This window comes from Pinus tabuliformis, chromosome J (assembly GCF_031772625.1).
Source record: "Pinus tabuliformis cultivar Carrire ecotype Pingquan chromosome J, CPIR1, whole genome shotgun sequence".
Taxonomy (NCBI): Eukaryota; Viridiplantae; Streptophyta; class Pinopsida; order Pinales; family Pinaceae; genus Pinus; species Pinus tabuliformis.
This window is the reverse complement of record NC_142295.1, coordinates 1,429,912,351-1,429,984,439: the sequence shown is the minus strand read 5'-3', so window position 1 is coordinate 1,429,984,439 and position 72,089 is coordinate 1,429,912,351.

Sequence of the window (72,089 nt, the reverse complement as noted above, 5' to 3'; positions counted from 1 at the left end):
AGACCTACAACTTATGAAAGCATCAGCTGTGGCCAGCCAAGGTCTTCCTAAAATAAGAGGATGTCCTCCTAGATTATTCTTGGGAGTTAAAATCATAAAATCAACTGGATATTCCCAAGAGTCTAGGGAGACTGGAATGTCTTCCAATACACCATCGGGTTTAATGATCGATCTATCTGCAAGCTGCAGTAAAGTAGGTGTAAAGAGAAGGTTAGGAAGTTTTAACTGGTCCATGGTCTGTCTACTCATAATGTTGATAGCAGCCCCTAAGTCAATCAAAGTATTTGGTATTTCTACCCCATTAATATGTGTTTTGACGATTGGACTACCGGGATCTACATATTTCTGCATGGTAATCTTTCCCATCATAATGTCTGCAATTTTTCCTACCAGGTGGATCTTTCTGGTATCTCTTGGTTTCCTTCCTGGTCTTTTAAGGCTCAACTCCTTTATTGTTTTTGCTAGAATGGGAATCTCTTTAATGGCTTGTAACAAGGGAATCTTGATACAGACATTCTTCAATTCATCTATAAAATTATAGTCGGGCAACCAAATTTGTTTTTCCACTCCTTTATCGATTTGTAATCTTTCAGGAAAAGGAGGTGTGGCTAAAGATGTAGGTTGCTCAACTATGGGAGTTGTGGGGGTTGATTCTTTTTCTTTTTCTTTTTGTGTGTTTGGGTGTTGAAGGGATGCTTCAGAACCCTTATTAGCTCTAAGAGATTCTTCCTCAGAAATGCTTGGTTGTTGAACATTTATAGAAGGTTGATCTAAGATTTTACCTGATCTGAGTTGTACTTCATTGAGAGGAACAATCATATAGGTAGGGAATGGTTGACCTTCCATCATGTAAGCATTTTGAGGGTTCCTATTATTGGGGTTTGGTAATGGCTGAGAAGGAAGTTGATTTGACTTCTGCTGGGATTGGAGCAAGAGTTGAGAATTTTGGTTTTGTGGAGGAGGTTGTTGTTGTTGAGGGAATGGCAATGATAGTTGTTGACTTTGATTTGGAAGTTGTGGAGCTTGCTGGTTCTGAAAAGATGGAGGATATTGATAGAATTGAGCAAATCTCCCATAAGGATTTTGCATGCTTTGCATCCATGCTTGAAAAGGATTTTGAGGTTGAGGCCAAGATTGTCGCCAAGGATTCCAATTTGGTTGGGGTTGAAAATTCATAGAGTTGTTAAACCCTTGATTTTGTTGCCCCTGCCAAGGTCTCCTTGCAACAAAACAGAGAGATTCAAGTGTATTTGGATCTTCTTGAAAGACTGCTTTGAGCCTTGGGATTGAAGGACAATCCTTGGTCTCATGAGTTTCTGAGCAAATTACACATGTTTCTGCAACGTGTGCATCCAAGAGACATTCCCTTAAAGCATGTTTCTTTCTACATTTCGGGCAAAAGATGGCCAAAGCCTCGGCTTCTGTTTTCTGTTTATTGTGGATCTTAAGGGTGTCTAATTGTTCACTAAGACTCCCCAAGATATCAGTTTTGAATTCATCAAGCATATTGCCGATTTCAGCCCTACTTACTGATCCAGTTGCAAATTTATTTGCTCTGAGGAGGGAAGGATCTCTAGGCCCTTTTTGAGTTTTTGATTTGCCCCTTGAGAGATGGATACATAGCTCTGCTATATCATTGAGTGAAAGTTGAGATATATCTCCTTTCCCCATCATGTTCAAGATGTCTATCCATTCATCTCTAATGGCTTTTAGTAGGAGGGCTTTCAAGGTCTCCTCATCCAAGTTACTCATTTTTGCTCTTTTCAGGTTATATTGAAATCTTTCAAGTAAATCTTCTACACTCTCATCTTCTTTTTGTACCATTTTAAATACCTCATCCTTGTGATTAGTAGGCATACAATAGTCCAGGTACCTATCCAAAAATGCTTGTTTCATTTCATCCCAAGACCTAATGGATTGAGTGAGTAACCCCATGAACCATTTCAAAGCTTGATCTTTCAATGTTGAAGGGAACAATTTGAGTTTTTGAGAGTCATCTAGATAGTCATACATTCGACACACGACTTCAAACTCAAATAGAAATGTTTCAGGGTCCTCAGTTCTTAACCCATGGAAGTTTGGGAGGACAGATGGTGATATGTTTTTCATAGTGGCTCGGGAATCCTCATCAACGATAGGAAACCCAAATGAGTTATTCCCATCTCTATTTCCTCCAATGTGACCTCTACCTCCTCCATTGTTTCCTCCTCCTCCTCCTCTACCTCTACCTCTACCACCTCCTTCCTCTGTCATAATGGTTTCCCTAGAGACTTCAGAATCTTCTGGTTCTTCTACAAAGGGTGAATGAGGAAGAATTTCTCCCTCTTCTTCAGATGATTTTACTTCTTCAATTACAATTGGTCTTTGTGTATAAGAAAGGAAAGGATCTCTTTCTGATTCAAATTCAATAGAAGGTGTGGGAGAGTCAATTCTTGCCTCTTGAATTCCAGGAATTCTAGGGCTAGGAGTATCAGTGGGAGATGAGGGAGGTATCTCTTGTCTATTCCTTGAAGCAGATGGAATTGTGAAAATTGAACTTCTGGCTGTAGCTAAAAACCTTCCCCTAGAATCTCTAGCTCTATGCATGTCATTTTTTTTATTTTTTCCTTCAAGTCAGGCTAATAATTCTTTTTCTGATCTTCCAGGTCACTCTAGGTGCAAGAAGAGAGCATACTTAAGAAACTATTAAACCAATAACTTTCTCTTTTCTGATCCTCCAAATCACTCTAGGTGCAAGAGGAGAGCATACTTTGCGAGGTTATCAATTTCCCTTTCTTGAAATTTTCTTAAATTTTTTTTTTAGAATTGGCTACCTAATTTCACTTCCCCGGCAACGGCACCAAAATGTTTGGTCAATTTAGTGTTGTCTAAATTGCTATCATTAATTGTCAACCCGGGGCTCGTAAGCTGATGAAGTGATATGTACAGTATGTACTTAAGTAACCTTTCCTAGTTCTTTTTGTCGTTTTTAGATGATGTTTGTGGTTGATTTAACTTCCTAAGATGGAGTGATGGATTTATAAACAGATGAGTGTGTGTGTGTGTATGGTGATTACTAAATGCTTCTAGAACTTTTTAAAGAGAAAGCTTGAAAAGTGACTTGCAATGGAATTGAAACTTCAAATGAAAGCAAAGCGTAAACAAAATGACTAATGGCACTAGTCCACTATCTATGCTGCTGATAAGAACAAAAATAGCATCTATGTTAACTCAATGGAAAGTGGAAAACACTACTTTAACTGCAAAACTTAAATGACAAATCATAACACTTCATTCTTTCTTAACACTCTGCCTCTAGCTGTAATTGTTCATGTGAAAAACAGTTAAGAAGAAATCAGTAATATGAGTCAAAAAGCTAATCAAACCAAGCTGCCACTCAATGATATTCTGGTCTAATAAAAGTTAGATAATTATGATAAGAAGACCATCAAAAAGTTAGTAAGCAACTTGTCAAAAACTTTAGAAAGTAAACTAGCAATGAAACTGCGTAAGCAAAGTAAAAATCAGCAGCTAAGACAAGACAACTTCAAATACCATCAGTGAAATAAAAACACACTATCCCGGGCTCTAACACACCTGCATAAACAAACTAATCAGTTCTGAAAAGTGCTGGAAATATAAAGGCATGAAATCAAACTGTACATTATTATACATGATCAAAGAAATGAAAAATTGCAGAAATCAAACTATACATTATTTTACATGTGAAAATGAAAACAAAGAAAGGCAGGAAAATAAAATTAAATGCTATTGTACATAGGTTGTGATAGATGGGGGCCCTCCATCCACTCAACCAGCTAAAGATCAGCTACGCAAAGATGAGCAGAAACAGTCTTCTTCTATTAAACCAGCATGTCAAAATAGAGTGAAAAAGTGTTGTAACAGCAGTCTTTAAAACAAAGTTTTACAACCAAAATGATTACGGAAATTACAATAATAAGAGCTAATCTTTAAGCGTTGGAGAACGCTTTATTTATAGGCACAGGGGTAAACTGCCCTCTGCGTAAACTAAGCAACTACAGGCCTAACTAATTAACTACGCAGCAACACGCAGGCAGCTCCGTGCACATTTAGAGGAAATGGTCATCATGGGGAGTAAATCTATGGATAGATCTTGTCCCTTGCTGTCTTCGTGGCGTGGAGGAAGTTCCAGCTGTGATTCCGTGTCCCAGTTGCTCACGCAGAGCCGTGCCACCGTCTGAAACTTGACTGTTTCACCGTGGGTACTCCTGCGTTGACCGGGGGCATACGTGACTGATTTGGCCCAACCAATAGCATACGATCCATGTAGACATCCATACCAACATGCCCATGTGGCTCGTTCCTGGAGAAGACACGTGGAGTATAGAAAACAACAAAAAGGCTACGAAATCTCTGAACAGCTGCGGAATTGCTGAGTAGCTGCGGAATTGCAGAACAGCTGCGGAATTGTTGAACATGTACCAAAATTCTAAACAAACAATCAATCATTAGCACAGTCAATTAAATCATGTTAAAAGACATATAATGCAATGAATTGAACAGGTTGATGGAGGAAATGATGTCAGAAGAGAGAAGTGAATGGGGAAAAGCTGTTGGGAGGACAGGTAAATGAGTGCAAGGTTGAGGCTCAACAATACCCCTACTGGGTCCTTTTAGTAGAGAAGTCCGTTGGATATAATGTATTTATGTGCCTGGAATCCTAGACTCCGGAATTTTGATCTATCCAGTTCCAACGATCATCTTAGAAACAAGAGGTAATGAAGAATGTTCTTATACCTGGGAAATCCCTCATACTTGGCATATATCTTATGTTCAGTTGTTTTAATTCTTCTCTATTCATCCTCTAGACTTCCCTCCTCTGTGATCAAGCTTATCCCTAGAGCTTGGCAGTTGGATTCAGACAAAATCTTGGCTAACCCCTGGCCTTTGATGAGATTGGTAGGCTTGATTTCCATCTCATATTCTTGTATTTTAGACATCCATCTGCCCCTCTTCCCTTCGCTGTCTCCCTGTACCAAAATGTTTTTGACTGCAGTCATTGGGACAAACGCTATGATTTCGGATTGCAGTACATACATACTAAATGACTTTAGCACCTTCACGAGTGCATAAGCATGTTTCTCAAATATATCATACTTTAGCTCAGCATCCCTTAGGACTTGGCTGAAAAAGGAAATGGGTTGCTTGTAACCTTCTTTATTTTTCTGTAACAACACAACAACAATGGTATGTGGAGAGGTGAAAGAAAAGATGTAGAAGGGTACTGAATAATCAAGGTTGACTAGCATTGGGGCCTCAGCCAAAGCTTCTTTGATCCTTGTGAAAGAATCACGGGAGATGGAGCTCCACTTAACTTCGTTCTACTTCTTGAGCATATCTGTGATACCTTAAGAAATTTATTCTCCCCAAAAAGGCTTGGACTTATTTCTTGTTTCTAGGCAGGGGAATAAGGTAGATGGCTTTGACTCGTTAAGGATCAATCTTTACTCCTTCCTATGCTACTATGTGCCCAAGCAGCTTCCCCTCACTTAGGGCGAGCTGAGATTTCTTTGGATTCAGAGGGAGTCCATACCTTCTGCACTTCTCGAAAGTGAATTTTAAATGGAGGATATGCTCTTCATTAGTTTTAGAAAAGATTGCGATGTCATCTAAGTATAGTACCACAAATTTCTCTTGCTTGCCCATGAAACCTACTACCTTCTGCAATATATTATCCATCTTGGGAAGAGGATAGTTATATTTTAGAGACGCCCTATTTAAATTCCAGAATTCCACACATAGCCTTATCTCTACACTCTTTTTACAGACAGGGACCAAATTATCTACCCACTCAGAGTATCTTAGAGGGACTATGATCTTGGCCTACAACATCTTTTGTTGGCTTATAAGGGCTTGACCCAGTTTTGGAGATGATTTAGCCAAACAAATCCCGGTATTATTGGCGCTTTTGGTAACAATCCACGGAGTGCGGACTGAGGTCTCACCCGAAGTAGTATGGGAGGGTGATAGAACCAAGCTTCCACACCCTAGAGATGTCAAATGGTTTTTGGGTGGTCCACGGTTTGACCCTGCATGCACGTCGCTACGCGCACCTATCAATACCTTCCAGCCTGCAATGCTGCCTTTGTGCAGCTCTGTTCGAGGCACGATTTGTGTTATTACCCAAGTTCCTTACTATTAACCTGATATTATCCAATTACTAACTTATCTGTATGAGCCCAATTATATTTAACAGTGTTTTGTATTCATATAAGTGTACGTGATAATAAAAACAATATAAATGCATAGAAAATCATACAGAAACAGATACACAATATTTAGAATCAAACTTCTTTTTATTATTCTTGGGTTACAGACTCAACTTCGCCCTGTTCACTCAGCTGCAAGGGTCTTTGCACTCAACTATGGACTCTACCAGGCCTCTGTGCACTCAGCTACAGAGCCTCTTCCTACTACTACGACCCAATAAACTTAGACTTATTCTCTATCTACTACTAGATCATTACATGAATCCATCTCTTCTTTTCTTTACAACTTAGAGCCTCGCTCTTATTTATACAATCCCATAGTCCACAGACCATGGGTAGGCCGACATGACATTACATTACATTACAAAACTTAAGGTGAACAACCCTATGACTCAATGTACATTTCTCACTCCGCGCCCACAATTAGCGAAGTCTTACAACATATTTGACCAAAAATTAGGCCTTGAGCCCCAAAACATGTCGTGGGGGGATTCCATGCCCAATAGACCCCCAACACAAACATCGTGACTCGCCCTCAAGTCACTCTGTTGGCACGACGATCTTGGCACGAAGTCCCTCCAACTGGTCCTAAACGGCCTGAATGTCTGCATCACACTGCGTTGCTACTTGCTAAACCTGTTTCATTCTTGCTTCTGAACCCTCTGTGTTTGAATTGTGTCCTTATCTTTGTACCCGTATTTGCTGCATATGTTTATAGTACCGTGCTCTTGTCCAGCTCCTCGGGTTGCGAAGACTGTGCTTTGGCCGGTTAGTCAGATAGTCGGCCCACCCATGTAGGGCTTCAAGCGACTACCATTTACTTTGCCTGGGAAGGGTTCTCCATTTAGTTTGACTAGTTGGACCGCACATTTGTCTGTGACCTCTTTGACCACGTATGGTCCTAGCCAGTGCATTCTGAATTTTCCCGAAAATTTTTCAAACTTACTGTCATACAATAGCACTAAGTCGTTTACCTTGAAGGTGCGCAACTTAATATGGCAGTCGTGCCAGGCCTTTTCATGCTGCTTTTGTACCTGTTGATGAAATCCAACCAGAAACCCCTCTTCCTCAAGTTCTTCTAATTGCGCGAGCCTTTCTTCCAGAGCTTTGTAGTCCGTCATGCTTGTGAGCACTTCTATTCGTAGACTAGGTACGATGTATTCCATCGACATGACAACTTCCATGCCATAGACTAACCGGAAAGGTGTTTGTCCCATTAATTTCTTGCACGTTGTCCTGTAAACCCATAGTACGACAAGTACGCGCAGGTCCCAGTCGTTTCGCTACGCGTTGCATACTTTGGTCAGTGCAGTCTCTAGTGTTTTGTTGAATGCCTCTACTGTCCCATTAGCTTGTGGGTGGTACAGTGTACTTTTCTGATGATACACCTAGAACTCTTCTATGAGCACACTGATGGTTTCATTTAGGAAATGTGTTCTGTGATCACTCATTAAGATTTTTGGACAGCCAAATCGTGTCAACACGTTTTCGAGCATAAACTTCGCAGCCGTAGCGGCCGTATAGTCTTTAACCTGTTGCGCTTCCGCCCATCGCATTAGGTACTCCATCGCGGTGATGATGTAACACATGCCCATTTTTCCCTAAAGTTTGATCGGTCCCACAAAGTCGATTTCCCATTTTTCAAAAGGCTGCAGTGTTATTTTTGGATTTAATGGCATCTCATCCCTCCGCGATGGTTTTCCAGTCCTTTGACAAATATCGTAGGTCTTACAATGCTCTTTTGAATCATGGTGCAGGGTTGGCCACCATAGTCCTACGCGAAGAATCTTCTGTGTAGTCGCGTGTCCTGCATAGTGTCCCCCTGTAGCACCCCCATGTGCTTCCGCGAGGATATGACCTTGTTCAAATTCAGGTACGTATCTTCGCAATATCTCATTTGTGCCCATTTTGTATAGGTACCCTGCGATGACAGAAAAGTTCACCACACGCACTACCAATTCCTTTTTCTGTTGGACTGAGTATTCCTTCGGCGCAGTCCTTGTTGTTAGAAAATGGATTATATCTTTGAAGTGTCCATCCGCAACATGCACTACAAAGAGTTGTATATCAGGTAGTCCCTCCTCCAAATTCGTTGGTTCCTCTCCCGTCTCAATTCGTGACAAGTGATCTGGTCCTGTGTTCAGGCATCCTGGCTTGACTATGACCTCAAAACCATATTGTTGGAACGGTAAGAGCCATTTGCATATTCACCCGCCCAACAAAGGCTTATTCACCAGGTATTTCAACGCGGAATGGTCGGTATACGTATTGAAATGTCCACCGAGTAAATAGTGTCAGTATTTTTGGAGCACGTACACCATTGCTAACCCCTCGCGCTCGGTGGTGGAATAGTTCTTTTCTACTTTGGACAATCTCCGACTTGCAAACGTGATCGGGTGATCCATGCCCTCTGTGCCCTCTTGTGTGAGTACTGTTTCCAGCGCAATACACAACACATCAACATGTACATGAAATTCCACATCCCATTTTGGGAAGACCAGGATTGGAGTGGAGGTTAGTTTCCCCTTTAGGACATCCAAAATCTTCATGCAATCATCATTCCAACAATATGTAACATCCTTTTTCAATATATTTCCCATCAGCGCTGTTATTTGGGCATAGCTTTTGATGAACTTCTTATAGTATCTGGTATGTCCCAAAGTAGCGCGCAGTTGTTTAATACTTCGCTGCTTCTAGATTTAGAATAATGACAATCTTCACGGGGTCCACCATCAGTCCTTGTTTACAAACCACATGTCCCAGCAGGCTCCTAAAGGGAACGAGGAATGTGCACTTCTTAAGGTTCATGCAATCTGATGTCGGCGGCAAGTATCCAACATCAAGTGTAAGTGTGCTAAATGGTTCTTAACTAATCCAAAGACATTCCAATCATCCAGATAGACCTCCAAGAACTTGTGGATGTATTCTTTGAACGCAGCCACAATGATGCGTGAAAAGATGGATGGCACGTTCTCCAGTCCAAATGGAATAATGGTGTATTGAAAGCAGCCCCATTCTGTTGTGAAGGTCATTTTGCTCCTGTCTTTCGGCGCGATCTTGATCTGATGGTACCCTGAGAACCCATCCGTGAATGAGTATGCTTCCTGACCACCAAAATTCTCCAATAATTCATCTCTGAATGGTGTCGGGAATGGATTGTGTACACAGGCATCGTTCAGATTCCTAATGTCCACGCATATTCTTATTTTGTCCTTTTTCCTTTTCTCTTGTACTACCATAGGACTCACCCAGTCGGATTCTTCTACTGGCTCAATAATTCCGGCTGCAAGCATTTTGTCTAATTTTTCACGAACCTTTTCTTTATATTTCAGATTCAAGCAGTAAGACCGCTGCTTAACTGGCTTCGTGTCATGTTTCAGGATGATCTTCATCATCCCTAAGTCACCAACGATCCCTTTTAAGTCTGTAATTTTGGTCGGGAACAAGTCCTGGTATTCACAGAGTAACTCAACAACCTTGTCCACCGTGGCATCATCCCAATAATCCCCAAGCATTGCGTACTTTGGCTCCACCTCTGTTCCAATGTTTACCTTCTTTGTTTTTAGTGGTGCAGTGATGTCTGGGTCCTCAATCGATGGTCCTCGAACCTTGCGACAACCTTCCGCTTCTGGGATATTAATATTTCGTTGGTCCTCATCATCCTCCTGAACATTTACGTTGTAACACTCTAGTGCACAGCTCAGCTGTGTCGCCCACTCTAGCTGAAGTTCCTCCATTGGCTCCTGGGGTATTTTGAAGATAGCTGATTTGACTACCTGTAGCGCATCGTCAATAGTATCCCACCAACAATCTTCAAACATGAAATTTAATACAAATCCCTCGTGCAAGACATCCCATTCGCTCGTACCATGGCGGAGCTCTGTTTCCGTATACCAATTCATGGGTATGACATCCAGGGTATGATAGAATAAATGTACCCATTTATGCTGTGTCTCTTCCCTGTAGACCTTGGTCCATTTCGCGAGGTGTGTACGTGGATCATCTTGTCCATCATACTTGTCTACTAGCCGCATCTACAGTTTCCCAAATCGTAGGCACATCATCCTTCTACATCCGTGCTAGTCCTCAAAACTTCCCTGATTCATACCCCACCACCTTGCGGGCGTTGCCCGTAGTGCCGATTTCAGAGCATCGAGCCACTGTGGTTTTCGTATTGCGCTTTCAAATTTGTTCAAGAATTCATCCACCGCTATCAACCCATCATATGTAGGTATATCCCTTGCCTCTGTTGTCATGCAGTGTAGTAATCTAACCATCATGTTGCAATTAAGCATTATTACTTTGTGCATCCAATTCTGCCATCACTCTACTTCTTCGTCTGAATTTGAGGTGGAGGAGCTTTCGCGCTCCCACGAAATCCTTCCATCTGCAGTCAAATTCACCCAATCCTGTTCTCTCACAGTTATCTTGTAGATGCAATCGAGATCATTATCACTATCATCGTCGTGCATTGGTTTAGTGTATCGCAATCCTTCGGCTAGATCTAGCAGTACTACTACGCGTAGTGACTTTTTCTCAAAAATCATTTTGCACTTCTTCAGATTGATGACTCCGTTCATATCAGTGGCCCAGTCTATTCCTAGCAGCATGGGATAGGGATTGCTGTCATCAAAAATCTCTATCACTTCAAAATCTGCCTGTGCGCTCCCACCTTCAATATCCACCATTACCCCTTGCAATCTTCCCATGGACAAGATCTTCTATTGGTTCGCCATTCACAACTGAATAGGAGACCATTGTAGCATTGGTCTACCCATGTGTTCCCATGTTTGTTTTGGTAGTAAATTTGCGTCCAATCCGAGATCCAGGATTACCTGATCCATTTCATACTTGTTGATTTGCGCAATCAACCTCATTTCCCTTCCTGTGCGCAATTCATGCTTTCCAAGTTTCTAGACCACGCGGGGTTCTCCTGACCCCGCACACCTAGTGATAAGTTCTTATAGTCCTTTTACTACCTTGCTATCGCATAGCAGTTTCATGCATGTCTTCAGAAAGGTAGTGAGCATTGAAGGATCCATCCCTGGTTCTAATTGATCCTTACTACCTGAAGTGGAGACCTGCGTGAAGCTCTTCTTAGCTTCCATGAATGTCTCCTTCGCACGTTCTAAATCAAATTCGAGTTCCTTTATAGGAGCCTTGCGAACCCATGCACTTTCTTCTGACTACTTACCTTTATCATTGCCAGTGGTCATACCACTCCTGAGCATCATGTTTACATTTGGGTCTTCTTTGCACAGCGTAGACCTCATTATCTGCAAATTCTGAGTCAGAGGGGGCTGAAGTACCCCTTTTTTCGCGCAGTCTCGTTATCAATGTAGGGCAGTCTTCTACCTCATGATAAAACTGAGTATATTACAAACATGATGTCCTTTTTGGGCTTGTACAATCGCAGGCATAGTTCCTGGCCCTCTACAATTGTAACAAATTAGTTGTCCGCGACCCCTTCCTGGTCCCATTCCACCTCGACCTCATCCGTGCCCCTAAAATCCAATGCATGCCATTCCTGCAATTGGGTCAAGGGCCCACATTTCGGTCTACACCTTGTAGGCAGGAGTCCGATCCATCATTAGTTCATAGCTTTTGTAGGTGTGTTCATCATGGCCTACCGACCTATAGAAATTACAAAACAATTGTTGGGTCATCTGTGTATACTTCTACAATAGATGACAATTATCCATTGTGTGTTTTCCCCCTATCTGACAGATCGCACACCATAGTGTAGGTGCCATGCTTGGTCCTTCTTGTGCCTCAAGTCTTAACAGCATCGTCCCACCTCCCATCAAGTAATTCACAAACACTAGACATTGGTCCTTGTCATGCCCCTGACCTTTGCATTTTATGCACCATTCCTCCTCGCACGCCTCTGGCTGAGGTGTCCTGTCCTGTTTCAAACTCTGCATCTCCAGACACAAATTCTGTAGTTGCGCATGGATTTGTTGGACTCCCAGACCAGGGTCTTGTATAGGGGTCTCATGCAATCTCATCACCATCTCCAAAGCTTTGGCCTGGGTGGAAAGTTTTTGTTGTGACAGTGCCATCCTTAAATGCAGTGTTAGTGACGCTACAAACCATGCGCGGTGCTATCCATCCGTCAAAGTCATGTTGGATTCGCGAATCATACTCTTCAATCTTTGGTCCAGATCCTAGGGGTCTCACCCAGGAGCATCGTGATCTCCTTGAACTCAATAATTGATTATGTCTCCAACTTTGGCCTGTTAAATTCCCTGTTCAGTGTGGTCTGGATTTCTGTGATTCCTGCATTCGGATGGTCATTAGAATGCTTGATGTATCATGTTAATGCACGATCTTGCAACACACTCACCAGTGTAGCCTTCCTGATATTGTCATCCACGACTCCTTGTGCTTCCCATACTGCCCTTACCACGAACCAGAATTGGTCCGGATCTTCATTCTCTACTCCTCTAAATATCAATAGTTTGATCGCACTCACCATACTGAACTGTGGTGGTGGCAGAGGTGAGGTTTGTGGAGATAGAGGTGAGGAGGGTGAGACGAGTGGCAGTGTAGGTAGAGGTGGCAAGCACGTAATTCGCTGCCTTATCAAACTGACTACGCTTCTCGGAGAAACTTTCGCGAGCTCTTCCTCGCTTTCCTGTGAGGGTGAAATTAAGGGTCTGGTTTCTAATTCTTCACTACCTCCACTTCTGTAGATATTTCCACTTCGCGTAGTCCCAAACATTAATTTATTCGCATAACCCGCTTTTCACACAATAGCATCTTAATCCAAGTGTTCAAATATTTAATATACTTACCTCGCAGTCCTTTAAGGAAGCGTCGCTCACCTCACTATAGCTGACAGTCGTATCTATCACGAACTCAGTGATAAATCCCCCTATAATTCGATCAAGCCAATGGTCCACAGCTCGCGCGATCTTATCTCATGATGCTTCTAGTCTGCGCACTAATTTAGGAGTCCACATGATCGGTTTGTCAAGCCTACACCTTCCCTGACTATCTGCTAGCTTCGCGATCCACTCATACAGCTCAGAAGGAAAGGATGCAAAGAAAATTTCACGGATTTCCGTATATAAGTAGTGCTCCAAACACTGTTCCTTAGATACTCGTAGATTCTTGTTTTCCTGCGTCGCAAACTCATGAATCTTCTTGTCCAACCACTGTTCAATTTCTTTCTTTGTTGGATTCCAGTGACATGACATCGAACATCCCTTATGCAGATCCCGGTCCTAACAACATAACCATTTTTTGGCTTATAGGGGCCTGACCCAGGTTCAGAGATGATTTAGCCAAACAAATCCCAGTACTACTGGCCCTTTCGGCAACAGTCCGCGGAGTGCGGATTGAGGTCTCACCCGAAGTAGTATGGGAGGGTGCTAGAACCAGGTTTCCACACCCTAGAGATGTCTGATGGTTTTTGGGTGGTCTACAGTTTGACCCTACGCACATGTCGCTACGCGCACCTATCAATACCTTGCAGCCTGCAATGCTACCTTCACGAAACTCTGTTCGAGGCGCGATCTGTGTTATTACCCAAGTTCCTTACTATTAACCTGATATTATCTGATTACTAACTTATCTGTATGAGCCCAATTATCCTTAACAGTGTTCTGTATTCATATAAGTGCGTGCGATAATCAAAACAGTATAAATGCATAGAAAATCATACAGAAATAGATACACAGTATTTAGAATCAAACTTCTCTTTATTATTCTTCTTCTTGGGTTACAGACTCAACTTCTCCCTGCACACTCAGTTGCAGGGGTCCATGCACTCAGCTGCGGACTCTACTAGGCCTCTGTGCACTTAGCTACAGAGCCTCTTCCTACTACTACAACCCAATACACTTAGACTTCTTCTCTATCTGCTACTAGATCATTACATGAATCCATCTCTTCTTTTCTTTACAACTTAGAGCCTTTCTCTTATTTATACAATCCCATTGTCCATGGACCATGGGTAGGCTGACATGACATTACATTACATTACAAAAGTTAGGGCGAACAACCCTATGACTTAATGTACATTTCGCACTCCACACCCGCAATTTGCGGAGTCTTACAACATATTTGACCCAAACTTGGGCTTTGAGCCCCAAAACATGTTGTAGGGGGATTCCATGCCCAACATCTTCCTTAACTCCTTTTCAATGGACGGGAGTAAGAGTGGGTTTATTTGTTTGAGTTGCTGTTTGCATGGATTTATCCCACCCTTCAAAGGAATTTTATGTTGAATAATATTTGTATCAAACGATTTCAAATCATTATAAGACCAAGAAAATACATATTTTTAAGTTTTGAATAGATGTAAATACCTCTGTCTGTATTTGAAGGGGATTTCTTTGGACAGTCTGATCATTTGGGGTTCCTCCTTTGATCCGATGTTACAATCCTCTACTTTCTCATCCTTCTCTGGGGCCATTTGTTTGGACTCTATGTCATCTTTATTGAAAAGTATTTCAAGTGGAACAAGTCCATGAGGGATGGTGTTCCCTTTTAGTTGCAAAATTTTTTGCCCAACCACTATGTCTTTCCACGGAGTGGCTTCTTGTTATGATTCTTCTTCTTCTTGATCAATGGTGGAGTGGGAAAACTTCCCAATGACTTCTATGAATCTTTTGACCTGCTCGTCATCTTCAAATACCTGCTAGTGTTTGACATTATTAGGTACTAAAGGCTTTTGTTTGACTTCTATCTCATATCTAAGGAGTGGATTCTGTGGGGGCCTGAAAGCACTTGCAGCTACTACAAGAGAGTCAACCATCTTGTTTTCTTCCCTAGGAAGAAACTGGATGTTAAAGGCCAGGAAGAAATTGTCGATTAAGTCCCACACTTCATTTTGGTACGTCCTCAGCCCAGGGTGTTTGGCCTGGCATTGATTTCTAATCTGCCTTACAACCAGTTTAGAATCTTCATATACTACTAGGCATTCGATATTCATCTTTTTTGTTGTTTGTAACTCAAGGAGAAATGCCTCATACTCCGCTAAATTTTTCGTCGCCTAAAATTCAAGCTTGAATGAGAGGGGTATCATGTTTCCTTTCGGGATACCAACAATATTCCAGCTCCATTTCCCTCTTTTGAGTTTGCTCCATTGAAGTACAATTTCTGTACTTCATTTTCATTTAAATTCTAGTATTCCAATTGCCTTGTCAAGTGCACTGATGCTTCTTATAAGATGTTCTCATCTTCTTCTAAGAATAGGCAAGAGATGTCACTTTCTTTCCCATGTACTAGGGAGTTTTCTGAGACTTTAGATGGGGTCACAGTTTCACAAACTGAGATTCCCTGTACAACATTCTTTGTTCACATCCAAAAGTGGGAATGGTGGCATAAGTCAAATCTAGCTTGATAGAGACACCCACCTTGGAACCCCAAGATCTAGATAAAGGCATTCCAAAATGAGGAGGTATATCAGCCGCCACTATATCCATTACCACACTTTTCACTGGGATCTGAGCCAAGTTTACCACCAGATCCTTTATCATGCCTAAGCACTTGACTCTCTTAGAGTCAAAGCAGTACAAGTCTTTGTATGGTCTGGTGACCTCCAAATCGAGTTGTTCCATTACTAATATTAGCATGAGGTTGCGGGAAGCTCCTGAATACAACATGAAATTATGCAGCAAAAGGTCATGGATCACAAAAGACATAGAAAAGGCGTGGTAGAAGGATCCAACTCTTCCACATGTGGCCCAAAAACGACCATTGGCATCTCCTCCTGGAGATTTAAACTATCATGGACTGGTGTTGAGATAGAGGGATACATAAATTGAGAGACTTGAGATTTATAAATAGGCTGCTTTAGAAGCTCAGTCAGGGGAAAATGATTTTTTACCTTCTCAAGCTCCCTCTGGATATTGAATGCAAGTTGGACCTTTTTTGTACCTGCTGGCTCTATTCCTTCTTCCTTTCCACTGGAATCTTTCGACAAAATAGGTGTCTCTTTTTCTATGTGTCCCTCTGAACTAGTTCTCTCCTCATCAGAGGAGACTTTTATCTTAGAAGGGTCAGGATTCAGCTTACCCTTCCCTTTATTCAGTACTGGGGAAACAACTTTGGGAGAAACTTCCCCTTGTTGTTCTGGTTCTCTCGTCCTCTTCTTTGAAGATCTTAAATCATACTTATGTTGTGGTTGTGCTTGCATGAACTCTGCAAATTGTTTGCAATAATAATCCATATCTTCCTCTTCTGTTATTCCTTCTCTATCATGGCTGGCCTCCTGGTGAGCCATATTCTCATATTATTCTTCGGTAAAATTAGAGTACATATTTCCCTGCCTCTTTTGTGTATCTGATGATTGTTCATCAGGACCATATTCCAAGTACAAAGGATGAGGGATCTGATCAAGATTTTCCTTTCTCTCCCTCATAAGTAGTTGTAGTGGAGGCCTTCTATATTGGGGGTTATAGCCCCGATTGTTGACTTGAGCATTCTGTCTGGAAAGATTCTTGTTCTCAATTTCAAGCTTTCCAACCTTTTGTGTTAAACTACTAATGAGTTTTTACAACTCGTCCAACTTTAGGTCTGATGATTCTTTATCTTGACCAGAGGAGGATGCCTCCTCTTTCCATCTTTTGGGTTTAGTAGTTTCTTGCTTTACCCTTGACTTGCCTGCCAAGACCATATTGGCTTCAACTTCAAGAGCATCGGTCTGAAGTTGGTCTATAGTGACAAAATTTCCCTCTCAGGGAAAAACAGACGTCGGACTCAAAAGATCCCAGGAAAACCACACGAGCAGTAGTTGGAGGAGCTTTTATGTCAACATGCAGGTTATTGTACTCCTTATTGACTCTTTTGATAAATTCTGAAGTATCCTCCTTCGGCTCTTTTTTTAGGGCATTAAACTCAGTGAGGAGGTACTCATGATCCCTCTTTTCTCCCCATTTCTGGGTGAAAGCATTTTCCAGCTCTTCCCAGGTAGTGATGGAGGCATTGGGTAGATCTTTGAACCATTTTTTGGCTTCTCCCTCGAGACTTTGTACAAAAAGTCTCATGACCACATCCAGCTGATCCACATCTAGGATGTGAGAAAAAGAACTGAAGGCTTCAATGTGACTCTTTGTCGTGTTATCATCTTCCCCATTGAACCTAGGTAGCTGCTTTAGGTGGTTCTGGGGCATTGCACTCAGAGGCTGAGGTAAATTAAGAGGTGCATACTTATTTAGCAAAAAGCTCGGAGAGCCATCTGGATTGGTGGAGGGGGATTAAAATTTGCTTGAGGAACTGGGGTCAAGACCACAGTGGTTGGAGGAGAAGCAGGGTATGTCAAGGCCTTAGGAGTAAGTCCTGAGTAGTGAGCAACAGTGGGATGAGAATTGGAGGCGGAGGTGGCAAAGGTTGATGAGATGGTAGTACAAGCAGGGGGAGTTTTCTCTTTCCCGACTTTCTTGGAAATTAACTTTTTTGGATCAGATACAAATGGGGCTTTCTTTTGGGATGTATCTGAGTGAGTATGAGGCCTTTTAAAATCTAGGGTTATGAATGATAATGAGGGGGGTGTGGAGTCACCAAGGTGATATGAATGCAATCAGAACAGACTTCACTCACCTACATGAAGGGTGTTCAATTTGTCGTATCCTGGGGAAAAATCCTTCAATAAGCTCCCCGACAACAACGCCAAAATATGTCATCTCTCCCATAGACAACCTTGGATTGCTTACAAGACCAGTGCCTGGGCACATCTAAATTCTATGTATCTCATATGATCCTCAAGAAACTGAAGGAATCATATGCATCTTCTACACATAGTAATTACAATTATACAAATATACACATAACAACATGGTTTGGCTCCTTCATCCAAGGATATAATCCATGTATTTTTGGTATCCTTTCACATATACAACTCACAAGAATAAGGCAAAAGCAAGTGGAGGCCGAGTAATCAAGGACTTACAGTTTAATCATATTTTGCAGAATTATGATAGAAGAGAAGGAGAATACTATCTCATCACATAAAGCTTGAAACATCAAGAGATCTATACTTATCTGAGCTGAATATAGAAAGGTGGATGTAAGAAGAGTGAATGTTATGATTTTAGGAAGCACACATTTAAACATATAATCTCAGACTTGCATACATGCATATGTATTAACTAGTTAACACCAATGAATTTGTAAGCATATAAAAGATATTTTTGGCAGCTACAATTGCTTGAAATTAGAGAGGAAGTGCAAACATAATGGAAGTTTAACAATGAAACAACATACTGTAATATTCAAACATGGGAATCACCACTGTTTCATTCATATTTAGAAAGATGTAGATCTGGAATCCATACAACTTCAGAAGCACATGGAGTTTTTCCTAGAATTCAGAACCTTTCCTCAATGTTTCTTCCTCCCTTTTATAATGAGAGGGAGGGTGAGAAAAATAGTTATAGAAATATCTTTCAGGCTGAAGTTATAATTGTCTGTATGGATTAGTGTCTCAACATGAATCCTCTAACTATTACAGTAGGGAGATTCCTTTCTTGAATAACAATACAATAATAAAAAAAACAAAATAAAAGTAATCCATCGAAACTGAAATTATGGTTTCTAGAAATATCTTCATGCCTCTTCTTTGTTGGCCTTTGTTCCTAGCGTGTTCCAAATAAGTCATGTTTAATCCTCTCTTGGTCAGTTCCTGGTCATTGTCTGCCTTAACTTCCAACCCATCACACCCTTTTTTCCTTTTTCGTGCACTAGCTGTTCCTCGCTGAAGTGTGACAGTAAAAATTCTCAACTGTGGTCCTTTAAACACTAAAAATGGACGAAATTGGCAGGCACTTTTAATTTTCCCCTTAGCCCCTATGCTTTCAACCCCTTTTATAACTTTCTGCATATGACCGGGGGTTGGAACCAAGGGCTTAGTCCTCTGAGTGCTAAGGCTCTCAATAGCTACACAAGGGATTTATTCTTTTTTTATCAAAATCACAACCATGGAGAGGGAGACCCCTTTACCTTTTGCCTTAGCAAGAACCGACAGTCTGAACGTGAGATCTTTATGGAATATAGCCTATGGAACATCGCATCCGAGGGGGCATTTTTCTTATTGCAATCACAATCGGAAAGGAGATTCAGTGGAAGAGAAAGCTTTACATTATGTGATCATCGATCATCGGTTGCAATGGGTAATGTCAATGTTGACATCATCATTGCCACGTGCCACCCTATGAGTGGTGTGACGTGGCACCTGGAAACAACCCCATTGGACCCCTGAAAATGCCAAAAACAAGTGACACATGTCCACCTCCACGTCATCACTGACGTCAACTACCATGTCATCTCGATGGACTAATTAGAGTATGCCACGTGGCGCCCTTGAGGAGAGAGAAATAGACCCGCCGAGCATTTTTTTTCATGCTTTCTTTTGTATTCGATTTTCTCGGCCCCCCGATGATGCACCCCTTTATCGCAATATCAATGGTTTGTAAGTCTTTTTAAGTTGAAACCCCTTTGATTTGCCGATTACTAATACCACATGGAGGAAAGAGAAAGGGGAGGCCTGCCTCTTGCTTGGTCATCCATTTCCTTTGTATTTGGTTTTCTCAGCCCCCCGACGACACACCATTTTATCACATAATCGGAGGTTCCCGTGATATTGGCATTCGGCGATAGTTCTGGGCCTGCTCTGGTGTGCACCCATGGCACCTGCGATCACCGATTTGCAATATGGACAATCGGCCTTGAAACCCGCCGATAACATAAGTATGTGCCCTGGGACCCACCGAATGATGATCATCGATACGTTTTTGTGCCCTAACCAGCCGACCATCAATATGCGATTAGCCTCAAACCTCCGATTGCGATTTTTCTTCTACACTTAGTCATTTTTTCTCCATCAGCGAGGGTCATTTTTTGTCCATCAGCTAGGCTTTTCCAAGGTAATCTTCAAAATGTTTTATCTTCTTCTCCAAGAGTCCATTTTTGGAATTCCATATACCATTGGAAATATTTTTCTAAGAACTTAGCAATGGAGAGGGTCTAGTTAAGCTCTGATAGATTTTGTGGCCTAAAAAATGGCTTTAACGCAAACTACTCTTGGGCAACCTTGACCAATTGAAACCCACAATGTAGTGAGTGACAACAGGTGGTTTGAAATAAAAATGAGGCATTGGGTGATGAGAGCATCATGCACAACTAGGTCATGTGCCCCCCATTGAGAAGCTCATTACATGCATGAACATGTTCCACTTATGGCAAGGTTCAGTTTCAGTATGTTGGTTCCTTCGTTGCTATGGAAACCTGACCATCTAGTGATTAAAATGACTCCTATGGAAAGTATGTAGAGAATTGAGTGAGGCATGAAACCAGTCTTACAATCTTAGTTGCAAGGAAGGAAATTGGTTATATCTTTAGCCCATTTTCTCATCCATATGGCATTCCCAACTTTTTATAGCGCCGACACCCTTCCTCTAATGTGTGTGTTGTTTGATAGCTACTAGGATCTATTGGTCATCATGACACATTTCCTTACCCATACCATAGAGGTGTCCTATCTAATGCACTTGAGCAGAGCATGTAGCTTCAGAATAAACATACGATTTCCACCGTGTAACGTCTCATGCAACATGAAATTCCCTATATATTTTGGAGGCAAAGGTAAGAGCAAGAATCTTATGGTTAAAAATGAGTAATCTAGGGTTGAAGCAATGGGCACTAGTTGCACTCGATACATGAAACATTTTCATACCTTAGAGTTGCATTGGCATACTTAAACATTGATATTGCATGCCTATAAACACACCCCCTAAACATCGAGAATGTGCTCAATATACTTACTCTACTTCCCTGGTATAGTTAGAGAAATGGAGTAATAATTTTGTTTTTTACTTCCTTCTATTTTTATAGAACACACTTTGAATGTTTTGATCAGGATTCGTCTCAGCAAGATGATTCCAATGATCCAATTTTTGTCCAAATCAGACTCCAGAATCTCATGTTATAGTCCTTGAAAGTTTCATTCATTTTTAAATTGTCATTTTTCTTTTTATTGCCATGTTGCACCCATGTGGACTCCATGTGGTGCCCACGTGGCATATTGCCCTATTACTATGTGGTAGAGACTCTCACAAATCCCATGACACATACCTAAGTGGAATGTCCTATGGGGAATTTTGTGACCATAATAGTGTGATTATGGTTTTGTGCATAAACATATTTATGTATATAAATTATGCGCATCTAACACTATTGAGGTGAAAACAACTCAATAGAATAACATACAACATATTCCTCGGTCAAATGTATATATATAAATATATCAGTGGTTAATTTTCTTGCGATGAGCTACCCATATCATATGACCCACGATCCCAGCATGGACCAATCCTTATGTGTTGGATTGTAATGTATGTATATATACGTTACCTGTGTGTGTGTGTGTGTGTGTGTGTGTGTGTGTCTATATATCAAGCGTCACACACTAACACCAACACACACATATTAAACAATGGATCCACATTCCTATTCACCACTCATGCCTATGACATATATGTATATATAAGTAATATATTTAATTATGTGAGCCAAGCAATACTTTGGGCCACAAAACAAGCAAATGTTAAACAATGGACCCATTTTCCTATCCGTCACCCATATTATGGCCAATGTTAATCAAGTTCAATCGATGATGGTAAGTGAAAGTGCTACCCCCCTCTATCCCCCCTCCCTTGGGTGGGGGGGGTGTAGCCTTTCACTATCAACGTTCCATTCCACACATCCCGAAGGTCCTCCAACATTGAGTCCATCCGACAATCTATATGCAAAAGTGCTACCTCCACCCCCTCGCTGACATCACAGGGAGCATTGCGCTATTGTTTTTGGGTCGTCGATCTTCCCCATCAAATCTTAGTTGTTCAGGTTTTTAAGCAAATCCCACCCTTGGTCGAGATGTGAGGGGACATGAGTTTTATGTATTTTGGGGCTAACGTTTTCCCCTTCGCCTGAATCGTCAATATTATGCGATAAAAACATAACATGGTCTATGACTGTATTGTCTTGTTATATTGAGTGTTATGGATATAAGGCTAACGCATAGTGCGAAACATGTGTATGTCACTATGGCGTACGACCAACATAACGAATGTATTGTTGAACAAAGCAAAGGGAAACACAACCAACGCTACTGGCCTCCATTAAACTAGTTTCATAATAAATATATAATTTAATTTTCGTTGTGTCTATAAATAACGATGAACTAATCCATTTATGGCACTATAAAGAGCGTTCCATGCCACTATAGGAAATACATTACACAACCCTCTAAGAGATCTTCAAAACACATGAGGTGTTAGCATGATAGGGTAGCACTGGATGATTAATTACAACAATTTTCTTGAGAGTGTTATTAGACAATGATTGAGTGAAAACAACTTCCTAATATTCTTCTACGACAAGTGTCAATTAGTTGCACATATATTTGCATCCTGCATCTTAAGACTCCAGATGACCGAGACATGACTAATCTCCACAATATTGACCAGAAAGGGAAGGAACAACAATGAATATTAAGAAATGAGTTTTAGAATTAGGTTTCCTTTCAAAGATAAGATTACCATGACATGAAGCAAGTGCGCAGACAACAACACAATTCTTCCATTAATCATAAAGCATACAGTTACATGCTCGATGTTGCAATTTGGATCTAGTGTAGAGATGGATTTTCCTTTCAGTTCTTTGCTCATTTAATGTGATATATATATATATATATATATATATATATATATATATATATATATATATATATATATATATATATATATATGTTGACAAAACCCAGGTTTCGTAACAACCCTGATTTAAGATATACAAATAATTACATCAAATTATATGATTAATAATCAACACACAACTATTCCATTAATTAACATAGAATTTCTGAAAACATGAGAAAAGACGAATTATCTGTGGCGATGATATTCCTTACTTTTGATTTCATAGTTGAATGCTATAGGAATCTAGCTAACCGCAATAACCTTTTTGGGATGACTCTCCACCCAACCGTAGGCTTAACTGCACATAATCTTTCTACAGCTCGCCACCCCCGAGCCCTCAATCAATGTACTACTTCCAGGGAATCTTTTGTCTCACAACACTTTTCTCCCAAGAGAATGGATGAAGGAATGATGAATCTAATCTTCTTCATCATCCATTAAATAGACCAAACAATGGAAAGGGGTCCACATGCACGCATTCCATATGTCAACATGCAACTTTTATTTCTTTATTTTAAATTTTACTTAATTTAATATTTCTCTTAATTTAATTCTTTCTTATTTTATTCATTTTTACTTTTTGTTAACTTTACTTATTCTTACTATTTTTATAGTTCTCGTAATTTAGCTCTTTCTTATTTTATTTTACTTTTTGTTAACCTTACTTATTTTTTAATATTTTTTTAATTTACTTTTATATATATTTATTTAGAACTCCAATATTATTATTTACTATTTTATTTATTTATTATTATTATATTCTCTTCATTATTTATTATTTATTTACTATTATTATATTTTCTTTAATTTTTTTATTATTTATTTACCATGATTATCTTTTCTTTATTGTTTATAATTTATTTACTCATTTTTTGATATTATATTATTTATTTATTATTTATTATTTTTATTATTATTAGGGGACATTACATACTCCCCTTCTTTAAGGAACTTCATCCCAAAGTTAAGTTGAATCATTTAACATTTTATTTATTTAATTATTTATTACTTCACGTTTTCCCTACTCCCTCTGCTAAACTAGTATAAGTAGCATGCATAAAAAGTATCCACATCACTCAGGAATCCCAAGGAATATTTTTCCTTTCCCACTTTCAAAACCGGGAATAAGCCTCATCAATCTATACCATAGCCCAAGTCTTGTGCCCGGCTCCAACCTCATCTGCCCCAAGGTAGGCATTCGGTCCCGATACTCAATGACTCTGAGCATCTCACAAGGTTGGCCCACTCCCTCCACACTCACTAAGGTACACAACCCCAGGCATCGAAGTCCTTACACCCCCACCAAACTTCGACATCCCAATCCAATATCAGGCACTTGGCCTCCTCAAGATGGTCCCATAGCCCCTCAAGATATATCCATCAAGAGTTATACGAGACAAATGATTCATTGGCATATGTAGTGTTGATTAAGTATGTCCCTAACCTATATCCTGTTACATATTCTTCCTCATAGGTATGGGCTCCCACAAGATCATCAAATAAACCAACCCTCTCAGCCCATTTGTGGATTTCCTGTCAATCACCAAATCTCAATATACATCCAATGCGTTAGTTATAATCATAGTATCATAGAAATAGTCCATCATGCCAACACTAGTATGTCATCATGATAACATAACATCATTGTTATAAAAAAAAAAATCATGTCATAAATCTACACACAATTACCACATGCTTCACATCATAATATCCTCCTAAGTTATAACATCAACATTCAACATCAAATACATATCACCAAATAAGAAATGAACCACATGTCAATATACCTCAACATACCATCATAATGCCTATGCAAATCATATTCATCATAAGCATCCAACATCATTATCATAACAACTAAATAAATAAGAACCACATGTGCATCATTATCCTCATACCATCATATCATGAAACATCATTCATATGAGAATCATCTCAATGTTTATCAGATATAGAACAATAATACACTATAAGCATCCTTATCATGAAAAACCAGTTTCATTTGCTTGTATAAACAATGAATACCAACTAAAAAGTAATATTATTCAACATCCATCTAGGATCTCGGTTATCTCATGAATACTATTAGTAGTTGTTAATTGGGTATATACTCATTTATTGTTATACCATATCTCTTGCAAAATGGGTAGTTGCTAGATTAAGGTTTTGAGCTTGATTTGAGTCTTAGAAAATATTAATCTTCATATTTACCATTATGTCATGTTTTCATCAAGATACCAATTATTTTTCAATAATCATCCCATATACCTTCAATTAGGAAGCTAACTATTTCCACAATAGATACAGTAATTTAAGCACATCTTTAAAATTCAAATGGTCATCATCATCTTGAGTCTTAATCTCTAGTCAAGTATACTTCCTTCCCCAATGAAATTTAGTGAAATTCACCATTAATGTATTATTGGTCATACAATCATTCCTTAAATTGTTAATATCAAATTTAATATCCTCTGGTTTAACATCAATTTACACCCTTGGATTACTCATTCCAAGTATGTTGTATGCAATCATATATAAACACTATGTCATCATGGTTTAATTTTCTATCATGCTTAATTCTCTTGCACAAATGGTCGATCAGTCCTTAGTGATTTATCCATCGTTGGGTAACTATCCGTATTCATCCTCAAAATATTTCCTTATCTCATCCAATTCCCATCTCAATACCACTTAATCTCATTACATCACATGGTCTATTTCCTCATTGTTATCTTGATAACATAATCTGTAAACAATTTCCCTTGTCTTTCCTTAGCTAGTTGTGAGTCTTTTTAGTTCACCATTCCTTATCTTGAACCTTAAAATTAAAGGGAACATTCATATTACCTTCTTAGTTATCATTCATGCTATCTAATCCATTCATCAATATAACTAAAGAAGCTTGTATCCCCTTCGCTTCCTCATACAAAAAATTCTTTCTATAGTAGTTTCAACTTCTTAAAATTCCATATCTACTAACTTCATAGTTCGAAATTCCTCACCCTTTTATTTTAGTGTACTTATTATCATATTAACTTTGAATTCTTACCCCTAGTGAAAAAGGTTTCTTGCTCTTCTCTCTTATTTGCACAAAGTTGTTGAAAATTGGGAATGTTCGAGCTAAGAATGTTGTTTCTATTCATCCCCATCCTATGGGAACTCATGGGTTATTAGTACCTCTTAATCCAACATCACCATACTTTGTCACAGTTCCTTGAAATAAATTTTACCAATATTATGATCAATTAACTTCAGCCATTGATTGGTAGTATTTTCTTCTTAGTAGGCATCATTCTCATTTAGACTTCATAGTGATCCATGCTCTTATATGAAATACTCATGTAACTCCATGACCACTTTCCACCAGGTGACACCTCATGATTATTCCCTTCCATTATGCTCTAGGATAGGCTAGTGCCTTTTGTTGATTATTTACACTCAATTGTGAAACTTCACCCACTCATTTTTAAGTGTTTATCCATTACTCATTTCTATGCATCTCCTCATTCTATGTTGGCCACAGTTTTGAGGGCAACATTTATTATATTCATTAGAAGTTTGTAAATTCATTCTTTTCCCTTCCTCCCTAGACAACTTTTTCCAATTATCACTGCTAATATTCTCCTAATTGAGTAATAATGGAAAACTTACAAATAAGTTGAATTCTCCAATGCCATTGGTTTGGTTATGTTTTTCTTCCAAGATTTTCAATCAACTCTCAATTATAATAAAATACAATCAAATTTATGATTATCCTCGAACCCTTAAGTAAGTATGTTGATAATAGTTGTCAATTAGTATTCTAATTCTAAATATTAATGTTTCCTAAGTTATTGCAAAAAAATTACGGCCCTATTTCCCCTTAGTTCTTCTCACACCTTAGTAGTATAACATAACACATTGTCTTCTTACTTGATTATGATCACTAACATGCTATGAGAAACATATCAAAGGATGCCATCACTTCAATTAGAGTAATTATCTTTAAAAACACAACTTATTCACACCCCATTTTGACATAACATTAGGCATATTACTTACACTAGTTACAATAAAATACCATATGTACAGATGAAAGAAAAATGACATTGTTGGTTTTGAGTTATTGTATTACTACACTTCCTTCCCCTCTAAAGAGGATACATCATTGAAACAAGTTCAACTAGATAGTGTTTTTAATATACCTATTCTCATCCAAATCCTATTGTTCTCATCTTATATATTTTGTTGAATTTGTAGCACAAATTTAAGATTTATACTAATTTATCTCTTTTTTCACTTCTTAAAATGCATCATCATAAATAATAATAATATTTTGTCAACCATTTCAAGTCATATTCAATTGAAAAATCTTTATTAAACAATATCAAAATTAGTTTGAATCAAACAATATTAACATGATTGATATCAATTACCTATAATAACATCAAATAAAACAACTAACTCTAAATTTATTTATTTTTCTTAAAATACACTTCATACATATTATATCCCTTCTTAAAATCTCTTATTTTAATAAATAAAATAATAATTTAAACTTATAAACTAAAATCCAAATTAGAATTTAACATTGATTAATTATCTCAAATTGATAATAAAAAATTATTATAAATAACTAAAAATCAACCTAACTATTAAATACATATATAATAATTCACTAATATCTCACTTTTAATATTTTATCACTAAATTTACATGAAATTCTCAAAAACCACACAGCATCTACCTAATGTCTAAATATTATATATATTGTTGCCGTGCGTATATATTAACACTTTCAAAATATAACTCGCAGAACTTCAGTATATCTCACTTTCACTTATACTAAGGTCCATTTATTTGATGCTACATCCTATTACATAGGTCACATAATTCTACAATATTATTTTTTTCACAATATTATATTGAACTTTAGTTTTGACAATACAATACAAATATAAATTTATCCTTGCATATTTCCCCATACATATATATTTTAATTATTATAAAGAAACTAGAATATTATATTTGAAATTTAGTAACCATATAATATTTGAAATTTAGTATCACAAAATACAACACCGTAAGCCTTAAATATTCTTTGCGAATAAGAATCCACAACTTAATATATCAAGTGGTTGCAAGTTAAACATTAATAATTCTATTAATTTAAGAAAATTATCTAACCAAGAAAATTGGTAAATTTTATGCCGGAAGAATATTGAATATGTTTATTATACATAAAAATTTAAGGAGTTATCTAACGAGGTGGAAGAATTCTCTGAACAGCTAAAAGTGTTAGGAATCTGGATAAATTTTTTTTAAAGAATCTTGTAGAGATAGTGTTTAAATCATGTTTTTGATGGTGGAAATGGATTCAGCACCATCAAAAATGTCTCGGACAGCCAAAATTTTGAAGTTTAACAACTATAACTTGGATTGACAAAAATCCTTGCCAGATTTTCTCTAAATATAACTAGAATTTCCATAACTTCCCAAGCAACTCCTCCGCCTTATTAGAATATCAGAATTTCCATAGCTTTCCGAACAACTCCTCCATCTTATTAGAGTACCAAAATTTCCATAACTTTCCGAGCAACTCCTCTGCCTCTCCACCTCGTTAGAGTACGCGAAAACTCAAAGTAAATATTAGGAGGATACCGTCTGATTAATGCAACACCGAGAGGGCAAGGTTCCGTTGGTATTGTGGTGTTGGTGGCCTGACACGTGTTTCTTTGACAGACGAATCAACATTGTGTTGCGTGCCTCGTTGTAAGGCCGGGTTGTGGGGTTCATCAACGTGGTAGGCAAACCATATACATATTTTTTTAGTTACAATTTCTAATACTTATGCAATGGCCAATCGAATTGGGTGCTTATCTAAAACACAATAGAACTTAAATTATATTTATTATTAGTCATATTCAACGTTTAATTTTATTTTGGTGCATTTAGTAATGGTTCATGTTTTCACATCAACTTAAATTTTTTTATTTTATAAACTTTGTATCTTTTAAATAATAATTAAGATATACTTTTAAAGTGTACAAGGTTTATAATTAATAATTTAAATAAAAACTGGATTTATTTCGTTAAAAGAAATGGTATTTATCTAATAATTTATATAATAATTATTTTATTTTAAAATAATTTAATTTTACAAAATTAAAAAATAAAATTATTATATTTTTATGTATACGCTGTAAAAAAATTTAAAATTTGTATTTATTTCTCAAATTATTTAGACTAAATTCGTTTTTGTCATTAGAAGCAAAATTATTGATAAATATGATTAAGTAATTTTTTTCTATCAAACTTAGACTCTAAATTCATATAGACTTGAAACCCCCTCTGATATCATATGTAACAACCCGATTTAAGATATACAAATAATTACATCAAATTATATGATTAATAATCAACACACAACTATTTCATTGATTAACATATAATTTCCCAAAATATGATCGAAGATGACTTACATGTGGCGATGATATTCCTTACTAGTGATTTCGGAGTTGGATGTTATTGGAATCTTGTTAACCGTAAAAATGTTTTGGGGACAACTCTCCAACCAACCGTAGGCTAAACTGCACATAATTTTTCTACAGCTAGCCACCCCCGAGCCGAGCTCTCAATTAACTTACTACTACCAGGAAATCCTTTGTCTCACAACACTTTTATCCCAAGAGAATGGATGAAGGAATGATGAATCTCATCTTCCTCATCGTCCATTAAATAGACCAAACAATAGAAAGGGGTCTGCATGCACACATTCCATATGTCAAAATACAATTTTTTTTTTTAGTTTTACTTAATTTAATATTTCTCTTAATTTAATTCTTTCTTATTTTATTCATTTTTACCTTTTGTCAACTTAACTTATTTTACTATTTTTATAGTTCTCTTAATTTAAGTCTTTCTTATTTTATTTTATTTTTGTTAACTTTACTGATTTTTTACTATTTTTATAGTTTAGTTATATATATATATATATATATATTTAGAACTCAAGTATTATTATTTACTATTTTATTTAGCTATTATATTATATTATCTTTATTATTTATTATTTATTTACTATTGTTATCTTTTATTTAATTTATTTATTATTTATTTACCATTATTATCTTTTCTTTATTGTTTATCATTTACTAATTTTTTTATATTATATTATATTATTTATTATTTTTATTCTTATTATTATTAAGGGACATTATAGTTTTCATCACTACCACAGTGCTAAGAAGCATATAGTAGGGTAGTTATCAATGAGAGAACATATCTCATCAGGGATATGGAAAACATCATGTTAAATCCATGAACATGAAATCAAGTTATCAAATCTTAAGAGACAATCTCAGTAATAATATAAGGAAACAAGGCTTACTTATGCTTGAACAATGAGAGGATAGAAGCACATGCCCATAGACATAGGCATGATTTATTGGAATGCTTATGGAGGTAACCTTATGAAATAAATAGGTCAACAGGACTAGAGAATGAGGGATCTCCATTATTCCTACTCAAAAATGTAGACAAGGGCTAGCAAGAGCTTGCATCAAAATATAAATTATGCCACTATAAAAAATAAGGATTTTCCATGCTAGTTACTACCGCAATATAACCAATACAACCTCACATTGTTCCATCACCTTTAAAATGGTCCCAACAACATATTAGTCATACATGTAAACAATAAAATTATATACCATGCTTCATACATCAATAACATCAGTTCAAATCAAAAAAGAAAACTTATTTTCATTGTTATTGAAGAATATTAGAAATACTTATCTCAAAATCTATTGGGCAATTGATCTTGGGACAACAACTCTCCACCCAACTATAGACAAGTTGCAACCAGTTCTCACTTGTAGTTGTCACCCCCGAGCTAGATTCCAGAGACTCGGGAGTGTTTTTCTCAATGATTATACTCAACTAGCAGTTGAACTAGGGGTTCTATATGTCCTCCCACCTCCACCCACCAACAAATTTGCAGTCAGAAAAATGCACAGGGATTTTAAAGACATATTGTCTCCACCCTTCAACTTTCAATATAGTGGGTCCACCTAACTTGGGGACTCCAGAACCCACAAATAAACTAAACTACAACAAGGCAGCTTCTAGAAATCCTCTAGAAATTTTCAGGAAAAATTTCTCCACCACAACCCTTAAGTAACTTAGTGAAACATCATCTACTCCCTCTGGCCAATGAGGATTCAAGAGGCAATTAATTCCTCACTTGGAGCACTTTCCTCTTGCTTTCTTTCCAACTTAAAACATCATTTTTTTCTCCTCTCCTTGCTTTTCTCAATTTCTCCACTCTGTCTTGCTTTGTATTCTCTTTTTTTCCATATTTCCTCCTTCCTCTTGCATTGTTTTTCTCTCCCAAACAATTTTAATGGTCCCCTCTTTTCTCTTGGCTAATTGTTCGATTGATCTCTTTTCCCTCTCCCTTTGTGCTATCCTCAGTTGTTCCCATATATTTTTCCTTATTGTTCGAATTGTCTCCCAACAAACAATGAATTATGCCACCAGAATATTGTTAGCCAATGAGAGGTGCCACGTGCCTGCATGTTCCCAGGCTGTTAATTTTTGGTTAATCTATTACAGTGAGTCGCCAACACACTTTACCAACTGACAACTTACCCATTATCCTTTTAAAATTTCTCATCCCTATTTTCTTGTCCATTGTTGTAAAAAGCACAAGTAATAAGAAAATAAATTTTTTCCTTTTACAAAACTATCAACTTCCATGTACTAGTTCATATTAATGTTATAAAGAAACCTTAAAAATTATACCCAACAAGCAATCTCCTCATCCTCTATAATCTGCATCCTGTTACTCAACCCATTTTTTTTTGCAAAATATTTACATTGCATACATGAGTGTAAAATAATTGAGGTTCTCACAAACCTCTCCCCCTTGGGGGAACATCATCCTCACTATTATTTATCCATATACATCATAAAAAATATATTTAAAAACAAGCATATTGTTTCATGGAGCTTTACAAGTAGATCTCTATACAATATTTACAATTTTATATACATTTTCTTCAACCAAAAAAAAAAGAGAGGATATGCTTCCTTCATTGAGTTAGACATTTCCAAAGTGGCTTCCTTCGGCCCAAAGTGCCTCCACAACACTTTGACTTGCTCTATTACTCAATTCTAGATCGCAAGGCTCCTTTGGTATAGAATGCATACTGGCTCCAACTGGAACTCTCCCTCTAGTTCCACTTGTAGCATAGATCAATTAATCACATGATTAGAGTCCTGCACATATCTTTTAAGAAAATAAATATGGAAAAAATTATGGACGTTGACTTATGGAGGTAAGGATATACTATAGGCCATTGGTCCAATCATTTCAAATATCTCAAAAGGTCAACAAAATAGTGGTACCAATTTGGCACATGACCTAATCTTCAAGGAACTTTTTTGGGTCTAATTGTCAAGTAAACCTATTCCCCAACTTAGAACTCCTTATGCACCCTATGCTAATCCACATAGCTTTTATGTCTGTCTTGTGTCACCTTTAAATTATTCCTGATGATCTACATTCGATACTCCATCTCCTTGAGCATATCAGACCTATTAAGAACCCTCTTAACTAGATCACTCCAACTAATGGGAGTATTACGACTACTTCCATAAAGTGCCTCAATGGGCTCATATTTATAGATTCTTGGTATCTATTGTTATATGCAAACTCTACAAGTGGAAGATATTGTTCCCACTACTTGGGTTGGTGTGTCACATACATCCTCAACATGTTTTTGTGGATTCTATTAGTCCTCTCTATTTTTCCATCCATACATGGATGATAAGTTGTACTGAAGGCCAGCTTTCTCCCCAAGTCTGCAAATAGTTCCTTCCAAAACCTTGAAGTGAACTTGGCATCTCTGTCTAAAATGATTTTATTTCGAACTCCATGCAACCTCACAATTTCCTTTATGAATATTTGAGCTAGCTCACTAGCTGAATTTCTGGATTTGACTGATACAAAATAAGCCACTTTTCTCAAGTTGCCAATGGCCATGATAAATGTGTCATGTTCTCTAGAGGTTCTTGGGAAATCGGTGATGAAATCCATGGACATCACTTGCCACTTCCATTTTGGAATGGGAATGGGTTATAATAAACCTACTGGATATCAACATTTGGGCTTCACCTACAAGAATTCAATGCATTTGGCAACAATATCAGCCACTTCTCTTTTCAAATTAGGCCAATACTAAAAAAAAAAAATATGGGCATGAGAGTCTTTAAGTATCCTAAGTGGCCTGAATATGGCTTAGAATGGAAATATATAACTATGAGCCCCTTCAAATCATCATTGCTTGGCACATAAATTTTATTGTTGAATCTAACTAGAACATCATCTGTGATGAAATTATTGATATTTTCCATCCTCGCTACCTTGATTGTAGACTTTCCTTCTATTGACAATGTTGGACCCACCAACATTCAGGGGATCTCCATGGTATGGAGTCCCAACTAGACCTCACATAGTTTGGTGTAGGAGTCCCATCCGGTATGATGGCCCAATTTTCATTATCTTAAAGATTTTCTTTAGCTCTTACTTGTCAGCACATGCGAGTGGTTTACTTTGTCTTCGAACAATGAGGCTCGCGTGCTTGGTGAGTGCTTAGTGTCACTTGTGTCAAGGTTCTTTCTCTGTTGAGGGAGAGGCTGAGAGTGAGTCTCAAGTCGAAAGGGAATAGTCCCAACTCTGTTAGAGACACACAACACAGTAGGACATGTGCAACTTCCGGCCAAGTAGTCCACATGGATGCAGTAGTCAGAAAACACAACGTGAACAAATAACACGTACAACACCCAGTGGAATATTCCACACGAGTGTGATGGTCTTTATAACAAGTTTACAAGAATGAGTATGTCGAGTGTCCAGCGAAATAGTCCACACAGGCGAGACAACATTAACAACTGATACAACACATTTCCAAAATCATATGTACTAAAACAACCGAAATAGTTCAATTGTCTTAATATAGGTTAAAGAAACATGCATTACAAGCGTCCAAATAATAGTCTTACAAATGAATACAATACATGTGTGAAAACATGTTGGCCTATTAACAGGCTTCTGAATTAAGAAAAATTTCCAAGACACATCCATACACCATTACATCACTAACCCCAATAGCGGGGCGTTGGAGCCATTGCTTGCTCCTCAAAGAAAAGACTACAGACTCTCAAGGCTATGTGGGAGGAGCCACGGTGAAAATTATTTTGCATGTGAAAATGAGGGGTATATATAGCCAAGGATGAAATTGACCCTTATGACTATTCGACTTCCCTCATGATTGTTTAACTTACATGAATCTTCAACTTTACATGTGGGTCTCTTGGACTTCCATGTTACATTACATTGATTACAATAGTACGACCCACAGTAGTGATGTGGCCGAAATGACTCATGACATGACTCGACACAATAATGCTGGTATGTTCATGTTGATGGTGGTGTGCATGTCGAGTTGCAGTGCTGCTGAGTGATGAGTGTGCTATTGGTGTATCATAGCTTCACCTTTGCATGGGAAGGTGTGCGGAGTCTTCAATGGTCTTGGTGTTCACTTGATGTTGCTTGTGCATGTATTTCATTCGTTGGTACATGGCATGCTTCATGTGTTCACCCGTTCATGAACAAGTCTTCTAGCATGCACTCCTTGTTCATCCCGTTCATTGTCACGGAATGTCTCATCCATGTACATGTATCTACAATCACTCATGAAGAGACGGTATAAAATCTAGAAATCTCCTATTCTACCATGATGCATCACCTTTTTTTTTGGGAGTAGGTGACCAGAAGAGAGGACAAGGCTCTTAAACTGTGTAGAGCACATTTCAGGTTGGGATGTGGGCTCAGGGGCACTATCAAGGAAAATTGTGTAGAGGTAACTGGGAGGCTGAGATGAGTAGTCTAAACAATAGTGACCATCTATGGGATCTAGCTCAGTTGGAGGACAGAACTGCGCAAATTTTCTAGGGAGGAAGTGCAGGCAGCAGGGAGGAAATTGGTATTGAAAATTGGGTAGATTCTCTAGGGAGGTTGGCAGCGGGCTGTGGGACTTTTCTGGCCAAAGCTATGCAAAACTAGGAGACTGGTCTGCAAGACATCTCTACATAGTTTCTAGTTTGAGTGGGGTGTCGAGAAACTGGAGGAAAACCCCAGAAAACTACATAGTTTTTAGAAGGAGCAGCAGGTCGGATGACAGGGGGACTGGCTGACAGAACTGTGCAAATTGCGAGGATAGTGCAGTGACAGGAAGCAGGTGCATGTCCTTCATTTCTGCGCAAATTCTTTAGTCACTGGAGGCAGGGATGCTTACAGCTTCTGCACAATGTTTTGGAGGAGTGAAGCCTGGGGTCATTACCTCGTCAAACTCTCCGGTTGACCAGCGGGAAGCTTAATACATTTGCTTGCGGGAAACACAAATTGAGATGGCTTGCTGAGCAAATTTTGCATTGTTCTTGGTGATAGTAAGTCGGGTTGATTCCAGGATTGCACAATGCGGACTTCCTAGGAGATAGACTCAAGCTCTGCACAATTCTAGGTAACAGTACATCATAAATGAGGGTGGAGACTGTGTAGTGAATCTTAGTGGAGGTATGGCTGGTGGAGGGTGGTGTAGTCGACAGTACTTCGAAAAAATGACTAAGTGTGTGAACGAGTGAACTCATGCATGCATGAACTTGTGAACACACACTCAACATGACTCGATGACAAGACACCTCGAACCATCAAGACAACATACGCTTAGTGTGACTAACTGACGGGTGCAAGCAACAAGCATAACACTTGAGATAGATCGTTGAACGACCGTAACGACACTTGCATAACATTGCATACAACTTAGTATGTGAGTGTGATAGATGCTTACATAGTGAATACAACTTGTACACATGAAGATGGACCTTGAACATAGCCAGAACATGACTACAAGCATGACATGGTGACCAACATACTAAAAGATGTTCGGTGAACGACCAAGCAAGGAGAGTGCAAAATATCAACACGAGCTCATGGGATGAGCTCGAGTGTTTGCAAGCATCAAGGAAAAACCCAAGGAAGGCTCTAAAATTGGATGCATGCCAAAATTTTGGAGGGTGTTGCAGCAGCTACAACACTTGGCGACACACTAGTTTAATACTAGTTTCTCTGTTTTAGTCCATTGACAGCACAGGGCCTTGGTCTATTAAGGAGTATTTAATCATTGTGCAGGTTACTTTGGCTTGCCTACTTACCCCATGGACATACATGGTTACCTTTTTCCAACTTAGGCAAACACAACAACAAATTTCAGCTTGATCAAATTGTTTCAAAATCGGGAAGGACAGTTTGGCTCGCGAGTTAAAAAAATTTCATAGTATAAGTTTCATCTCTGGTGTTGATCCGCTACCAAGAGGCCTGGAGAGTACCCCGATGGAGTCACGCAGGAACACACACATTTATCCATTTCCAGCGACCCTGGTCAGTACCCTAGTGGAGTTGCATGATTCACCTCTCTATGCAAGAAACCTTTCTCTTCTTTTTCCTTTATATTTTTAAAAGAGGACTGTGCATAGGCACTTATTTATTTTTGGGGCAGAAGAGGGATCCCGACTTCTTGAGAGAAAAAGAGGTTTTTCCTTCAGAGAAGCATGTAAGACCTCTGACATAGTTTTTCTCGTTTAGATTTTCCCATTCTCCGTTTCTACTAGTTGGATGAGCTTGAACACGTAGAGCAGAAGGTTGAGTACAGGCATTAGGTTTCCTAGTTTGGACACAGGTTCATGGTTGCACCCAAGCTTCCCTTGCAGAGGGCTCATATTTTCCATCTAGAATTCATCGGCCAAAGGTTATAACCATGCATAGAAAAGACAGATGCAGGATTGGCCAAGTGCTACAGTGTCAAAAGACTCTTTGGATCTCAGTAGAGGGCAACACTTATTTAAAAACCAAAAATATAACGATACTAAGTAAACCAAACAAAATGGGACAAAAACAGTAAGCAAAGCGAAAAGATAACAATCAGTAAATAGACTATATACATGGCACAGGGCACGGCCCAGTCTTACTGAAAGTAGTGTTTGATATCTTGTCCATTGACAAGAAGGTTGTCAATCCTCCCCTTAAGTGATTGCAAATGTACGTGTGTGGGCCAAGCTTCTCCTAGACAGTATACAGACTAATCCACAGGGACTGGAACTTTGTATGTTTTCCTTTTTCTTCATGCAGTTTGTCCCATTTCAAGTCTAATTCACCCACATCGAAGTTAGCCTTCCCTACAAAATTCTTGTTGAACCATATCTTGATACGGTTCTGGTGGAGTGTGAATTTTTATTTTTCTTTCATCCTTTCTTCCTGCAACTTGTGAAGTGTACCCATCCTACATTGAACTAGCAGACAAGGCTTGCCTTGGGATTCTTGGGACAATTGGAGCGTAGACAAGTAGATGTTTGGTGGAAAGATGGTTTCTTTCCATAAACCAGGAAGTATGGCAAAGTGTTCAGAGAGGGTTTGGTTGTTACGCGATTAACCCATAAGGAATTTGTCAAAGCGGAGTGAAAGTTAAACTATTTAGAGTAAATGGTCTTCTTGATAATGCAGATAAGATTTTTATTTGTAGATTCAATGAGACCATTTCCCTGCGGGTGGTAGTTAGATGAGTTTTTAAGAACGATACCATATTGCAATGAAAAATAATAAAACTTTAAATACGAAAAGTAAGTTGCATTGCCAAACACAAGTGATACCGAAATGCCAAATCGTGAGATGATGTTATGTTGGTGGAAGCTAATGACTTCTTGGTCATTCACTTGCTTAAGAGAAACTGCTTCAGTCCACCGCGTGAAGTAATCTATAGCTATCAATATGTAGCAGTGCTATTTTGATGAATGTGGGAAGATTTCCCCAATGATGTCCAGGCCCCATTGTTGTAATGGTTCAGTCACTATAATAGGGTGCAGTGGGGCTACTGACCTTCGTGTTCTTTCGACGCATCCCTGACAGACCAGGAACTTGTGGGCTTAGGCATGTGCATTCTTGAACAATGTGGGCTAGTAGAAACTAACTCACATAACTTTGTGCATAGTGGTATTTCCCATGAAGTGGCCCCCAGCGAGTCCGTCATGCAGATCATGCAAGACCTTCTCTGAATCACATGCCTCCAGGCGCCTGAGCAAAATCTCATTACTGTGCTTTCTGTAAAGCACTTCATGCACTAATTGATAAGATAAATCTTTGAGGAAAAGTGCCCTATTTTGTCTCATGGATAAGTGAGAAGGTATGGTGCCATGCTCAAGGTACTGGCACACATATTCGTACCAAGAGTTTCTGCATGAAGTGGGTGGTGCTCACTCTACCTCATACATATTGATTTCTTGCTCCCAACTAGTGAGCTCTTCTTCTTCCTCTTGTGCATGGACTGCTTCAGCTGTGAGTCTGCAGAGACCATGACCCTTGACAACGTGAACTAGCTTGATACCAAGATCATACTCTTGGGAGCTTTTCATCCAATTTGTGCATCTTTCACCCATCTCTTGTTTTACAAGCAATGATCAGACTGCTGGGTGAGGCACATAGACTATGAAATGATTCTTTAGCAAGTAGGGTCTGAAGTGTTTCACCACCTCGTATATTGCATATTCTTGTTTGTCAACAGTGGGGTAGTTGAGTTCAGGTCTCTGCATCCTTGCGCTCATGAAGGAGATGGGATGTTCGTCATTTAACTCATCCTTCTGAGTGAGTACTACAACAAGAAAATTGTCGGAGGCAAAGGTGTATAACAAGAAATATTTGTTAAAATCTGGGCTATAAAGTGCAGGCGCATCTGCTATAGCATGCTTGATATGAGTGAATGCAATTTTTTCCCTCTTTCCCCAGTTGTAAACTGCATCCTTCTTTATCATGTCTTGTATAGGTTTCACTATCTGCGTATAATCCGAGATGAACTTTCGGAGGAAGTTTATCTTTCCCAAGAAGGACTGCATTTCTTTCTTGTTGGTTGGGTGAGGAATATTTGTAATCGTTCGAACTCAGTCTGGATCACCCTTGATTCCAATTCTGGAAATGATATGCCCAAGGAGGTTCCCCTCAAACACTGCAAATACACTCTTTTTGGGATTCAAGGAAATCTCGTGTTTCCCGCATTGCTCGAATGTCCTCTTCAGATGGCATATGTGGTCTCATCGTTTTCTATAAAAGACACTCACGTCATCAAGGTACACCACTACGCTCTATCTGATGAGTCCATAGAAGGCGATGTCCATGGTGCGTTGAAAGGATGTGCCTTCATTCACGAGCCCAAATGGCATTCTCCTGTATGCGAACGTACCCCACTTGGTATGGAAGATAGTTTTTATCTTATCAGGTTCCATTACCAAAACCTGGTTATATCTTGAAATAACGTCAAGTAAGGAAAAATTTCTACCCCAGATACTATCTGTGAAATATGCTCCATTGACGGCACAGGGTAGTTGTCTTTATTTGAGGCGCAATTCAAGTTTCGGAAATCAATGCACAAGCGGATCTCTCGAGACTCTCGAGACTTATTTCATACAGGAACAAGGTTAGAAACCCACATGGAATGACCAACTCTGTAAATGATCCATGCATGCAATTGCTTGGTTAGCTCCTTCTATATGAGGGGTTCAAGTGACGGATGTACTTTTCTCAACTTCTACTAAAATGGATTGACCCCTTCTTCGATTGGAGTAACATTTTAGATTATTTGCATGTCGTATGTTTTCAGATCATCATATGTCCATGAAAACACATCCTAGTACTGTTTGAACAAGTGGACAAAGGTTTTCCGCTCCTGCTGTGTGCAACACATACCGAGATTGACAAACTTTGAATCTTGTTCTGTTCCTAGGTTTATCTGTTTGTGCATCATGGTGGAACTGTGAGTTTTGTTGTTCCTTGGCCCCTGAAAGCGGTTTTACAAGTCATAGATCATTTCAGGAGATACCACACCCTTAGGGATGAGGTTTCATTTCTTATCATCAGTTGTATCTTGCAGAGACTGCTTGTGCTCATCTTCGTCAATCGATGCATCCTTGAAGACATCAATGCTGGCCATGAAGTGTAGTATTTGTTGATCATCATAAAAAACGTGTAGACTAGTTATGTTATCAGGGATAGAAGGCTTATAAAAAATTTCAACAGTAAATTTATCCCTAATTGGTGATGTCCTAGAAGTTGTGTTTGTTAAAGTATTGGCAGCTGCATTACACGTTCTTGGCACAACAATGATATTGAATGCTTGGAAGTTGGAGATTAGTCGCCATACCTCTCACTGGTAACTTTTGAGATGAGGTGATAAATAATATATGGTGTTACGTACCTGTCATACCATGTTTTCAGAACCAACTACCACTTTGAGTGCAACAACGTTGAGGCTAATGTCCTTGTGAAAGCCCAATACGAGTGCTTCATATTCGGAAGTGTTGTTCATGCACTCGAACTCCAAGCAGCTTGAGATCAGATGTTTCTTATGCTTTGGGCCTATAAAGACACACGACTCCAAAGCCATCCTATTTCTTTGATCTGTAAAAATACATGGTCCATAACTCATTTGTACACAGACCGCTTGACGCACTTGTAGTATTGTTGCTACTACTACTAGTGTTACAATGTATTATACAAGTTTCATTTCCATCAGTTGGGCAAGAAAGGAGACCCAACTGCATTTATTGTGGGGTTGGAGCTGGTTGTGCGAGATAACACCCTAGCGTTGTTTCTAAGAGGAAGTTTCCGAACATGAGTTCTTCGAAAGCCAACAGTTTGTTCTCACCATTGATGGGAGTGACATTGTGTCTCATGTATCTCTTGGATAACACCCAGATCTGATTGCTTTTTCCCTGGTACGGAAGCCACAAGTGTGACTAGTCTGTAGAAAAGTACCCATTCAACTTCTTGGACCAGTGCCTGCTAAGCAGTAAGCCATATGTTGTCGGTATGTCCACAGTGACAATGTTGATGCACTGGTGAACTCGGTCGTCATGAGATAATTAAATGATCACATCCCAAAGTTCACCAATGGCTGGTACAGATGTTTGATCTAGTTGGATGATCTGCATGGATGTCTTGCTCCATTGTGCATTGATCTGCTTGGCAATGGAGAGTGGCATGATGTTGGATGATGCACCAGAATCAACTAAACAATTGTGAACATTGTATTTAAAAATTTCAAATGAAAGAAATAATGAAGGGAATTTTTTTTTTTTCTTCTTCCATCTTGAGTGTGTTGAGCACCATTGTGAGTGAATTGGGAGATGTGCTTGCTCCCTTGCTAGTAGAGGTTGTGTTGTCTATGGATGTTTTCCCCAATGCACGCAGCAGAATATCCCTTTGACCTTGGATCTTAGCTAACTCAAACAAAGATATGTTTGCATGAGTTTACTTCATGTCTTCCACAATATTATAATCAAGAGCGAGTAGACTCACCGAGATGTCTGGGGTTAGAATCATGTTTGTACTATCTGGCGGAGTGTTCTACAGTTTGCTTCTCATGGACGTACTCTTGTTCGCAACTGTCTTCCTTGGCTTTCTTTGTACTTTATGCTTTTGGATGGCTGGTGGATCAACCTTCCTCAACAGTTCAAGCCTTTCTTGCATTTCTCCAATCTTAGGGGGAGCCCCTTCACTTCTGAGATTGTATTGACCATCTTTCTTTTGGGGCCGCATCTTGGTTTTTATTTTCTGTGCTTCTTGCACGCACTGATACATCTTGATCGCTTGCCCAGTGCTTGGTGCCTCATCAGATGCATCATCTTCCTCATCATCTGTGTCTCTCGAGTGGTACTACACATTTTTTACTGCATTTAGTGCATGGTTTCATACTGAGTCTGCAACTCGTTTCCATTCCGGACAAGTCCCTTCTTAGTGAATGTCTTCATGGAATGAGAAAACATCTTCGTTCGCACATAGTTCTGTCTAGAACACTGAGTTGGAGATCTACGTAGTTTTAGCTGAGAAGCAGTTGTTGCCTGATGACATCCTTCCTTTCTGTTTTCTGGGAGGCTGACTGCTCGTAGATGTGTCGATTGTTCATTATTTTAGCTTAGACACCTCTGTTGTCAATTTTTTGACAAGATGAGTAAGGGTTTCAATGTAACTTGCTTCCTTGTTTTACCCTTAATCGCCGCAACATGGGGCTTCCTGCTCGCATCTCTGGAGTCTTTTGTTGGTTCATCATCCTTGATGACTCCAATCACGTGCAAGTCTTTTTCCACAATGATCGCCTCTTCGCAGTTCTCTAGTAATGTTGGTTTCGCAGCTTTCTTGATGAACTGCACAATACTGGTTGGCAGTGCAAACGTATAATAATCAAAATTGATTGAGTCACGAGGTTTCATTTCTACTGCAAAAACCTCTGATTGAAATCTTTTACCTTTTCTTTCGATTCCATCTTCATATTGTCCAACTCTTTGAGCAACATGGTCGGGGTCTTGTCATCAACCATTTTTTCCAAAACATCCTTTTTAACATACCCCAGTTCTGGATGGAGTTGACAGGAAGGTTGTGATACCATACTGCTACTCGGCCATCTAAGGTACGCGAAAACAATCTGCATGCAACGTCATCATACCGTACCTCGAGTGTCTACAGTTGTAGGTAGAAGTTTTCCAAATGGTCTTTTGCCTTCATTGTTCTGTTAGGGTCATACTTTGTCAACATCCTCTTTGAACGCTTTGGCATCCCATGCAAAGCACCCGGGAGAGCCAATGGTCCATGAGTCATCCATTCCAAGTGTTAGTCAACCATGTCTTCTTCTTCTTCATCCTCCTCCTCTTCTTCAGAACCTGACGATTCTGGCTCTAAGTTTGTTGGTTCATCTCCACCTCCGCCTCCTCTACTGCCTTCCCCTCCACCTCCTATACCGAAGTCTGAGCCCAAGATCACGAGGGTGTCGTGTTCTCCCTGTTCAAGTACTGAAGGTTCCTCTCCATTATCAACAACTTTTGCCAAACCTTCAAGCGTGGAAAGAAATTCTTCTTCCGCCGATGATACAACAACTCCTGTGGGAGTGGTCTTTGGCTTCTTTGATGCATATGGAATATCTTGCATTCCTGGGATCAATCCCACTGCTTTGGAAAACAGATGGGTGATGGGAGAGATAGAGCGGAGGTGCTAAGACAAAATTTTGTGTTCACATCTGGGAGGTGAGGAGTAACCAATTTAATAGTTGTGTGGAGGTGAGAGGGAGTGCGAGTTACTGCCTGGACTAGATGATTGATGAGTGGGGTTGAGAGGATATTCAGCCATAAACAACTGGTGGCCCTCCTTCTAGCACCAGAAATGTTGACGTTGTTGGATCTACCAACATTCAAGGGATTTCCCCGGTATGAAGTCCCAACTAGACCTCACACCATTTGGTGTAGGAATCCCATCCGGTATGATGGCCCGATTGCCATTATCTTAAAGATTTTCATTAGCTCTTGCTTGGCAGCACATGAGATTGGTTTACTTTGTCTTCGAATAACAAGGTTCACATGCCTAGTGATTTCTTAGTGTCGCTTGTTTCAAGGTTCTTTCATTGCAGAGGGAGAGAGTGAGAGCGAGTCTCAAGTTGAAAGGGAATAAACCCAACTCTGTTAAAGAAACACAACATAGCAGGACATTGGAAACTTCTAGCGGAGTAGTCCACATGCATGCGGCAGTCAAAAAACACAAGGTGAACATATAGCACGTATAAGACCCAACGGAATAGTCCACACGAGTGCGACGATCATTATAACAAGCTTATGAGAATGAGTCTGTTGAGTGTCAGGCGGAATAGTCCACACGAGCGAGACAATATTAACAAATGATACAACACATTTCCAAAATCATATGTACTAGAACAACAGAAATAGTTCAACTGTATTAATACAGGTTAAAGCAACATGCATTACAAGCGTCCAAAGAATACTCTTTCAAACGAATATAATACATGTGTGAAACGTGCTAGCATTTTAACAGGCTTCTGAATTAAGAAAAATTTCCAAGACACATCTATACACCATTGCATCACTAACTTCGATAGCAGGGCATTGGAGCCACTACTCGATCCTCAAAGAAAATACTACAGACTCTCAAGGCTATGTGGGAGGAGCCAAGGTGAAAATTTGTTTGTATGTACAAATGAGGGGTATATATAGCCAAGGGTGAAACTAACCCTTGTGAATGTTCGACTTCCCTCATGATTGTTTGACTTACATGAATCTTAAACTTTACATGTGGGTCTATTGGACTTCCACGTTACATTACATTGATTACAACAGTATGGCCAACAGTAGTGATGTGGCCGAAATGACTCTTGACATGACTCAACATGGCAGTGCTAGTATGTTCATGTTGATGGTGGTGTCCATGTCAAGTTGCAGTGCCGTTGAGTGATGAGTGTGCTCTTGGTGTATCATAGCTTCACCTCTGCATGGAAAGGTGTGCGGAGTCTTCGATGATATTAGTGTTTTCTTGATGTTTCACATGAATGTATCTCCTTTTCTGGTACTTGGCATTCTTCATTTGTTCATCTGTTCACGAAAAGGTCTTCTAGCATGCGCTCCTTGTTCATCTCATTCGTTGTCGCGACATGTCTCATCCATGTACCTATATCTACAATCATTCATGATGAGACGACATCAAATCCAGAAATCTCCTAGTCTACCATGATGCATCATCTTTCATTTTCGCAAGTAGGTGACTAGGAGAGAGGACAAGGCTCTGAAACTGTCCAGAGCACATTTTAGGCCAGGATGCAGGTTCCAGGACACTATCAAGGAAAATTGTGTAGAGGTCACTGGGAGGATAAGATGAGTTGTTCAGTCAGCGGTGACCATCTGCAGGATCTAGCTCAGCTGAAGGGAAGAACTGCACAAATTTTCCAAGGAGGCAGTGTAGGTAGCAAGGAGGACATTGGTAGTGAAAACTGTGCAGATTCTCTAGGGAGGCAGCCAATGGCTTGCGAGAGCTTTTTGTCCAAAACTGCGTAGAACTCGGATGCTGGCCTACAAGAACTCTATGTGTAGTTTTTGGGCTGAGCGGGTTTTCGGGCGACTAGAGGACAACCCAAGAAAACTATGAAGTTTTTAGGAGGAGCAGCATGTTGGCTAACAAGGGGACTGGATGATAGAACTACACAAATTTCGATGATAGTTCAGTGACAGGCAACAGGTGCATGTCCTTCATGTCTACGCAATTTCTTTAGTCATCAGAGGTGGGCATGCTGGCAACTTCTGCACAATTTTTTGGAGTGAAGCTCAAGGTCACTACCCGGTCAAACTCTCCAGTTGACCAGTGAGAAGTTTAATAGATTTGCTTTTGGGTAGTGCAGATTGAGATGTCTTGCTGAGCAACTTCTGCATTGTTCTAGGTGACAATCAATCAGATTGATTCCAGGATTGCGTAGTGCAAACTGCCTAGGAAGCTGCCTCAAGCTCTGTGCAATTCTGGGCAATAGTACATGATCATTGAGGGCTAAGATTACGTAGTGCAGCTCAGTGGAGGTTCGACTAGTGGAGGTTGGTCTGGTCAACAATACTTCGACAAAATGACTAAGTGTGTGAACGAGTGAACGAATGCATGCATTACCTTGCGAACACACACTCAACATCACTCGACGACAAGACACCTCGAACCATCTAGATAACATACGCTCAGTGTGACTGACCGATGGGTGCGAGTGACAAGTGCGACACTTGAGATAGATCGTTGACTGACCGTGAAGACACTTTCACGACATTGCATACAACTTCGTGTGTGAGTGTGACAAATGATTACATAGCGAATACAAATTGTACACACAAAGACGGACCTTGAACATATTCAGAACATGACTGCAAGCATGACATGGTGATCAACATACTAAAATATGTTCGGTGAACGGTCAATCAAGGAGAGTGAAAAGACTCGACACGAGCTCATGGGATGAGCACGAGTTTTTGCAAACATCAAGGAAAAACCAAAGGAAGGCTCTGAAATTGGATGTAGGCCAAAAATTTTGGATGGTGTTATAGCAGCTACAACACCTTCATTTGTTGATACTTCTCATCATGCTTCCTTGCATCTTTGACCCATTCCACCAAGTCCAATCCATAAGAGCTTATGGCTGCCACGTGATTCAATTGAATCCTTCTACTAAATTCATCAACAAACATATTTTCCTTGCCCTTGATGTAATTGATTTCAAATTTTAACTTGCTAAGGATGGTTGGCAACCATCTAGCTTTTATTGCATTCAACTTAGGTTGGTGAAATAAATATTTTACGCTTCCATGATCTGTCATGAGCATAAATGTTTTGCTAATGAGGTAATTCCTCCACATTTTTAGTTCATGATTAATGGAATCTAACTCCAAATCATGAGTCACATATTTGGCCTCATGATCATTTACCTTTCATGACTCATACCAAACTACCTATCCTTCTTGCAACATGACTCCACTGAGTCCTTCTTGTAGGAATATCTGCAAACCACAAAATATTTTTCTGGACCTGCAATCCTCAACACTAATGCATTAATGAGAAACTACTTCAACTATTCAAAGCTTATTTCACATTTAGTTTTCCACTAAAATTTCTTTCCTTTCCTTTGCATGGATGTGATAGGATGGCCTATCTTGGAGAAGTTTCTGATGAACCTCTTGTAGTAGCCTACCAATCCCATGAATGATCTAATCACATTCACATTATTTGGTGTTGGCCAATCCATTATGGCCTTGATTTTTTTGGATCAATTGATATCCCCTACTTAGAGACGATGTACCCCAAATAGTGTATCTATGATTTGAAGAATACTTACTAAGATTTGCATAAAGCTTGTGTTCCCTTAGCAATTGTAGCACTACAACCATGAACTTTTCATGTTTTTCTTTAGTCCTTGATTACACCCATATATCATTTGTTAGTGTAAAATTTCTTGGAAGATGTGCCAAAAATACTTCACTTAAGTCACTAGGTGGAAAGTGACCCTAACAACAATTTGTTGTTGCTTATGCTTTAGATCTACAATAAAAAATAGAAAAACCTGCAACAAAAATAACATATACGATCCAAAACAGCAAGCACAATATTGATATCCAATGCAATAACCCAAATGGAAATAATTTAAGATGAATAATTCTTTTATTAATGACACCCAGTGAAGGAGATCTAAAAAAGGGTTTGTAAATCCCCATCCATGGGATGGGTCCTTTGATGTCCTTGATGCTTTAATAATTGATCTTCTCTCTCAATGTGTGAAAAACCCAAAACAATGTGGAGAACTCAAAAGAAAAGAGACGATAATGGTGACAATAATAACGATCATGGTGAAGAATGAATGGAACATCTTTCTATTTATAACAAAGTATTGAGATAATCTCGAAAATGGAAAATAATAAAATAATATTGACCAAATCAATATCTAATCGTTAGGAATACTTTATTATATTTTTTGGAGAGGGAAAAGATATTTAAAATGGTCAAATATCTTTATTTAGAAAAAAATAACAAATAAAATGATTTATTAATTATTTCACAAGGATTAAGAATGGTGTGAAATTGAAATAATTATTAAATAGTGATTTAACAATTATTCCAATAATATAAATAAGGAATAATAAATAAATAATGATTTATTTAATTATTCCTAGAGGATTTAGTAAAATGTGACAAGGAATAATTATTTAAAAATGATTTAATAATTATTCCTAGAGAAAATTAAATAAATAATGATTTATCTAATTATTCTCATGGTTTTTTTTTTTTTAATCAGAAAATAATTTAATAAAAATGGTTTACTAAATTATTTCCCATGGTGAAAGTGATTTTACTATGGGAAAAATTAATCCTACATGGTGTCTTTGATCCACCTAGTTAGAAAAGTCTAGATGATCATTTTCTGGTGATAACAGATTCCCCCCCAACATATGAGTGTTAGGAGAAAATCGTATGATCAAAATACATTGTAGGTTACACTTCCACGAGACACAAAAGGGGAGTCAGAGAGAGAGAGAGAGAGAGAGAGAGAGAGATAACTGAAGCAATGCAAGGACAGACGGAAATGGAGGGGGCGAGACCTAAACTGATAGAAGTCTCCTTTTATGTGAGAGTACATGATCTCAAATGAGGTGGGAAAGGAATACCCATACCCACTGACATAATTGCGTACAAAGAATAATGATGAGCCCAACAATGTGGGGTTGAGTTACAAAGTACATGATACATGATATACTGGCATCAACGGACCAAAAAATAATACAATGGATCCCATATACATAATGTGGCTGGAAAACCATAGGCCAGGACTGAATACAATAGCATTTAAGTACATGAGACATAAAAAGCCATGCTGAATAGGAAAAGGATCTGAAGATTTGAATGGATCATCTGAAGGAGACATGCATGCAGTGGGCACTGCAAGCAGCTGAAACCGAACCCATCACATATGTGGAACTGCATTTGAGGCTGGATCAACATCTATGGTCATCTGGGCATGTGGAGGGTTACATGAAGGGACACCCCCTCATGAGGTCTAAAACATCTCACACACACCAAGAAATCACTAGGAAAATCAATTGGATCACCAAACCATCAAGTGTGTGATTCTCAACCGTGCGATAAGGAGTTGATGTCGAGCACATGACAAACAAACAAGTCAAAGGGAAATGATGATTCCATTGCTTGATTTGAGGCACCAAACAAATATGGAATTTGGAACCAAGGTACACTACCCTCTAGACCACTCTTCTAGAATAAATGTGCTGAGGTCGACAGAAGAGGGCCTGCCAAAGTTAAGGCAATAGGGAACCCTTAACAGAGGCATGAGGTATCATAGTAGAGTGACTAATGGAGTGACACCGGGGATGATGATGGAAGGAAACAAGATGAGTGGCTCACTGATGACTTCCCTTGTCAAAGCATAATAGGTATGGTTAACCTAGCAGCAACTAACTCGATTCCAGAGGGGATGGTCAGTGACTCAAACAGGGGTTTGAAAAAGATGGAGCAGTAGAGTTGGAGGTAAAATATGAATTTAATGGGATTGATGCGATACAAATAGACGCCATAGATACAAGGGTGACTCATCTCGGATGCTCTAAACAAGGGTGACTCGATGATTCTACCACGTGGGGGAGGCCCGGAGGGGACCATAAAAATATGAGTAAATGATGGTTACTCATGATGAAAATCGACATGTGAGTCAACCATTGCAAAGGTAAAGTGGTACCAAAGTATGGGTAGCTCAAATGAAGAAATTTGATTTTAATAGGTGGAAAAGTGAGACCTCATGGAAAAGATGGATTCCTGGAGAAGTGTCAAATTACCAAAAAAAAAGGGAGATCCATTATAGAAATCTATGAGATCTTTCCAACGGTGTTGATGGTTCATCAAAGGGAGCTATGGTTTGGTCACAATGGGCAATGGAAAAACTAGGTTTTGACCTATAAAATGACGTTTTTCCCCCAAATCCAATTCATTTGCATAGTGAGCTATGGAGAATTTGGAGAGGAGGAGAAGGCCCTAAATATTGTGGAGATCATGTGCACAAATTGACCATTGGAATCAGGATCTGTAAGTTGGAGGTAGGTGGCCTTACTTGTCTAAAAATGACCTTAATGCTTCATGGAAGGATGGTTCCTTATGAAGAATTAAGGTAAGATAGAACATGAGAATGAGCTACTAGAGAAGGTCTAGGATCATCTCCGCCCACCAATTAAAACATGGGGACTGGGTGGTAAATGTGGCATCACATAGAGTAGAATATTTTAATATATAGTATCAAGCATCTACGATAAACGATGTGTATATGGCTTGTCGGAGAGGCTGATAGCACAAGCTATCCAAGTAAAGAGAGGATAATCGACCATAAATAGATCATTGGGGTCTAGGCCGAGACTTATGTTAACCAAATGAGAAGGTGGTCAGTGGCCATCATGCCCCCAAATATGAGATGTTGTCCCCCAATAGATGTGGTAGAGGGTACCGATCTGGGATGTAAAGGTGGGGATGATGCTCCTAGTTGGATGAGAAAATGTAGGGGCATAATTTCCCCCCAATTTGTTATGGATAGATGTAGTATGCTATGGGAATACTAGATGTATTTAGAGTAGTGGACTCAAAACACATTTTGATGATTTGGTTCGTCATTTTTTTATATTATGGATGTCTTCTTATGGGAAGAATGGATAGGTACAATTAGAGAAGGGAAATGATGGATTACAAATCTCATTTGGCACTGCATATAGGAGTCAAATGGATTGAATTTCCAAGTTTGCATACATGTTGTCACTATACCAAAGAGAAACTTCTGATATAATGAACTAATGCTCACTTAGAAAACATGGTGGTTGAACAACAACAATGTCTACGAGACTAGGTTGTTGAGGTAAGATGGAGGGATGAGTAAGTGGATCATCCCAAGAGTGATATGAAATGATATGATCCTCTAGAGGTTCTTCTAAATGGGGAAGAATAATGGTACTAGATTCGAGACTACTAGATGCACTAGGAGGGTTGGGGAGAATTGCTTCTCCTGGACTCTAAAAAATGGATGCCTCATTACCCCAAACATTGAGTGGCAATGTAATGTCCACAAGGTTGATGTGGTTCAAATTCATGGGTTCTAAGTAATGGATTAGTGAACCAATCAACCTCACCATGGATGAATTATTTGGACTCCACAACATATGGATCATGGGTTTATTGCAAAAGTAAGTACGCATGATGGTGCATATCATGCCAAGGATAATCGGGGGTGGTCATGGCTTCCATGATGTCTTCATCATAACGGAATATGGGGGGACTAGAGGACGAGAGACCACATAATGAAGAAGAGGTACCAGAGGCATCTTCATGAGAGACAAGGTCCACATACTCATAGTCAAGGTGGGGAGATATATGACTAGTAGATGGAATATCTACCAATATTGAGACTGGGGTGTTCATCGAAGAAGGTTCAAAAGAATCACAATAGAAGACATCATAAGAGTTCCAATGCATTGATCTCATGGATGAAGACAAATAGAGAATGGTAGTGATATTATCTATCATCTCAACATCTGGGGGAGGGATCACAATGGGTGGTTAATAGACCTCATGTTTTGGTGTAGGAGTGGGACTAGAATCCTTAGGTAAAGGAGAGGTGGAGTCACTATGAGCGACCTCTAATTCATGAAACACTTGAAGTGTATCAAGAAAACCTTCGAGATGGGGAAAATTATGAGAATAATGGCCATAATTATCACACAAAGCACATGGTTTATTCATGCATAAATATATGTTATTCATAGCTAACTCAGGTAAGGTGAGATGGACCTCAATAATGTTAGAATCAATGAACGTATCAGAGACCACATTCTTGACATGAGAGAGTTCAAGACAATTATTGGTGGCATGACCAACAACATCACACAAAGCGCATGGAGGAATAAGCTTTGGTGGCTTATGAGGAGTTGGAGTTGTTGGGGGTGCTTTGTCTTTAGTTTCAATTTTCTGGGATTTTCCTCCCTTACTAGATGATTTCACAATAGGAGTAGGTTCTTGTTGAGGTTGCTATGGAACAGAAGCAAAGGCAAGGATAGGAAAAATAGGCTGGACCAGGGTCAAAGAAATGTAATATTTGAGTCGATTGGGGGGAGTGTTTGAGGGCGGATCAATGTACCAGACTTGAATCCCCAAGGTAATGTTAGGAAAACTCAACGCCGTTGTGACAGGTGTAGAATAAACTCTAGGGGGTGGAAATAAGAACGGTATCTGACTAGAAGGATAATGGCCTGGAGGAAATGATCTGAGATGATTAATGCCTGGGGGAACAGTTTTGGGTAGAAAATGATTAGGAGAGATACCAACAGAAGGAAATGGTCTTTTAGGAGTAGTACCAAAAGGCTCGATTGAGTTGGGAACAACAAGTTGCAGAGGTGATGGTTTTTGTAAAGGCATACCAGACTGTTTGTGGGAGGCCCGTGATGCTTGCAACATGCAAACACTGGATGAGCTAGGCCCAGAAGGAGTAGTTAGTGGACCATAATAAGAATCAAGTAGAGTGGAATCTTTATAGACTCTAGGACAAACAATGGTGAGGGATGAGACAGTCTTATTGTCAATCACATATGAGATGTTGGTATGAGGTAACCTCTAATATTAGGGATCATAGTACATCAACTGATTGATGGTAACGATCTTTCCATTTTGGGGAAATGATTTGTAGCCGAATGTTAGTTTTTTTTTTCTAATTTCAATTACATATTTATAAACACATGCTTGTCTATTTCTTCATGTGCAGGGTTCTCTTATGTTGTTTGTGATTGGAAACAGGTAAATTTTATGTGAAATCATGAGAAGCTTAACATGAAATTAAAGTGTTGAACAATAGTAAGCAAATGAACAACAAACCATCAAGAAAAACACTTAACACAATGTTTTGATAAAGGAGTTCACTCGTCCTGGGCAAAATCTCCTTGGTCCAGTTTCCATGGCTTGAGACTCTGTATTTTCTCAAAATGGAAAAAATTATAGTTTACATTTCCCTACAACTCTTGAAATATATTTGAATGGACTCAGAGCATGCAAAAACCCCTAAGATGACTCTTCAAGCTCTGCAAATGGACTACAACTGTTCTGGGCTTGACCTCCTCTCCTCGTGGCACTCGACTTCATAAAACTTAAAAGTGAAAAAATCACTTACAAAAGTTCACCATTTCCTCTAAAACCTATTCCATTGTGTTCATAATGCAAAAATCATCTAATAACACCTTTTTTTGATCTCAATTTGGTAAAAAATTGCCCAAGTTATGAGAGAAACAATTTTTCCCTAAAAATCTCCTCCAAATCTAGAAAACTTCAGTCAATCCCGCTAAAATTGGGGGTGGTTCTGAATTTGGCGGAATATGCCAAAATCTCCGCCAGCTGTAAAGCACGCTTAATTAGTGCTTAAGTGCAGTTAATTAGAACTAATCACCATTTAATATTAAGTGCCTTTTATTAAGGGATAAGCCTGATTAATTAGGCTAAACATAGTTTAGCACTGGATTAGTGGTTGAATGTTCTGTAAATGCTAGTGGTTAACAGTGGTGCTCACATGCGCATTAATTTTTAGCATGAACTGCTAGTGGTTAACCCCTAAACCTTCGGTGCTTAACCTTTAATAATGCACACATTCCACCATATGTTAAGTCTTAATGTGTAGTGGAGTTGGTAATGTGTGTGGCTAGTGGAAGGGAGGTCGTGAGATCGAACCCTAGTGCCTCCAACAAATTTTTATCCTTTGTGTGCTGAGCCTGCCAAGGCTATTGGGAGGTGCCACATGGCGGCCTCTGGGCTTTCCACGTGGCATTCTCTCATTGGCCCAAAATTAACCAATGAAATTATGCCAAATCACCAACTTGAAAACCAATCACCCAATGACACTTAGAAAGCCCTAATTGGGCGTTGACTCCATTGACTTGCCAAAATTACCTACCCGAACTGCTAACTGGGCAATACCTGCAAAAATTTTTGCTGTTTGGTGAAATGGCAGTAAGCTCTAGCTTCCTCATACGAACTCCATTTTGAAAAAAATGGCTTGCATTGGGATCATATCGCCGAGATGGACGTGATCATTCAGCTTTCAAGTGATTCTGAGCACTTTGATTTTTGAGCTATTTCTTGCCCCTAATCCAGATTCTAATCACTCCTTCCCATTGATGGGCTTTTGGACCCACAAAAGTTGGTTATCTGATGAGATTTGAATACTATTATCCTTCTCAAGTTCTATAAACTGATTATACTTTGAATAGTCTCTGCGAAAACCACTTAGGTACACTGACATGCTTTGCATTACAACTAGCTATGTCCCTCAACCACTGTTCTCTTTTTGATTCTGACCCAATTCAACACTTGTTGGACACTTTCGGCTGTAAAATACCTTTGTTGTACCACATCGATCCCTTTGTGCTTGGAAAACTGATACAATCTGATAGCATTCCCACTCAGAATCTTGGCGTCAACACATACAATGGTCTACAATGGCTACAAAGTTTGGCATCACGTCCACTTTCGCTTCTTATCTCTATCATCCTATAGTTCAACATGTTGCTTATGTCATGATTTTAGAATGAAGTCTAAGTATGAGCATCTTGCTCAAGAATGGACCTTCCAAAATCTTGCAACATCTTGTCACAAATATAACCATTAAATGGTAAAACACATTATGCAAGAAATGCAAATTGACGACCTCTTCTTTTGCTCCTTCAAAGAAAAAATTGTCACATCATGCAACATCGCCATGTACTCTTGCATCTTTGTGTACAAACCATTTTGGTGTGTTAGTCGAGGGTTTACAAAACAAATTGACAAAACATCATCAACTAAACATAAGTCGACAAAACATGCCTCTTCATACAGCTGACTTGACTTGAGAGCCAAACATAAGCATGTACAACAACTTGATGATTCTTTGCATAAACAACAAGAATTTCACATCTCATGCAATAATACACCAACATATCCCTTTTACCTTTGGAGATAAAATCAACACTTCCAAGTCGATATGACATACATGTGACAACAATCGACACAAGTTGATACTCATGCATGTATCCAAACACAATGAAACTATCAACAATTCCACTATTCGCACACACACAAATTCTCATGTATGTGTACAATTCTTCAACTCTCCCTCAAGTATAATCACAAGTACAATAAGCCCAAAAACATGTATGGGTACATAAAGAGCTGAATTGACAAATTTGCTGCAAATGAAGTGAGTAACATACCCTACTTCCACACACCTTCCTGGCGAAAAAATGCAACAACAAGAATTTCAAATTTGCTGCAAATGAACTGAGTAACATACCCTACTTTCACACACCTTCCTAGCGAAAATATACAACAACAAAAATGACAAATTTGCTACAAATGAAGTGAGTAACATACTCAACTTTCACACACCTTCATCGCGAAAATATGCAACATCAAGAATGAATTAAAAAAGAAATGCATTCACATACAAATTTGTAACCACAAATTTCCTTCTTTGTTGCATTTGAGTGAGTCAAACAAAACTCCACTTTTAACATCTTGCATCATACAAGTTGCAGCATACTTTCAACAAAAAAGTAATGCATTCATAAGGCAAAGAAATGCATTTTTAAGGAAAAGAATTGCATCTATCAACAAACGAAATGCAAGCCTTATTTGGATAAGAAATCAAACCACCTCTATATCAAACCACTTCCATGGCACTTCTTTCAGATGCACATCATCTTGTGAATCATCTTGACCCACATTAATTATGGAATCCTCTTCTTCATTCTTGCCTAAGTCTCTCTCCACCTTCTTCAAATTTCATGGATGAGTTGTTGGATACAAAGTCCAACATTTTTCTATGATATGACCTTGCTTATGGAAATAATTGCAAAACAATTGCATCTTCTTTGCAACATGGTTTCCATTATCCAATGGATCTCTTGTTTTTTGTTGCTTTTTCTTTGAAAGTTTCCTGTAAGTGGCCATTTTCTTCCAACATCTTGAAACATTATGGTTATTCAAACCAAAAAAGGAACATGTAAATTTTCTCCAATTATTATATGAAGATTTACCATGTTTACCATAATCAAAAGAAACTTGATTAAAGGCAGATTTATACCTTGCACATTCAACTTTGTCGCCTTCTTGAGGAGGTGAATTTGATGAGGTAGTGGCTCTCTTCGGAATATCAACAATGGATTCAATGAACTTAGAGCTTTCATCATCCTCTTGTTTTCCCTTTTCACTAATTTCATGCTTATGCATATTCTTGCAAAGTGGGTATACAAATTTTGCAGTCCTCATGAACACAATCTTCACAAGCTTGAGGGTATGAACATGTAATGAAATTCCCTCTTGGAACACTTTCATGTGCCTCCTTGGATTTGGAGCATTCTCCATCATGTTTTCCATAACCAAGACCCAAATACCTATGCCTTTCCTCAACAAGAATTGGCTCAACTATGCCTTGTGCATGTTTTCCTAACTCTTTACCTTCATAGCCCATATTCATCAATAATTTGGATCGTGTTCCTCTAGTGTGTCGTTGAAAAGCACTAAAACATTCATTTCGAGAGGAAACTGAAGATAAAATTAAATTGCATACCTTATGTTCATGCACATGCTTGGCTATGGTTTCCTTGGCATCATAGAGTAAAATCGTCATCTCATGCATGTTTTCAAGAAGTTATTGCTTCTCCTCCTTCATGGCCATCAACTCCTCTTGAAGTATAGTGTTCTCCTTCCTATCTTCAATCATCTCTTGCACCATAACTCTCATGATGAAAAACTCTTGAAACATCTCTTGATCAAAGAATCTTGCTAAGGGATGTAGGGTTGTGTTATATTCTTTCCACGACTATACCACGTAGTTAACTGGGGGTTAGGACGGGGGCGAAGCCCCCCCTTCATTGCACTGATTGCGTAGTGGGGGGAGTCATAGTGGGTTTGAGAGGTGCAGGTAACCCCACTCTATGGGGTCCGGGGCAGTGCCCTAGAAAATTTTGGTTTTGGACCCTATGTTAGGTTGGGCAGACCTACCTATGGTTTTGTGCATGATTTTCGCACATGGTTTTGGACGCAATGGTTTTCGGTCCATGGTTTTGGGCGCGATGGTTTTTGATCCATGGTTTTGGATGCGATGGTTTTCGATCCATGGTATTGGATGCTTTAGCATGTATAAATATGTATTGTAACATTGAAAGGAATATAATGAAAAATCAAGCTGGTAGTTTTGGTTTTGGGAACCAAGGGAAAATCTCTATGTATATGTGTTTTATGTGTTATGATCTTGCATTGTTTATTTTCTGTGTTTTATAATTTGTATGCAGGTAATTTCTGTACGGGGTTAAAACCTACATTTGGTATCAGAGCTGCTTTGGGTTCAAGGTGACACCTTTGTTGTTGAGGAGTTTTTCTCGGGCTTGTGGTAGACCCCGTTCAGTGGGAGATCTGCGAGATCGATTATGGTGGTGAAAGAAGATGGCGAGCAGTGGAAAGATAGTGATTGAGAAATTTAATGGTCAAAGTTTTGAGTTGTGGAAACTCAAGATGGAGGATCTGTTGGTGGATAAAGATCAATGGATCGTGGTAGATCCAAGTACTAAAACAACGGGAGTGTCTAATGAAGAATGGAAGAAGTTGGATCAGAAGGCAAAGAGCACAATACAATTGTGTGTCTCAGATTTAGTATTGTTGAATGTATCAGGGGAAGCTACAATGAAGGCTTTGTGGGACAAGTTAGGGACTTTGTACCAATCTAAGTCTCTGGTGAATAAATTTTTCCTACAGAAAAATATGTATAACCTAAGGATGAAAGATGGAGACTTGGTGACACACCATATGAATGTGTTTAATACTGTGGTAAGTCAATTATTGTCTGTTGATATCAAAATTTCAGATGAAGATAAGTGAATTAGTTTGTTGTGTTCTCTACCAGATTTGTGGGATAGTCTGGTTATTGCAATAGGTGGCAATGCAACTGCGTTGCAGTTTGATGAAATAGTCTCATCCTTGCTGACGGAGGAGATGTGATGGAAAAATATGGAGAGCTAGAATGGGGATACCTTATCTGTACGAGGACGGTCCTAGAATAGAAACAAAAATAACTCATCGAGTGAGAGATCTAAATCTAGAGGGAGATATAAATCTCCAGGAAAACCTGTAAAGGTGGTATGCTGGAAATGCAGAAAGGAAGGGCACTAAAAAAGGGACTATAAATCTAAAGCTCCTGAAAAAGGAAAGGGATCTGATGATGCTCCTTCCGCAGAGGTGAAAACCACCTCAAATGAAGGTGGGGATGTGTACTTGGCTTCCTCAATTACACGTGTAGATCATGAGGGATGGTTGATTGACTCAAGTGCATCCTTTCACTTCACTCCCCATAGAGAGTGGTTCTGCGAGTATGAGAAATACGATGGTGGTGATGTATTCTTAGGGGATGATAGGAAGGCTAGAATTGTTGGTCGTAGAAAATTAAAGTTGAAGTTGCAAGGTGGAGGGGTTAGAACACTTCCGGGTGTTCTACATATTCCTACATTGGCTAGAAATATGATTTTTGTAAGCACGCTAGATGATGTAGGTGTAAAAACAGTGTTCGAGAAGGATGCCTGCAAGATGGTTCGGGGAGCAATGGTATTAATGTAGGGAGTTCAGATTGGAACTCTGTACAAGCTACAAGGTAGCACTGTTGTTGATGGGTGCAATAGTTCTGTGGTTCCTGAAAGTGGAGCAAAAAATCTAGTGGCCTCTGGAGATAAAACCATGTTGTGGCATCAAAGGCTTGAACATATTGGAGAGAACGATCTTCAAATACTTCATGGTAAAGGTATGGTAGAAGGTATGACTAATAGCTCTTTGGATTTTGATTTATGTGAAAATTATGTATATGGGAAGCAGAATCAGGTGAGTTTAACCTTTGGTGGTGTTTAGTCAATTTAATGTCTTAAATTGCTCTACATAAATTATCAATCCGGGTATCGTAAACTGATGAAGTGTGGTGCACCATATGTGCTTAGTTAACCTTTCTCTTACTTCGTTGTTTTATAGTTTATGTTGTTTTTGGGGTTTCGTTCTCGTTGCTTTTCTAAAGTGTTTAATGCAAGTAGTTCAATCGAAATAAAATGCAATAATCAAATAATGAGAGAATGACTATGAGACCCAGTATCCTTGCTGCTTCAGCAAAAGGACAAGATGATTCTATCACGTCATTAGTTCATTAAAAGGCTATGTGCATCACTAATCTACACTCAACTTGAAAGCAATTTATGTACAGCTAATATACATGGTGAAATAAAATGCAAAAATAAAATGACAACTATACAAGGCAGGGGCCCCCTACTACCTATGAAATCAAATGCTTAAAGGAAAATAAAGACATCAAATAAAGGACTAATGACATCGGCCCAGTATCTCTGTTGCTGATTTAAAATGAAAATGAAATGTGAAATCTAAGTGACACTACATAAAGGAGACAAATCACACTACTTTAACCTTTTCTTAACCTTTTTGCCTTTCAGCTAGATTTATCATGTGAGAACAGTTATGAACAAGTCAGCAATGTGAGTCTTAAAGCAAACTAAACCAAGCTGTACTAAGTGATATTTTGGCTCCAATAAAGTTATTTGATTATGGAAAAAGAACCATCAATAGATGAACAACTTGATATCTAAGAGCAGAAAGTAAAGTGCAAGTTAAAGAAATGATACTAATGAAAATCAAACTACAGAAAAATAAAGGTCAGCAACATAGACAAGATGATCACACATGCCACTAGTCATGAAATCAAAGCAAAATTAAACACACTTGCATGAATTAAAATTGCATGAATGAAAAATCTAATCTACCTTACATTCTACAAAGCAATATTTACAAAATGAAATCTACTCTACCTTACATCCTAATATGCTCCATGATATCTACTTCACATCAACTTCCATGTTGAGAACATCAAAGCTTTATTCAATTTCTTCAAAAGTACAAAGTACAAAAGCTTTCAAAAGCCATCAAGGAAGAACTACAAACTTGAGAACTAGAAACTAAAAGACTAAAAAGACTAACAAATGAAGGAGAGAAATCTCCTATTTATACAAAAAGATGAGAGCCATCTCATTAATGATAGTCCATGAATCTCACCCTCTACCTCTAGAGTCCTAATCAAAATAGGAACTGATAAGACACATGTCTTCTTAGAGTTACAATACAATTAGGAGATGTGACACATATCCTCATGATCCCATGATTCTTTCCACTCAAATTCGAATTTGGCCTTGGGGTGCCACATAAGGGTCTTCTAGAAGTCTCCTTTCAACCTACACATGTCAACAACCTCAACCCATTTGTTAGGTATAAGCATATGCACATTATTTTCTAATGTTTAACTACAAATTTACTTAAAAGGCTTAGAAATAATAAAGATTGGAAAAACATAAAGGTGGCCCAATGATAATGAAAGTGGGATGAATGTGGTGACATAGTAGTGAAATGGAGGTGAAATGGAGGTGATATAATGGACATAATAGTGAAAGTGTAATGGAAATGAATGACATTTTCAAGGCTCAACATACCCCCCAACTGAAGTTATTGCATGTCCTCATGCAATATATATTACATTAACTCTTTTGATCTTTGAGCTTTGGCTTAACTTTGTATGATATCATTTGATAACTTCATATTTTTGCAAAGTGTTTCACTTGAATTGCAACATGGTTGGTTCTTGTGTTACAACCATTTTTTTTTTTTTGTTGTTGCCTTCTATTTTGATCTTTGAACTTTGCATAATGATATTTTGATTATTGTTGCAAAGTATATCTTTATTGGATTTCATGATGGTTGGTTCTTGTGTGACAACCATGATTTTGTTTGTATCCAATTTATCCTTTAAGCACTTTTTCAAAAGCCATTGTATGCTCAAAATAGCAATGTAATAATTAATATATATTGGAAGTATGTGAGCTCCTGAATATGATATGGACATGGCAAGATATGAATATAAATGTATTCCCCCCCCAACTGATGGTATTGGCAATTTTATGAAATGAGGAAGAGAAATGTTTTTCCAACAATTATCATTCTAGCTTTTTATGGAATTCTATGGTCAAAAGTTAGAAAATTCCGTACCTTCACTTACCCTTTGGAATGGATGAGTTGTATGTGTAGTGGCTGAAAATTTCTGATCATATTCTTCTTCTAGTGGCTGAACAAGAGGAGTCATGGATAGAGAGATAAGATGACTTTTTATTGCTTCTACTAAAACTTGCTGAATCTGCTCCGAAATGCTGAAAATAATAGTCTTCATGTCTTCAAAACTCATTGGCACAATTCCTACTATGTGAAAAGATGTTCTAATGTTGAACATAGTAGGAAATTGTTGGCTTAGTGGCCATTAATGGATGCCACTAGTCAACACGAGAACTCTCACCATTGATGACAATGAGAGTCAAGATGCCCAAACACATCTTGCTAGGTACGAATGAATTTGTTGATGTCGAGTCACCTAGAAGATCTAACGAACAAGGGACATTAATGTATTCCCATTGTTTGTCAGCATGAGGACTTGCCATTAAGGCATGCAAGCCTCAAGGTGTTTTTACAAAGAACTTAGACTCAAAGGACTATGGACTCAATAATTTGCATTGAAGCAGGGTTTATTTGCGGAATGAAAATGACAAGAAATGGAAGATGAAAATGGAAAATGGCAATGGAGAGAAGAAATGGCAATGGGCAATAAGCATATGAATGAGCCTCTTGTTTTTATTTGTGGGTTATGAATGGACAAAAAGAGATGGAAAGTGTATGTGAATGAAAATGGAAAATATGGAGTGGAATGAGGTGAATGGTTTATTATGAAGTATGGATGTGATGGAGACAATAGTATCTGAAAGTTTTTCAAGTGTTTGGATCTGAATTTGCATCAACATATTTCCTCTTTGTTGCTGATCATCCTCTTATGAAACAAATTGGTCTCTTAGAGAGACACCATTCTCTTGTAGTCATTTGTCCTTCCTCCTGAAACCTGCAAAAAAAACTAATACTTCTTCTGCAATGGAATGTAAGATTATCAAAGGAGAGAGATGATCAATCTCTCTAGTTATGATATTTACACACAAAACTAAGAATTTGTATTAATGAAACAAGTTCTCAAAGGAAAAATCAAAAGAATTTATACCTGTTTTGGAATTAGTGCCTCAAGTTGATGTTGCTTCTTTTCAGCAATTTATTTCATTATTTGTCATTTCAAACTCTAATGATATATTTCTCATTGTATAGATCTTGTTGAGATCTTTCCAATGGTACTTAAATCATCAAAATCTGATTTTGTATGAGAAAGATAGGCTGATTTGAACAATGAGGTTTTTCTGGCTGCGGAATTGGACTTTAGCTGCGGAATGTGCACAGTTCTGTAGCTAAAAATCTTGGATACAAAGTTAGCCATTCATCTTTCATCATCAATCCAAAATTAATCAATACCTTCAGAAAAGTGAGCAAATAACTTGTTCATTTCATTGATTCAAAATTATTATTTTTTTTCTTGACATGCAGCGACTTAGTCTGGCGACTCAGTGTGGCGACTTAGTGATAACACACAATTTGACTTCCTTTTGACTGAGGTCTTTTCATCAGATTTGATCGAATGAATAGGACACCAACCATGTACCAACATTCCCCCAGCTACCCATGTGACTTGTTTTGCTTGATGACACCTGCAACCTAGAGTTTAACAAAACAGCTATGGAAAGTTTGAGCTGGCTGCGGAAAGTGGCTAAAACAGTTTGATCATCAAATTTTTTTTATTTTTTTTTATTGTCTGCAGAGCAAAATAGTTTTATGGATGAAAAAAAACAGTCTATAACCATTATCATGACTATTTGACCCTCTCATAGACTTAAGCCCTTCCGGTTCTGCCTTTAGTTCAGTTTGACCGTATTTGTCTCCTTGTTGACCACGGGTTTTGATGACCGGTTTGGATGAGCTGGAAGGACACACACCATGTCCTTGATCCCACAAACTTGCCCATGTGGCTCTTCTACCCGGAGGACACCTGGAACATAGCATTTAAGAAAACAGTTGCGGAATCCGGGATTGACTGCGGAAACTGGTGCGAGCTGCGGAAACTGGTGCGAGCTGCGGAAACAGTTTTCAGCTGCGGAAACGCTGTGTGACATTAATAGTTTATAGCATCAGCCAAAAGAAAGTTAAGGTGTAAATGAACTGATCTTCCATATGATAGCCTTTTCAATTCTCGTTGCCTACATCAGTTCATACACCTATGTTGTAAGGTCCATGATCACACTAACAATATCTCCACTAGCAGCTTTTAGAGGTTTAACTACCTTAATTCTCGATACTCCAGCTTGGGTCATTACCAGTTTAATGTCTTTGGGCTCCACTCCAGTGTCATCTACTTCCACATCTTCCTCCTGTGCAGCTGTAGATGTTCCTTTTTTTTTTTTTAGCATTACATGACTCATATCAGGCGCCTTGAACTTCTCAGCTACTTTTGTCTGCAATTGAACTCAAGTCCTTAATCTTAGCTTCGCCAAACACTATGTAGGTATCTGATGCAGGACTTCTGAAGGCATTAGGCTTTGAGATAACAAAGAGAATCTAAAGTTGAAACTCCCGCTACCTAGGTCACTTGGTTCACGCCATGTCTATCAATCGGCTGTGAAGAGCCGTATCCAACCAGATCACGTAATGGAGAGCCGTGTTGGATTGAAACTGTTGTTTAATGGGTTTTAATGAATTGCAATGGGTGGCATATGGGCAGAGGATGTGGTAGAGGTGGCAGCATAGAACCAAATTTTAATTCCCCTTCTTCAGGCACGCCGATTTCAATCACACATCAGACTATTAGTTAACTCACGTTTTTCTTCACGCGGCGGCAAAAAAGAGGCTCCAAAGAACTGAGAATTTCTCCCAGACCGCCACAAATTTCTTCGAACTGTTTCTGGGTTATATAATTAACCCACTTGGAAAAAAAACCCATGTTTTATTTTTTTGAAATTCGTCTCCATTTGGGAAAATACAACGTTTGAATTTTGACGTTTTTTCTGTGTTTACGTTTTTTTGAGTTATCAATTTTTTTACTGTTCTGAATTGTTGCATTCGGCCTTTGAAATGGTGGTTTTATTTGCTGAACCTCACGCCATGCAGCATTATCGACATCAAAAGTCCAAACATTCCCACTACCAACGACAATTGACAATTCTGTTTCCATGCTAAAACAGAGCATCCACAATCCGTTCAACATACAGATAATTTTCAAGGTTACCATTCCCGAATAGACAAGGGTGGTGTCAACAGACACCATGAGCAAATAAATGGCTGGCAACAGGAGGAACGAATGGTACTTCATCCTTCTCAGCCTTCCAATAAGAAGAGATAGTATTTGCTATGATCTTAGAGGGTAGGGTATCTAGATAGGACGCATACAGATGACTTATATGAGCTGACCTAGAGCATAGAGAGACAATGGTTTTTAACTGCAGAAAATGAAGTGCTTATCTATTCCATTGTTGCAATGGTTATGAGCACATTTTAGTGAAACCTCTTCTCTTATTTGCTGAAGATGAATTATTTGATTAATCTGACGCTAAATATCATCTTCCTCACTGTCGGCTTCCTACAATAATCTCATGACCAGGACTACAAGGGATGTGTTAAACACTATATCAATACCATAAGTAAGATAGTACGCCATTGTTCGATGGTGGTAGTTTCACACTGTTGACCCTTATCAGAGATCTATGTGGGAGACAAGAAATTCCAATCCAACCACAGGAAAGACACATCGATAAAGAACACACTATTTGAAGAGTCATGAAGCCACAACGAAAACTAGGAATGGAGATAACCATAGATTGTTTTTCTTCTCTTCTCCTTTTTTTTTTTTTTTTTCTTGAATCAATTAAAGTGATGAAGTTTATTTTGTCTCCTATTTTTTTCTTAACAATTCTTTTTCTGATCCTCCAGATCACACAAAGTGCAGGAGGAGAACATACTCAAGAATTATTATTTTTCTTTTTTACTTAACAATCCTTTTTCTGATCCTCTAGACCACACAAAGTGCAAGAGGAGAGCATACTCAAGAATTATTAACTTTTTTTACAGATGTAAGAAATAAGGTCTCCTAATTACACTTCCCCGGCAACGGCGCAAAAATGTTTAGTCAATTTAATGTCTTAAATTGTTCTACATAAATTATCAATCCGGGTATCGTAAACTGATGAAGTGTGGTGCACCATATGTGCTTAGTTAACCTTTCTCTTACTTCGTTGTTTTATAGTTTATGTTGTTTTTGGGGTTTTGTTCTTGTTGCTTTTCTAAAGTGTTTAATGCAACTAGTTCAATCGAAATAAAATGCAATAATCAAATAATGAGAGAATGAATATGAGACCCAGTATCCTTGCTGCTTCAGCAAAAGGACAAGATGATTCTATCACATCATTAGTTCATTAAAAGGCTATGTGCATCACTAATCTACACTCAACTTGAAAGCAATTTATGTACAGCTAATATACATGGTGAAATAAAATGCAAAAATAAAATGACAACTATACAAGGCAGGGGCCCCCTACTACCTATGAAATCAAATGCTTAAAGGAAAATAAAGACATCAAATAAAGGACTAATGACATCGGCCCAGTATCTCTGCTGTTGATTTAAAATGAAAATGAAATGTGAAATCTAAGTGACACTACATAAAGGAGACAAATCACACTACTTTAACCTTTTCTTAACCTTTTTGCCTTTCAGCTAGATTTATCATGTGAGAACAGTTATGAACAAGTCAGCAATGTGAGTCTTAAAGCAAACTAAACCAAGCTGTACTAAGTGATATTTTGGCTCCAATAAAGTTATTTGATTATGGAAAAAGAACCATCAATAGATGAACAACTTGATATCTAAGAGCAGAAAGTAAAGTGCAAGTTAAAGAAATGATACTAATGAAAATCAAACTACAGAAAAATAAAGGTCAGCAACATAGACAAGATGATCACACATGCCACTAGTCATGAAATCAAAGCAAAATTAAACACACTTGCATGAATTAAAATTGCATGAATGAAAAATCTAATCTACCTTACATTCTACAAAGCAATATTTACAAAATGAAATCTACTCTACCTTACATCCTAATATGCTCCATGACATCTACTTCACACCTCCTTCCATGTTGAGAACATCAAAGCTTTATTCAATTTCTTCAAAAGTACAAAGTACAAAAGCTTTCAAAAGCCATCAAGGAAGAACTACAAACTTGAGAACTAGAAAATAAAAGACTAAAAAGACTAACAAATGAAGGAGAGAGATCTCCTATTTATACAAAAAGATGAGAGCCATCTCATTAATGATAGTCCATGAATCTCTCCCTCTACCTCTAGAGTCCTAATCAAAATAGGAACTGATAAGACACATGTCTTCTTAGAGTTACAATACAATTAGGAGATGTGACACATATCCTCATGATCCCATGATTCTTTCCACTCAAATTCGAATTTGGCCTTGGGGTGCCACATAAGGGTCTTCTAGAAGTCTCCTTTCAACCTACACATGTCAACAACCTCAACCCATTTGTTAGGTATAAGCATATGCACATTATTTTCTAATGTTTAACCACAAATTCACTTAAAAGGCTTAGAAATAATAAAGATTGGAAAAACATAAAGGTGGCCCAATGATAATGAAAGTGGGATGAATGTGGTGACATAGTAGTGAAATGGAGGTGAAATGGAGGTGATATAATGGACATAATAGTGAAAGTGTAATGGAAATGAATAACATTTTCAAGGCTCAACATACCCCCCAACTGAAGCTATTGCATGTCCTCATGCAATATATATTACATTAACTCTTTTGATCTTTGAGCTTTGGCTTAACTTTGTATGATATCATTTGATAACTTCATATTTTTGCAAAGTGTTTCACTTGAATTGCAACATGGTTGGTTCTTGTGTTACAACCATTTTTTTTTTTTTTTGTTGTTGCCTTCTATTTTGATCTTTGAACTTTGCATAATGATATTTTGATTATTGTTGCAAAGTATATCTTTATTGGATTTCATGATGGTTGGTTCTTGTGTGACAACCATGATTTTGTTTGTATCCAATTTATCCTTTAAGCACTTTTTCAAAAGCCATTGTATGCTCAAAATAGCAATGTAATAATTAATATATGTTGGAAGTATGTGAGCTCCTGAATATGATATGGACATGGCAAGATATGAATATGAATGTATTCCCCCCCAACTGATGGTATTGGCAATTTTATGAAATGAGGAAGAGAAATGTTTTTCCAACAATTATCATTCTAGCTTTTTATGGAATTCTATGGTCAAAAGTTAGAAAATTCTGTACCTTCACTTACCCTTTGGAATGGATGAGTTGTATGTGTAGTGGCTGAAAATTTCTGATCATATTCTTCTTCTAGTGGCTGAACAAGAGGAGTCATGGATAGAGAGATAAGATGACTTTTTATTGCTTCTACTAAAACTTGCTGAATCTGCTCCGAAATGCTGAAAATAATAGTCTTCATGTCTTCAAAACTCATTGGCACAATTCCTACTATGTGAAAAGATGTTCTGATGTTGAACATAGTAGGAAATTGTTGGCTTAGTGGCCATTAATGGATGCCACTAGTCAACACGAGAACTCTCACCATTGATGACAATGAGAGTCAAGATGCCCAAACACATCTTGCTAGGTACGAATGAATTTGTTGATGTCGAGTCACCTAGAAGATCTAACGAACAAGGGACATTAATGTATTCCCATTGTTTGTCAGCATGAGGACTTGCCATTAAGGCATGCAAGCCTCAAGGTGTTTTTACAAAGAACTTAGACTCAAAGGACTATGGACTCAATAATTTGCATTGAAGCAGGGTTTATTTGCGGAATGAAAATGACAAGGAATGGAAGATGAAAATGGAAAATGGCAATGGAGAGCAGAAATGGCAATGGGCAATAAGCATATGAATGAGCCTCTTGCTTTTATTTGTGGGTTATGAATGGACAAAAAGAGATGGAAAGTGCATGTGAATGAAAATGGAAAATATGGAGTGGAATGAGGTGAATGGTTTATTATGAAGTATGGATATGATGGATGGATGTGATGGAGACAATAGTATCTGAAAGTTTTTCAAGTGTTTGGATCTGAATTTGCATCAACATATTTCCTCTTTGTTGCTGATCATCCTCTTATGAAACAAATTGGTCTCTTAGAGAGACACCATTCTCTTGTAGTCATTTGTCCTTCCTCCTGAAACCTGCAAAAAAAACTAATACTTCTTCTGCAATGGAATGTAAGATTATCAAAGGAGAGAGGTGATCAATCTCTCTAGTTATGATATTTACACACAAAACTAAGAATTTGTATTAATGAAACAAGTTCTCAAAGGAAAAATCAAAAGAATTTATACCTGTTTTGGAATTAGTGCCTCAAGTTGATGTTGCTTATTTTCAGCAATTTATTTCATTATTTGTCATTTCAAACTCTAATGATATATTTCTCATTGTATAGATCTTGTTGAGATCTTTCCAATGGTACTTAAATCATCAAAAGCTGATTTTGTATGAGAAAGATGGACTGATTTGAACAATGAGGTTTTTCTGGCTGCGGAATTGGACCTTAGCTGCGGAATGTGCACAGTTCTGTAGCTAAAAATCTTGGATACAAAGTTAGCCATTCATCTTTCATCATCAATCCAAAATTAATCAATACCTTCAGAAAAGTGAGCAAATAACTTGTTCATTTCATTGATTCAAAATTATTATTTTTTTTCTTGACATGCAGCGACTTAGTCTGGCGACTCAGTGTGGCGACTTAGTGATAACACACAATTTGACTTCCTTTTGACTGAGGTCTTTTCATCAGATTTGATCGAATGAATAGGACACCATCCATGTACCAACATTCCCCCAGCTACCCATGTGAATTGTTTTGCTTGATGACACCTGCAACCTAGAGTTTAACAAAACAGCTACGGAAAGTTTGAGCTGGCTGCGGAAAGTGGCTTAAACAGTTTGATCATCAATTTTTTTTATTTTTTTTTATTGTCTGCAGAGAAAAATAGTTTTATTGATGAAAAAAAAACAGTCTATAACCATTATCATGACTATTTGACCCTCTCATAGACTTAAGCCCTTCCGGTTTTGCCTTTAGTTCAGTTTGACCGTATTTGCCTCCTTGTTGACCACGGGTTTTGATGACCGGTTTGGATGAGCTGGAAGGACACACACCATGTCCTTGATCCCACAAACTTGCCCATGTGGCTCTTCTACCCGGAGGACACCTGGAACATAGCATTTAAGAAAACAACTGCGGAATCCGGGATTGACTGCGGAAACTGGTGCGAGTTGCGGAAACTGGTGCGAGCTGCGGAAACAGTTTTCAGCTGCGGAAACGCTGTGTGACATTAATAGTTTATAGCATCAGCAAAAAGAAAGTTAAGGTGTAAATGAACTGATCTTCCATATGATAGCCTTTTCCATTCTCGTTGCCTATATCAGTTCATACACCTATGTTGTAAGGTCCATGATCACACTAACAATATCTCCACTAGCAGCTTTTAGAGGTTTAACTACCTTAACTCTCGATACTCCAGCTTGGGTCATTACTAGTTTAATGTCTTTGGGCTCCACTCCAGTGTCATCTACTTCCTCATCTTCCTCCTGTGCAGCTGTAGATGTTCCTTTTTTTTTTTTTAGCATTACATGACTCATATCAAGCGCCTTGAACTTCTCAGCTACTTTTGTCTGCAATTGAACTCAAGTCCTTAATCTTAGCTTCGCCAAACACTATGTAGGTATCTGATGCAGGACTTCTGAAGGCATTAGGCTTTGAGATAACAAAGAGAATCTAAAGTTGAAACTCCCGCTACCTAGGTCACTTGGTTCACGCCACGTCTATCAATCGGCTGTGAAGAGCCGTATCCAACCAGATCACGTAATGGAGAGCCGTGTTGGATTGAAACTGTTGTTTAATGGGTTTTAATGAATTGCAATGGGTGGCATATGGGCAGAGGACGTGGTAGAGGTGGCAGCATAGAACCAAATTTTAATTCCCCTTCTTCAGGCACGCCGATTTCAATCACACATCAGACTATCAGTTAACTCACGTTTTTCTTCACGCGGCGGCAAAAGAGGCTCCAAAGAACCAAGAATTTCTCCCAGACCGCCACACATTTCTTCGAACGGTTTCTGGGTTATATAATTAACCCACTTGGCAAAAAAACCATGTTTTATTTTTTTGAAATTCGTCTCCATTTGGGAAAATAGAACATTTGAATTTTGACGTTTTTTCTGTGTTTACGTTTTTTTGAGTTATCAATTTTTTTACTGTTATGAATTGTTGCATTCGGCCTTTGAAACGGTGGTTTTATTTGCTGAACCTCACGCCATGCAGCATTATCAGCATCAAAAGTCCAAACATTCCCACTACCAACGACAATTGACAATTCTGTTTCCATGCTAAAACAGAGCATCCACAATCCGTTCAACATACAGATAATTTTCAAGGTTACCATTTCCGAATAGACAAGGGTGGTGTCAACAGACACCATGAGCAAATAAATGGCTGGCAACAGGAGGAACGAATGGTACTTCATCCTTCTCAGCCTTCCAATAAGAAGAGATAGTATTTGCTATGATCTTAGAGGGTAGGGTATCTAGATAGGACGCATACAGATGACTTATATGAGCTGACCTAGAGCATAGAGAGACAGTGGTTTTTAACTGCAGAAAATGAAGTGCTTATCTATTCCATTGTTGCAATGGTTATGAGCACATTTTAGTGAAACCTCTTCTCTTATTTGCTGAAGATGAATTATTTGATTAATCTTACGCTAAATATCATCTTCCTCACTGTCGGCTTCCTACAATAATCTCATGACCAGGACTACAAGGGATGTGTTAAACACTATATCAATACCATAAGTAAGACAGTACGCCATTGTTTGATGGTGGTAGTTTCACACTGTTGACCCTTATCAGAGATCTATGTGGGAGACAAGAAATTCCAATCCAGCCACAGGAAAGACACATCGATAAAGAACACACTATTTGAAGAGTCATGAAGCCACAACGAAAACTAGGAATGGAGATAACCATAGATTGTTTTTCTTCTCTTCTCCTTTTTTTTTCTTCTTTTTTTTTTTCTTGAATCAATTGAAGTGATGAAGTTTATTTTGTCTTCTATTTTTTTCTTAACAATTCTTTTTCTGATCCTCCAGATCACACAAAGTGCAGGAGGAGAGCATACTCAAGAATTATTATTTTTCTTTTTTACTTAACAATCATTTTTCTGATCCTCTAGACCACACAAAGTGCAAGAGGAGAGCATACTCAAGAATTATTAACTTTTTTTCCAGATGTAAGAAATAAGGTCTCCTAATTACACTTCCCCGGCAACGGCGCCAAAATGTTTAGTCAATTTAATGTCTTAAATTGCTCTACATAAATTATCAATCCGGGTATCGTAAACTGATGAAGTGTGGTGCACCATATGTACTTAGTTAACCTTTCTCTTACTTCGTTGTTTTATAGTTTATGTTGTGTTTGGGGTTTTGTTCTTGTTGTTTTTCTAAAGTGTTTAATGCAACTAGTTCAATCGAAATAAAATGCAATAATCAAATAATGAGAGAATGAATATGAGACCCAGTATCCTTGCTGCTTCAGCAAAAGGACAAGATGATTCTATCACGTCATTAGTTCATTAAAAGGCTATGTGCATCACTAATCTACACTCAACTTGAAAGCAATTTATGTACAGCTAATATACATGGTGAAATAAAATGCAAAAATAAAATAACAACTATACAAGGCAGGGGCCCCCTACTACCTATGAAATCAAATGCTTAAAGGAAATTAAAGACATCAAATAAAGGACTAATGACATCGGCCCAGTATCTCTGCTGTTGATTTAAAATGAAAATGAAATGTGAAATCTAAATGACACTACATAAAGGAGACAAATCACACTACTTTAACCTTTTCTTAACCTTTTTGCCTTTCAGCTAGATTTATCATGTGAGAACAGTTATGAACAAGTCAGCAATGTGAGTCTTAAAGAAAACTAAACCAAGCTGTACTAAGTGATATTTTGGCTCCAATAAAGTTATTTGATTATGGAAAAAGAACCATCAATAGATGAACAACTTGATATCTAAGAGCAGAAAGTAAAGTGCAAGTTAAAGAAATGATACTAATGAAAATCAAACTACAGAAAAATAAAGGTCAGCAACATAGACAAGATGATCACACATGCCATTAGTCATGAAATCAAAGCAAAATTAAACACACTTGCATGAATTAAAATTGCATTAATGAAAAATCTAATCTACCTTACATTCTACAAAGCAATATTTACAAAATGAAATCTACTCTACCTTACATCCTAATATACTCCATGACATCTACTTCACATCTCCTTCCATGTTGAGAACATCAAAGCTTTATTCAATTTCTTCAAAAGTACAAAGTACAAAAGCTTTCAAAAGCCATCAAGGAAGAACTACAAACTTGAGAACTAGAAAATAAAAGACTAAAAAGACTAACAAATGAAGGAGAGAGATCTCCTATTTATACAAAAAGATGAGAGCCATCTCATTAATGATAGTCCATGAATCTCTCCCTCTACCTCTAGATTCCTAATCAAAATAGGAACTGATAAGACACATGTCTTCTTAGAGTT